General features: G+C 35.3%; 1 protein-coding gene across 1 annotated transcript; it reads right to left on the bottom strand.

Moving 5' to 3' along the window:
- Positions 1–33,889: 33,889 nt before the first annotated feature.
- Positions 33,890–45,515, bottom strand: LOC136841147 (serine-aspartate repeat-containing protein F-like). Its single transcript, XM_067108192.1, has 6 exons — positions 45,364–45,515; positions 43,290–43,708; positions 43,016–43,255; positions 42,724–42,984; positions 42,403–42,513; positions 33,890–33,954 (listed from the first exon to the last, which is right to left on the bottom strand). Exons 1-6 carry the CDS (start codon positions 45,513–45,515, stop codon positions 33,890–33,892), a joined length of 1,248 nt encoding a protein of 415 aa, XP_066964293.1.
- Positions 45,516–65,000: the final 19,485 nt, after the last annotated feature.

Consider the following 65,000-nt stretch of genomic DNA (forward strand, 5'->3'; position numbering starts at 1 on the left):
CAGCTCTCCTAGGGCTGGCCCTAAGGATCAGACTTATTTAACGTGGCTAAGAACCAATTGGTTACTTAGCAACGGGACCTACAGCTTATTGTGGAATCCGAACACGGTATGTACCCAACCTTGCGGCGTGTTTCGTACAAGCCTGTTGGGGATTTCCGTATAGAAATAAACAAAAGACTGTAAATATCAAAAAGATGATGACCCCAAGAAATATTGTGAATTTTTCCCTTGTGACTTTATTACCGGCCACCATAAATCAATATGACCTTTTTTCCTGTGACTTTTTTCCTGGCCAAAATTATGACTTTTTTCCTGTGACTTTTTTCCTGTGATTTTATTACCGGCCACCCACAATCATTGTCGTCTTGCCTAGACTATACCAGAACCACACAGGGGAAACGAAATGTTAGGAAACATAAAAGACACGTAAACGCTACAGTAAAACATGTCATAAACACGTCGGAAACTTATCGCATGTGTGTCACAAACAGGTTGAGAACAAGTCAACGACCGTGAGTGGAGAATCTACCTTAGCCAATGATGGATAATCGTATGAAGCTCCGGTTAGGAATAACAATAGGTCGTTGACATTGTGTTCAGCCTGTTTGTGATGCGTGTGTGAAGTAATTTGCCAACATGTGTTTATGACATGTTCCACTAAAGTGTGGACACATTCTAAGGGGGTAACAGGAAATATAAGCGTAAACGAAGGCCCCTTCGTTAATCCGAATGTCATAAAATGTTTCGATCTTAACATATGAATATGGAGTCGTTAAAATCACTAAGGACTGTTTCAGTTTCGGCTATAAAGTGAGCTGATTTGTCATTATGTACAGAATTAGAATCTCCTGTTTTCCCTTATGAAATACAAAACTATCACGTTTATGTGAAAAACAGGGAGTCATTCCATCAATTGCTGGAACATCAGTACTGAAGAGTACTCAAAGTGTTAACAATTTAGCAAATGTAATACACACACACACACACACACACACACATATATATATATATATATATATATATATATATATATATATATATATATATATATATATATGAGTTTTCGACTTTACAGCCTCAGTCAGTCAGAGGAGCTGAGAGGTGAATGAACTTAGAATAAGGGAAGGACCATAAAGGTATGTGGGGCGTCCTTGAGTGTTTGGCAAAAAAATTAAGGAAGAAAGAAAAAAATAAAAGGGGAATCTCTAGTCGGGATCTCCGGATGGGCGGAAATGTTGTTGCGCTATGGCTATAGAATTTAGGAAGTGGAAGTATAAGTTGGGGCTCATGGAACTGAAATGAAGGTAGCTGAAATAATCACGGGATGACGCTAAAAAGAGCCGAGCGAGAGATTGATATATCCTGCTATGATGAGAGCTCGTTGGTACGTGAAATATTGACTGTCGATTCTTTTTTCTTTTCTCTTTTTTTTTATCTTTCTCACGGAACGGATCATGAGACCAGAATGGGCCTCTGGAATACAATCACTATGACGATGACTACGCTCTCGTAGACGAAATATCTCGGTCATGATTCATAAATGAGGCATCGGATTTCTAACCATGGATGACTTGTTATCGATAACCTCTGTACTAAGACTCTGTGGTGGGAAAATACAAGTCCGCAGTCGCTATAGCAAAGTGTCGATGGATAGGTTGAAAAGGGTATGGGCTCTGCCACCGTTGGCTCACAAGGTCAAGACGGTTGGTGAATGGATAGCTGGGAGGGGTGGGGAGGAGGGGGGAGGGTCTGGTCAGGGGGGATGAGGCTGAAGGTTGGTTAGGTACCTGGAGATGGGTGGGGAGGAATGGCCCGGTGGGGGGGGGGAAGGGGACACGGGGAGAGAGACCAGGGGAGGAACCCTGAGATCAGACAGAGAGCGGCAGGGCTGGGTGGCTGAGCTGGCTGGCTGGAAGGGTTTCTTCAAGAGCCCTTTAGTGGGCGGCTTTAACCTTTCCTGTCGGAGGGGCTGAGGGTGAAGCCCCTATAATTTCACCCTTTGCGTGCTGAGCCTCGAACTCCGTTATTGTATGCATGGAGAGATGGCTGCGCTGTCGATACACGAATCACGATAGGGCCAATCGCGTTCACACGCCCGAAACCCTGTGACAGGCAGGTTCTTTCTCCCTTTGAGTCCGATGCGGTTCATAATGAGCAGCTCTACTATTCCAAGAGATGCGCATAAATGTTACACAAATTGAAAAACACAAAAAAAAAAATCACGTACACGTCTGCAAAACGCACAGATAAAAACACATAAAAAACAATCACGTACATGTCTGCAAAACGCACAGATAAAAACACACAAAAACAATCACGTACATGTCTGCGAAACGCAAGATAAAAAAAACACAAAAAATATTCACGTACACGTCTGCAAAACGCACAGAAAAAACACACAAAAAAACAATCATGTACACGTCTGCAAAACGCACAGATAAAAAAAAAAAAAACTTGCGAGGGCAAGGTAGCACATAACTATGTACAAGTCATGTGCTTGGTTACATACTCATAAATACTGAATAAGCAAAGTTAGAAAAACAAGTAACACTTTGTGTAATTCATCAGAATGCAGTCATTACAGAGGCATTAATGAAGATACACCGGAGAGCCTTAGAGAGACAGACACAAGATGGATTGAAGTTGTGAGCGTTCTGAAAGGTTGTAGGTTCAGCTGTTGTATTTATTGTTATTTTATTAGTTGTTGTTTTTGTTCTTGCTTTCGTGTCAAGATGGCGTCTTTTTTCAATAGGCACCCGCTTGCGGTTTAGCGGGTATCATGTTTAGAACAATACTTGGCTAATTAGCTAAATTAGTAAATGTTAGCCCAATATTTTCCTGCCGCTGGAAGAGAGTTTATACCTCGCGATTTGTAAGACTTCTGGAAAGTCCGCTAATTGACTTCAGGATTATTTAGATAGGAAAACTGAAATGTAAATAAAAGTACAATCACTTACCCAACTATAAATTGCATCCTATTTACAAACATACTTGTCGACGGTAAGCGACACTTAGGTTTGTATGTAAACATTTCTAAGTTCCACGAAGGGAATTTCGGACATAAGATAATAATCGGTTCTAAAGTAATCTCAAAAGCATTTTATGTTATTTCTAGGTATTACAGTATTGTAATCAAAACAATGTGCAACACTCCAGTCATTTACTATATTTCTCTGGCTATTTGAACGATCGTTATTTTATTCCTTTAGAAACAAATTCGCCACTTTAGAAGGAACATGCAAATATGACTAAATTTACCACTGAACAGGGAAAAATAAAGAATATCAGAAATGATAAAATACAAGTCATCAATTGCTGTCTACTGGAATGTAAAATTAAAACATGCTAAAGGAAAAAGGACTGTGGAAAGTTAGTATCATTCTGGATTACCAAGAAGCTTAAACGTTTGTCTAACTTGAAAACAGTGAGACTTCGCGTAACGACTCCGTTTGACAATGATAAATTTGATGGAAATGGATGCAATCATTCACGAGCAGCTGAGGAAGCCAAGGACGAAGATTTCTATTAAAAACGATTTCACGCTTGCGTAACGTATAAAAAAAAAACAAGTAAAAAATGCGCCGAAGTTTCTTCGGCTCAATCGAGTTTTCTGTACAGCCGCCACAGCGTATAATCAAGACCCCCGGAAATAGATCTATCTTTCGGTGGTCTCGGTATAATGCTGTACGAGCCGCGGCAAAGAAACTTTAACCGCAGCCCAGTGGTGGCCTATCCTATGTCGTTGCCAGAAGCACGATTATATTTAACCTTCAATAAAATAACTACTGAGACTAGAGGGCTGCAATTTGGTATGTTTAATGACTGGAGGATGGATGGTCAACATACTAATTTGCAGCCCTCTAGCCTCAGTAGCTTTTAAGATCTAAGGACGGACAGAAAAAGTGCAGACAGAAAAAAGTGCGGACAGAATGAAGTGCGGACGGACAGACAAAGCCGGCACAATAGTTTTCTTTCACAGAAAACTAAAAAAAAAAACGAATGTTACTTGACTCCAGTTTCCAAAGTGCCTCATTATGAGCTGTTTGTAATGATAAAACGAGCTTAAAATTTTAATAGCTGCAACCATCAGTTGGGATAAATGACACTTTGAATACTTAACACAAAGGTGTTCATTTATGTGCAAATTCCAAAATTTGAAACCAAATGCTTATTTATAACAAGCACCTACGGATGAAACCAAAATGAAGAATTCATTGCAACTTGTGCTAATGAAACAAACCAAAATGTTCAGTTATCTGCAACTTGCATTTTTGAAACAAATCTACTGTTAGTTATTTGCACCTTACACTTTCGAAAAACCAAAATATTCAGTTATTTGCAACTTGCACATATGAAACAAAACCGAAACGTCCAGTTACTTGTAATTTGCACTTATGAAACAATCCAAAATATCAGTTATTTGCAACTTGCACTTATGAAACAAGCCAAAATATCAGTTATTTGCAACTTGCTCTTATGGAACAATCCAAAATATCAGTTACTTGCAACTTGCACTTATGAAACAAGCCAAAATATCAGTTATTTGCAACTTGCTCTTATGAAACAAGCCAAAATATCAGTTATTTGCAACTTGCACTTATGAAACAAGCCAAAAGATCAGTTATTTGCAACTTGCTCTTATGAAACTACCAAATATATCAGTTACTTGCAACTTGCTCTTATGAAACAATCAAAATATCAATTATTTGCAACTTGCACTTATGAAACAAGCCAAAATATCAATTATTTGCAACTTACTCTTATGAAGCAAGACAAAATACCAGTTATTTGCAACTTGCACGTGAGACAATCTAAAATGTTCAGATAACGCAATTTGCGCCTATAAAACAAAGCAAAATGTTCAGTCATTTGCAACGTTGTAACTATGAAACAAAACCAAAATGTTCAGTTATTTGCAACTTGCATGTGTTACATAATTTAAAATGTTCAGATATCTCAATTTGCTCCTATAAAATAAACCAAAATATTCAGTCATTTCCAACTTGCAGTTATGAAACAAAACCAAAATGTTCAGTTATTTGCAATATGTTCATTTATTAGCAATTTTCAGTTATATAACAAAACAAAAAGGTTTAATTATCTGCAATTTCCACACATGCAACAAATCAAAATGTTCAGTTATTTGCAATTGCACTGGTGAGACAAAACAAAATGTTGAGTTATTTGCAACTTGTACTGACGAAACAGTCAAAATGTTCAGTTATTCTTAACTTGCACTTTTGCCAGAATCCAAAATTTTCATTTATTTGCAACTAGCACTCATGAAACAATCCAAAATATCAGTTACTTGCAACCTGCACATATGAAAAAATCCAAAATGTTTAGTTGTATGTAGCTTATGTTAAAAAAAAATATCCAGTCTTTTGCAACTAGCACTTAAAAAAACAGACTAATATGTTCAGTTATCTGCAACTTGCGCTTAGGAACCAGCCCAAAATGCTCATCAGTCTGCAACCTGTCTTTAAAGAAACTAGTAGTACAATCATCTGCAGCCTTGGAATTATGAAGCATGCCAGCATGCGAAAACTAATCGTCACGTGACTCTGCAACGGATATGGAGAACAATGCGCTAATCAGGTAACTCACTAATTAATATTCTTCCCACACGGCGACCAACTGATAACGACGCAAAGAACGACCACGACCCGGTTGGTTCTTTGGAGAATATTCTCTTCAGTGTACTTGAGTCGATCTGCATCTTACGAGTAGAACATTACGTTCGGAGAAATACTGTGGCATCATAAATACTGTGGAATGGAATACAATGGAATATCGAGTTTAGGCCAAAGGCCAAGCACTGGGACCTATGAGGTCATTCAGAGCTGGAAAGAAAATTGAGAGTAAAGGAGGTTTGAAAGGTGTAACAGGAGGAAAACCTTGCAGTTTTCACTATACATGGATTAGGAGAGGTGGATAACAAGATGGAAGAAGATGTATGAATGGAGTACAGTAAAAGGTATGAAAAGGGGTTGCGGCTGGGGCCAGAAGGGACGCTGCAAAGAACCTTAAATAATACCTACAGTGCACCCGTGAAGTGTGCACTGACGATAACCCCCTATGGAGCATAAATACTGTGGCATTATGGTTTGCTTCAAGTTTAAAGAAAGACCAATAAAAGACTTTGGTCTGGTTTGTAACTGAAAACTTCTAAAAAGTTTCATAAGTTCAGGGATAGTTTTATACGTTCCTTACTCTTCTAAATGCCGCAATTTTGCATTGCATATTCTATTTCGTCATTTTGCTTTTGCTTATTCTATTTCATTCTTATTCTATGATCTTCATAGTTCATCCGCAGAGACCGAATATATAAATTATTCTATTTATAACTTGTTTGCTACATTTCATCATAAGTTCTTGGCATAAATAATGTGCACTTATTTCGTGAATTACTGCATTTTATGGCTACATAAGATGGACTACAACATCAGTTATACAGCGAATGTTTGCATGATGTAAGGTGACATTTTCGGTGAGTGTATGTTTGCACGTTTAATCAATACATACTCAGTACTCATATCCAGACTAAATTTATATAAAAAAAACACCCATTTTCTTATGTAAAACACACCTACACGTCCATAAAAGGCAAACATGAATAGTTCAGTATTTCTGTTCTAATACATTATCATTCATACACACACACACACACACACACACACACACACAGGTGATGAAGGTAAATGTAAGAAATATAGAAGTGTGGAGAAATGAGTATGAATTATTTTCAAAGAATGGAAATGTTCTCTTCATATAACAAGCAAACTAGGAGTAGGAATAGGAGTGTTAGATAATGGCGGATGAAAGAAGCGAGTCACAACGTAGTAGGGGAAAAATGGGAAGGTAGAAGGATCAGTAAAAGATTTAGAAAAGAGGAGGAATGTCTAAGAAAGCAAAACTAGGAATGTCTCAGCATTATTAGCAAAACTAGGAATGTCTCGGCATTGTTGCAAAACTAGGAATGTCTCGGCATTGTTAGCAAAACTAGGAATGTCTCGGCATTGTCAGCAAAACTAGGAATGCCTCAGCATTATTAGCAAAACTAGGAATGTCTCAGCATTGTTAGCAAAACTAGGAATGTCTCGGCATTGTCAGCAAAACTAGAAATGTCTCAGCATTGTGTAAAAAACTAGAAATGTATCGGCATTATTGTAAAACTAAATGTCTCGGCATTGTTAGCAATACTAGAAATGTCTCAGCATTGTTAGCAAAACTAGGAATGTCTCGGCATTGTCAGCAAAAATAGGAATGACTCAGCATTGTTAGCAAAACTAGAAATGTCTCAGCATTGTTAGCAAAACTAGAAATGTCTCGGCATTGTTAGCAAAACTAGGAATGTGTCGGCATTGTCAGCAAAACTAGGAATGTGTCGGCATTGTTAGCAAAACTAGGAATGTCTCGGCATTGTCAGCAAAACTAGAAATGTCTCGGCATTGTTAGCAAAACTAGAAATGCATCGGCATTGTTAGCAAAACTAGAAATGTCTCGGCATTGTTAGCAATACTAGAAATGTCTCAGCATTGTTAGCAAAACTAGGAATGTCTCGGCATTGTCAGCAAAAATAGGAATGACTCAGCATTGTTAGCAAAACTAGAAATGTCTCAGCATTATTATACAAAACTAGAAATGTCTCAGCATTGTTAGCAAAACTAGGAATGTCTCGGCATTGTCAGCAAAACTAGGAATGTGTCGGCATTGTTAGCAAAACTAGGAATGTCTCGGCATTGTCAGCAAAACTAGAAATGTCTCAGCATTATTAGCAAAACTAAATGTCTCAGCATTATTTAAAACTAAAGAAATGTCTCGGCATTGGTGCAATACTAGAAATGTCTCAACATTGTTAGCAAAACTAGGAATGTCTCGGCATTGTCAGCAAAAATAGGAATGACTCAGCATTGTTAGCAAAACTAGAAATGTCTCAGCATTGTTAGCAAAACTAGAAATGTCAAGGCATTGTTAGCAAAACTAGGAATGTCTCGGCATTGTCAGCAAAACTAGGAATGTGTCGGCATTGTTAGCAAAACTAGGAATGTCTCAGCATTGTTAGCAAAACTAGGAATGTCTCGGCATTGTTAGTAAAACTAGTAATGTCTCAACATTGTTAGCAAAACTAGAAATTTCTCAGCATTGTTAGCAAAACTAGGAATGTGTCGGCATTGTTAGCAAAACTAGGAATGTCTCAGCATTGTCAAGTCAATTCAGATTTTTAACAATGGTAAGTTTGGGTCTTTGTTAGAATGAGAAAAATGTTATAAGCTTTTTGGGATGAATTGATTACCAAGTAAATAAGAAATAAGACTGAGTGAGCACGTGAGAAAAGCAAATATATGATGTATCTCACCAATGATATATTTAATTCATAATATGTATTACTTTAAGGGCAGTGGTATTGTTCGTATGCTCTGATGGTGGCGTCAGTTGCTGATTTAGTCGCATAAAAAGTCTTTTAGAAAAAGCTACATCGTAGAGAAACATTTGTATAAATAAATAAATTTCCTCGGAAAATACGATTTAAAAGTCCATCAACACACATGAGAGTAAACTGGCAATAGGAAAACTTTTCTTTACAACATTATTTTAGGGAAAATACTACAATTATACCGGAAGCATCAGTGTTCCTTTGAAAAATAATTCCCAATTGTCCGTTTGCATTATGGATAATTACAACTAACAACCTGTTCAGGTGCAATAAGGTTTTTAACTGATGGCTGAAAAAATGCGTATTTTCATGCTACAAACAAAACTGTGGACACTTTGATAATTATGATATTCTTACGGCGTAACATGAAGAGATATTTTGTCTTTTGATGAAAAACTCAATAATAAAAATGTTATCTTTCGATGTACCATTAAATAATAAAAATTTCATCTTTTGATGTAACAATAGATAATAAAAAATGATCTTTTGACGTTACACTAAATAATAAAAATTTTATCTTTTGACGTAACATTAAATAATTTTAAAAAATTATCTTTCGGCGTAACACTAGACTAATAAAAATTTTATCTTTCGACGTAACACTAAATATTAAAAAACCGATCTTTTGACGTAACACTAGATAATAAAAATTTATCTTTCGACGTAACACTAAATAATAAAAATTTTCTCTTTTGACGTAACACTAAATAATAAAAATTCATCTTTCGACGTAATGCTAAATGATAATAAAAAATTATCTTTTGACGTAACACTAAATAGTACAAATTTTATCTTTCGACGTAACATTAAATGGTTAAAATTTCATCTTTTGATGTAACACTAAATAATAGAAAAAATCTTTTGACGTAACACTAGATAATGAAAATTTTATCTTTGGGCGTAACACTAGACTAATAAAATTCTCATATTTTGACGTAACACTAATAAAATTTATCTCTCGACGGAACATTAAATAATAAAGAAATTAGATCTTTCAACATAACACTATATTAATCAAAACCTCATCTTTTGACGTAACACAAAACAATAAAAGTTTTACCTTTTAACGTAACACTAAATAATAAAAATTTTATCTTTTGAAGTAACACTGATAGTAGAAAATTTTCTATTTAAGGGAATAGAACCCTTCAGAAATATGCATGGAATTATGGAAAGAATGTTCAAAAGTATTTGCAATAAAACCTTATCAGAAATACTTATCAATATACAAAATAAATCATCAAACTTCCTCTACGAGAAGCTGAAATAATACAAAAATTCTAAACTTAGTTATTCATTCTAATTATATATCTTTAAATGTCGATGATAATTGAAAACGCAATTTCTTCTCTACATTAGATCCCATATAGCTTCCAACGTATAAGAAACGAGAAAGAAATGCGCCGAAGTTTCTTCGACTCAGTCGAGTTTTCTGTACATCGTATAATCAGGCCACTGAAAATCGATTTATCTTTGCCATTAATTAAATGTAATGCTATAAATGCGGCCATGACTTAACCACGGGCCGATGGTGGCGTGAGCCTATAGCGTTGCAGACGGATGATTATGGTAACTTAAGCTTAAAATAAATGGCCACTACTGAGCTAGACATAATTTGGTATGTTTGATGATTGGAGAGTGGATGCTTATACCGTTTGCAGCCTCTGCCTCAGATTACCAAAATCTGAGGCAGACAGAAAAAGTGCGGACAGACCAGATAATGGCACAATAGTTTCTTTTCAGAAAACTAATAGCCTAAAGTCTACAGACATAAATAATGTAACGTTTCTCTTGTTTGCCTTTCAGTCATAACATTAACTTTACAACCAAATAAACAAACAAAATGGGGGTGAGAGTACACAGTGACAGGTGTTGATCTCTCTTTGTTCTCTCCATATTTAATTCATTCAAGTAATCGCATCACCTGTTTTTCCAACGTATTGTTTAGGAAAGCAAAGATTACTGCTTATGAAGTGGAACAAGTTTGTTCTATCTTGTCAACAAATTATCCCTTTTTCTATTTACATTTATTTTTCTTTTTACTAACTAACAATTCTGTATTGTTGGTTACGACCTTCCTCTTCACCTGGTTGTTTATGAAACCTGGTTTTGTAAGCCAATGGTGTATTTTAGCTTGAAGGCAAGAAATAATCTGAACTTAATGATAACAACAAAATTTATAACGATAATAACTGAAAACCAGTAACGAATGATTACAAATCATATATCAGTTTCAAAACGATATACAAGCAATAATTCCACGCGGATTAATATAAAGTTTTGACTATCATTGTGCACTTAAATGTATATGCTCGATGTAAAATATATTGTAATTTCCAAGTGGAATTTTACAAAACAAGTTGTACAAAATACACATTCTTCAATATGGCCACCGTGTCATATGGCAATGACGTAATTCCATTTCCGTGGAATGAGATGGTAACTACAGAAATAATTCTCCAAAAACAAAATGATTGGTGTCATCTTAACAATGTACGTACAGATACATACATACATACATACATACATCATACACATATATATGTATGTGTGTGTACACTTACTGCTAAACAGACACTCATATCTGTATCTATGCTGGATGTATGTTTTATGGGCAGAGGTCATGTGATAATTTCCGAATGAGCTACTATTTTCTACACGATCACGTTTGGCTTTATACAATGAACATACCAAATTTGAATGAAATCAGATCATTAGCTTTTTTTTTTTTGGTTTTTTGAACTCAGCTAGATTTCCCGTCGTTCCTCATTGGTCAGCTTTATCCAGCTAAGCTTTCATTTCTATATCTTGTAACTTCGACAAAGAAAAATGACTGATACTGTTTCTTTTTTTCTATATGGCAGATATGAAACACTAGGTTTCAATGGTGAATGTAAGTAGACGAGAAAAAAAATACTTTGATGTAAGCATCTCTGAAGTTCTTTTTCTTTAATTTCTTATTCATTAATGAAGGACAATAGACTATTAAGAATCTCCCAATAAAAGCTTTTATCTAGAATACATTGCTCCCAATCTCACGAAAATTCTTTGTGAAATTACTTACATATTTTGTCCTTTAAAATGGATTCGATATCTCTCTGGTTAAGTAATATGAAAAGTTTTATTTCATTTATAATCAAACGGGCATTAGGCAAAACCGCAACGAAGATGTTTAACATTTGGAAGACGAAGCAGATAATAGTGACGCCTCCTGTAATGCCTATGGCAATATGGAGATCTTATGGAGAGATGCCCACTGCGGGTGACAGTGACGGGCGATGGGTGAGATGGGGGTAGGGGGACTGGCTATCATTAGAACGGGGAGGGGAGGGAGGGAGGAGGAGGAAGTTGTGGATTCCCGGCCATGCTACGCTGTCCTAGGCTAGGTAAATTTAGGACATGAAAGTTGTGTGTGTGTGTGTATATATATATATATATATATATATATATATATATATATATATATATATATATATATATATATATATATTTATATTTATATGTATATAATATATGTATATATACATACACACACACACACACATATATATATATATATATATATATATATATATATATATATATATATATATATATATATATACTAATGTTTTATGGTGAATGTTATGATTAAATTACGGAATATCACTTTAAGTTGGAATGTATTAGTTTGAGAATGATTCTGCAGTAACAAACATCAAAGTCAAGGTTACATTCAGCTGGTGTTAGTCCGAGAATTTTTTGTAGCCTTGCTAAAATGCAATTCACCCAACTTTACTTATAGCACTTACGTTTCACACTTAAAACTCTCAGTTTTGATTAATGGTTTCACTATAGAGCCTCTTAATGTTAGTTAGTGACACTACCTCTATGTCCCTTGCAATATCTGAAGTTTCTCTCTGCAATAACTATATTTTTAAGTTTCTCTCTGCTATAACTACTTAAAAGTGAGTGTTACTCAAAAATTAAGTCATTCGAACCACTTTTTCATTTTCCTCTCTCTTTGCATCAGAACTCTTGGTCTCGCCACCTTCTTTCGTGTTCCAAGAGTCCTTTCATCATCCTTATCTTTGAACAGTACCTTTTAGTTCAGAACACCCAAATTGGATTATGGGGTTTCACTGACTGTAATGGTTCCCTTACGAATGGAGAGAGAGAGAGAGAGAGAGAGAGAGAGAGAGAGAGAGAGAGAGAGAGAGAGAGAGAGCAATGGATTCCAGTTCAAGATGTAAAGAGGCAGAGACAGAGAGAGATAAAAACCAGAGGGAAGCAATGGATTCCAGTACAGGATGTAAAGAGAGAGAGAGAGAGAGAGAGAGAGAGAGAGAGAGAGAGAGAGAGAGAGAGAGAGAGAGAGAGAGATAAATAACCGGACAAAATCAATAGATTCCAATTCAGATTGTAGAGAGAGAGAGAGATAATAACCGAAGGAAAGCAATGGATTCAAGTTCATGATGTAAAGAGAGAGAGAGAGAGAGAGAGAGAGAGAGAGAGAGAGAGAGAGAGAGAGAGAGAGAGAGAGAAATAGTAAAACGGAATCAAAGAGAGAACGGTAAAGAACAAAAAGAAAGGAGAGAGAGAGAGAGAGAGAGAGAGAGAGACAAGAGAGAGAGAGAGAGAGAGAGAAGCAATGGATTCCAATTCAGGAAGTAAAGTAAATAAAAAAAAAAAAAAGACGATTTCCACTTTGACGCAAGTGATTAAATTCCAGGTGTTCCCTAGCTACCTGGCCGCGGGTGGAAAGGGGAGCCTTCAACATCGTAATTTTCGTAATAACGGACAAAATGTTGAACGAACGAACGGTTTAGCGCACATTAAAAATCGACACACCGAGCGAGCGCGCCCGTCGGTACGCGCTAACCGGCCAACACCTTGCAATTATTATTGATCTGGATTTCTGTATCTCTCAAGTGCAACGTCACGGCGACGCGAACGGCTTGCTTGCTTGCTTGCTTGCTTGCTTGCTTGCTTGCTTGACTGCTTGCTTGACTGCTTGCTTGCCTTTGCAAGCGGTGTTTGTCGCCGGGAGCACCTCTTTTGGAGGGAAGGTCCGTGACATGAGTCGTTCTTCTATTAAAGAATGCATAAGTAATGATATCCTATGGATTTCTTTATACACACACATACATACATACATACACACATATATATATATGTATGTATGTATGTATACACACACACACATATATATATATATCGTATATATATATATATATATATATATATATATATATATATATATATATATATATATATATATATATGTGTGTGTGTGTGTGTGTGTGTGTGTGTGTGTGTGTGTGTGTGTGTGTGTGTGTGTGTGTGTGTGTATATATTTGCGTGTATGCATATGATAATTTGTCACAGAGTTTTGCGCATGACATTTTTACCATGTTATTCTCTTCCGATGTAAGTTATTCCTAAGGTATAATGAATTCAGTATTAATGGATTATTTGTGGCTTAATATTTGAATACATATACATATAATATACATATATTGCAGTGCATGAAGCGTGGATGATGGATGTGCATGAAAGGAAAATAGTGACTGTTGAAAATAATTGTTTGCTTATATAAGTTATGTAAGAATTGCTGAAAAGGTGAGAAGACATGGATAAGAGGGATCAGCGTTCTGTTCTTTGGTGGTTTTGTCATGTGGAGAGAATGAAGGATGGGAGTTTCAGGAGAGAGATAGAGGTGAGTGATGTAGTGTATATGTTACAGGCAGATAGCGAAACCAGGCATTTCATGAACTGCCTGAAATTTCAGGCAGATAGCAAAATGCACTTAGGGACATTTAATCCCCCCAGGGGCCAGTACCAAGCACGGCGCAATACATTTGACCCCCCAAAGGGGCTAGTACTAAACACGGTGAAACGGTGTAGGTGAGTCACGGTTTTGCCGTGTTTAGTACCAGCCCCTGGGGCGATCAAACGTCCCTAAGCACATTTCGCTATCTGCCTGAAATTTCAGAAAGTTTGCGAAATGCCTGGTTTCGCTGTCTGCCTGTAACATATACACTACATCACTCATCTCTACCTCTCTCCTGAACCTCCCATCCTCCTTCTCTCCACATGACAAAACCATCGCAGAACAATGAAATACTGAAAAACCTGATGTCGTGGGAGTTGTTCTGTACAGGGAGTTAATGTCTGTTCTATTTGTTAATTAATGGACCTGAAGTAACTGTTCCTGCGGAAAGCAGAAGTTGAAGTGCAGTTATACCCTAAAGGTAAAACGTCTGGAATGATTGAAGGCTAAGTTAATGGACTCATTTACCTTTAATGTCCAGAAAAGGAAGAAAGGAAGGTGAAAATAAAGGAGTGGGATTGGGTTCCTCATGGAAATGGTCGTGATTGGTTGAAACTCAAAATAAATGAATAGATAAAATTAATGAGTATTTACAACAAATAAAAGCAGTCTGCAAATATGCGACAAAAATGGATCACATATCAAATTTTAAGACTGGAAATACATTTAGATAAAATGATGATCAATTTTGTCTCTTTGCCCAGACAAATGATAGATGAAAGAACGAGATCAACTAGTAACGCTTAATTAAAAAAAAAAAAGAACAAGCTCTTTGCCCGGACAAAAAGATGAAAGAACAAGATCCACCATTTACGCTTAATTAAAAAAAAGGACAAGATCTTTGCCAAGACAAAATGAAGAAAGAACAAGAAAAAAAGTTACGCTTAATTAAAAAAAAAAAAGTCAACCTCTTTGCCCAGACAAAAAGATGAAAGAACAAGATCCACCATTTACGCTTTATTCAAAAAAAGGACAACCTCTTTGCCCAGACAAAAAGATGAAGGAACTGTCAAAAGATAAGCTTTCAAAAACAGGACAGTTTCTTTGTCCAGGCCAAAAGGTGAAAGAACTACAATCGAAAGTTACGCTTAGCTCTCTACACAGGACAATCTCTTTGCCCAACCAAAAATGCCAAGGGACAGCCAAAACAGGACAATCTCTTTGCCCAAACAAAAATGCGAAGGAACAGCCAAAACAGGACAATCTCTTTGCCCAAACAAAAATGCGAAGGAACAGCCAAAACAGGACAATCTCTTTGCCCAAACAAAAATGTGAAGGAACAGCCAAAACAGGACAATCTCTTTGCCCAAACAAAAATGTGGAGGAACAGCCAAAACAGGACAATCTCTTTGCCCAACCAAAAATGCCAAGGGACAGCCAAAACAGGACAATCTCTTTGCCCAAACAAAAATGCGAAGGAACAGCCAAAACAGGACAATCTCTTTGCCCAAACAAAAATGCCAGGGGACAGCCAAAACAGGACAATCTCTTTGCCCAAACAAAAATGCGAAGGAACAGCCAAAACAGGACAATCTCTTTGCCCAAAACAAAAATGCCAAGGAACAGCCAAAACAGGACAATCTCTTTGCCCAAACAAAAATGCCAAGGGACAGCCAAAACAGGACAATCTCTTTGCCCAAACAAAAATGCGAAGGAACAGCCAAAACAGGACAATCTCTTTGCCCAAACAAAAATGCCAAGGGACAGCCTAAACAGGACAATCTCTTTGCCCAGACAAAAACAAGATTCAAAAACAGGACAATCTCTTTGTCCAAACAAATAAGATGAAAGAACAGTCCAAAAGATACGCTTAATTACAAAAAAAAAAGACAAAATTCGCACACTGATAAGCAGCAGAACACCATGAGAGAGAGAGAGAGAGAGAGAGAGAGAGAGAGAGAGAGAGAGAGAGAGAGAGAGAGAGAGAGAGAGAGAGAGAGACTCGTATCGACGCAGCGCGCAAACTAGTTCCCGAAGAGACAGTTACACTTCGCCAGCCAATTTCGTTTACATAAGCACCGCGCAAATTCACCGCGACAATATACATACAGACGACTCTTAAATGCAAATAAACACATTCGAACATACACTTACGGACGCCTCAAACAAATGGCAGAACAGGTAATTACCCTTCAATGAAGAGATAGTAGAATGTTCACCAGATAAGAAGACACAGTAAGAGCTATCTCAAGATGGGAAGCAGTGGTCGATTCTCTCTCTCTCTCTCTCTCTCTCTCTCTCTCTCTCTCTCTCTCAGTGGCCTCTCTCTCTCTCTCTCTCTCTCTCTCTCTCTCTCTCTCTCTCAATAATCGTGAAAAGTTCGCTAATATGAGTCCCGCTTAATTAGGACAATGGAAAATTATGCCTCGAACTGTGTAACTATTAAATGGAAAATGGCTTTATGTAAATACTACTTTGCTCTCTCTCTCTCTCTCTCTCTCTCTCTCTCTCTCTCTCTCTCTTTTACTGGTCTAAGCGGTTTGACAGTCAAAATCACCCGATCAATAAAGTACGGGATTATGTTTAGAATGATAAAATTCTTAATGGATGATAATTTCATGATGTCTCCTGCGTATATAATATATATATATATATATATATATATATATATATATATATATATATATATATATATATATATATATATATATATATACATACTGAAGCACTTAAAACAAGTATACAAGTATACAACTTACATATACGTGTAAACAACTATCAAATAACTAAGCTACATACAAATAGTTCTGTCTCAGTGGAAGGTAATTTAAACGCATAACGTTGTACATACACACTCACACAAAAATTCCCTGTCTCTCTCTCTCTCTTTCTCTCTCTCTCTCTCTGAGGAGGAAGCATGTCATCATGCACGCATGGGGGCGCTCAGTACATATTCGTTGCAGGGACACACACACACACACACACACACACACACACACACACACACACACTCTCTCTCTCTCTCTCTCTCTCTCTCTCTCTCTCTCTCTCTCTCTCTCTCTCTCTCTCTCTCTGCTAAACAAACACACGCATCGCAAATTACTATTCGTGCAAGTGTTCGCAAACACGAATGCATATCAAAAATGGCATCCCATTTTGCAAGGGAACATGTAAGATCGGTATCTCGGAGCCACTGTTACAGTTTTGCAAAACAGCAACCGGAGGAGAGAGAGAGAGAGAGAGAGAGAGAGAGAGAGAATAGGAAAACGGAATCATTCTGAGAACGACAAAGAGAAAAGAAAAGAGAGAGAGAGAGAGAATAGTAAAACGGAATCATTCTCAGAGAACGGCAAAGAGAAGAGAAAGGAGAGAGAGAGAGAGAGAGAGAGAGAGAGAGAGAGAGAGAGAGAGAGAGAGAGAGGATAGTAAAATGGAGTCATTCTGAAAGAACGGCAAAAGATATGATAGAGAGAGAGAGAGAGAGAGAGAGAGAGAGAGAGAGAGAGAGAGAGAGAGAGAGAGAGAGAGAGCCTAAAATTTATGATAGGGAAACCTGGGTCTCATTAAATTTCAAGGTCGAAATAAAAAAAAAATTATCCACTGACCAAAAAAAAAAAGATCACAGTATCACAGCACAGGCCCCTGTCCTTGAAATTTGCAAAATCTCCACCACCCCCCACCCCCCAATGTATTGTTTATCTCTCTCATCACCTCGAGTGACAGGCCGCAAACTTTCTGAATTTGCGTTTCTATTGGCCTGCAAACCGTTTCAAAGCACGGGTTTACCGACCAATGCGACAAGCGAGTTCCTTGGCATAGTGACATGAGCTTTTGGTTGTTGTGTGTTTTGTGGCTTCATTTAGAAGTAATTGTTCCATGTCTACAAATGTATATACATGAATAAATATAAATCCATCAAGATAGCAGTCTCTACCAAAACAGGACACAAATTTCATCCTAAAGCAAAAAAAAAAAAAAAAAAATGTGGCAGTGTGACATTAATTTTCTTTTTTTTTTCTGGTTTCATTTAGAGGTATTTGTTTCATGCCTACAAATATATATGCATGAATAAATATAAATCCATCAAGATAGCAAGATAGCAGTCTATACAAAAACAGGACGCAAATTTCGACGAAAAGCAAAAAAAAAAAAAAAAAAAAGTGGCAGTGTGACATGAATTTTAATTTTGTTCGGGCTTAATTTAGAGGTACTTGTTACATGTCTGCAAATATACATGCATGAATATAAATCCGTCAAGACAACAAGATAGCAGTCTCTACAAAAACAGGACAGAGATTTCGACTGAATGCAGAGAAAAGAAATAATAGCTTGACAAAATACTTACAAAACTCTCACTAGTATTCCATCAGCTACAAAATCATTAACAATTAACGAATTAATTAACAAAGTCATCAACAGTTTACAAAATCGTTAACAATTAACAAAACATCAACAATTTATCTCTGTCAAACGTATTAGCATACTTACAGAGATATCGGGGATCCTTCCCAATTCTAATTTATCCATTTTATGTCAAACAACTCTACTAAAGGATTCAGTGCCGATGAAAAACGGTTTTTCGGCAACAATTTATCAAATCCTCGGATAAAGGTGAAATTTGGCTAGCGTACGTTTTATAACCCTACCTAATTTGTGCAAGTATTATTATCTAGTACCTAAATTCGATAGTTTTGATATTAATAGATTAAAATAAAGTCGCCGATGCCGGTACCGAGAAAATCACAGACAAGGATTCTGAAACAATTCGTGACGTAAACATAATATGACGTCATGTAGTCTCTCTGGAGAAATACTTTAATTTCAGGATACTTATTTCTCAACTGCCAGTCTTGTTACTCGATACAGGACAATTTCACGATGACTTGCCCAGATTTTGTAATGTTGGTGCTCTTTCTTTAAGCTTTCTTAATTTCTGTTAGGTTGGGGATTGCAGGCTGATCTTCCTGGCCACGTAGAAAAAAAAAAATAGTTTCTCTGAATTTTATTTTGCTTTATTGCGGGACACATAATGCGTACGTAAGAGGGAAAAAAATAGACTACGGTCACTGCCAAAATTATAATCTATTACTGAGATATCTTGGGTGTGTACATACAGCGTTATGTTTGTTTCATTCTAAGAAACAAACAAATTGCGTTTTTGACTAGGCATTGCAGACCAAGGCAGATTTTATGGTTAAGAAGCTTTAACGTTACGCCTCACGTCATGAAAATAATAAAAAAAAGGATGAAACGCGAAGGCGTATGACAGTTTATTGATAATGTCCATTTGCATGTGCATATACAAAACGAGAAAAATAAAGAAGTGTGTAATAACATATTAACATGTTTATGTTTGATTCACAGACGCTGACGATATGCTGACAACCGGAAAGAAGGAACTTATGGAATCATTCCCCAAAAAGGAGAGAAATCGTGTGTGTGTGTGTGTGTGTGTGTGTGTGTGTGTGTGTGTGTGTGTGTGTGTGTGTGTGTGGCGAAAGATGGTATCCTTCCCTTGTAGCTTCAAGCCTTCCCCAAAGGCATTATTTAGTGGTCACCAATCCAAGTACTGATCAAACCTAAAGTTGCTGATCGAATGAGATATATATATATATATGAATATATGTATATGTGTATATATATATATATATATATATGTATATATGTATATATGTGTATGTATATGTATATATATAAATACATATATATATTATATATATAAATTATATATATATATATATAATATATTATGTATATATATATATAATTTATATATAAATTATATTACATTATGTATATATAATATAATATATATACACACCTACGAAATCTTAACGGAATACAATAAAAGTGCATTTCGTCTCGCTACATCGACCACATAAAACAACTGAAAATTAGCCCGACAAAAACAATGAATCAGTCATGCTCCAGCGCTCATTATTCAACTTTTTATTCAACTCCAAATAAAAAAAAAAAAAAGAAAAACTCGTCCTAGGACTTGCACCGGAACTCGACGAGTCATGGAAAGAGCTGGAAGGAAACGACGACTCGTTTCGAAGGAAATCGAGAAACGAGTTTGTTCCAGTCGTTAAGGTGCAAACAGACGCCATGTTGACAACAGCTTAAAAATTCTCATTATAGCAACATCAACAAAAGCAACAACAATAACAACAACAACAAAAAACAGCACCTTTTAAGATGCAGAGGTGGAGTTCACGAAATGTTTTCGTAAATGTTATAGTTTACTGGTTATAGGCTGCTGCTGCAGGAGCATGAGCTCGTGCTGGCATATGGCCCACTGAACCTACCGCGATAATATTCCATCTTTATCTTTATATATATATATATATATATATATATATATATATATATATATATATATATATATATATATATATATGTATATGTATATGTATACATAAACATACATGTCTATTGAAACTGGCGTCACAATACGTATACATACATACATACATACATACATACATACACACACACACACACACACACACACACACACATATATATATATATATATATATATATATATATATATATATATATATATATATATATATATATATATATATATATATATATATATATATATATATATATATATATATATATATATATATATATATATATATATATATATATATATATATATAGAGAGAGAGAGAGAGAGAGAGAGAGAGAGAGAGAGAGAGAGAGAGAGTCTGACTCTCCCACCTTCCTCGGAAGAACGTTCTCCCCGCCGTCGAAATTTAATGAATGGGCGAGAAGCGGGGAAATTTATATCTACCCCTTTGTTTGTTGGGGAAGGCAAACAAACAGTGTGGAGTGCTGCGCCTTCAGATGCTCTTATTTTTTAGGTATCTGATCTAGCAGGAAAAAAAAAAAAGAGGGGGGAGGGGAAGATGATAAGGGAGGACAAAGAACAGACAAAGATGACGGTTAAGAGACACTAACACAACAACTTGCATCGAGAGAGAGAGAGAAAGAGATCTTTAAAAGCCTGTTTTAAAGGGTAAAGAAAAAAAAAGAAGTCAGTACCAGTTCTCGTTAAGTTTAAAGGGAAGAAAAAAAAATTTCTGGAGATACTGTTAGAATTAGGAAGTAAATCCAGTATTACACAAGTTAAAAAGAGACAAAAAAAAAAAACTCACTATTAAAACACTTTTGTAAACTTTTTAAAGAGTTATCGTTCAAGCTCAAGGAAAAAAAATCGAGATAATGTTAGAATTTATAAGTGAATTTAGCCGCACAAGAACAAAATGATAAAAGCAAAACTCCCCCAATAAAACACAAAAATTTTTGAGTTATCGTTGAAGCTAAAGGAAAGAAAAAAATTTCGGGAGAACCTGTTATAATTAGGAAGTGATTTAAAGTATTACTGAACTTATAAGACGGAAAACAAAACTTCACTAATAAAACTCTTTAATTTAAAGAGATCTCGTTAATTTTAAAGTAAAGAAAAAAAAATTAGAGACACCGTTAGAAATAGAAAGTAAATCGAGTATTACGGAAGATGAAAGAAATGAAAATAAAACTTCATTAATAAAAACACTTTTTTTTATGAGTTCTCGTTAAATTCAAAGGAAAGGAAAAAATACCAAGTAAATTTGGCAATATAAAAGCATAAAATAGAAAACAAAAATTCGCTAATATAACACTTTCTTGTTTTCTTTCTTTTTGTTGAAGAGAGCAATTCAGATCTTTACCCTGAGTGGTCAGTATAATGCTCATCATAAATGTAAATAATTAAATGTAAATAATATTCAAAATATGACTCTCATCCAAATTCTTGATTGAATGCAATGAACTTAAATTAAGGAGAGAACCCGTTATTTTCAACCATATTCGGCAAATGGCAAATAGTGAATGAGAGAATCAAATTAACTCTTCTACTGGGAGTCTTTCCATAATGAGCCCATAAAATTCCTTTAAAGGAAGGAAGGAGAGAGAGAGAGAGAGAGAGAGAGAGAGAGAGAGAGAGAGAGAGAGAGAGAGAGAGAGAGAGAGCAAATTGGTACCTTTCAACAGAGGGTTTCAAACAACTGGTCAAACGTGGGCAACACGAGAGGCTCTATAATACAGTGTTATGAGGACACCCTAACCCTTTCCCCCCTCCTCCCCTTTACTTTACAACCCCCCACCCCACCACCCCCCATCCCCATCCCACATAACCCTACCTACGTCGTGGGGAAATTCTTTAAACCTTTATACTACAGTTAAGTAAGATTGTAAGGAATTTTACTTCTAAATACAACTGTTGTAGTAAGGTTGTAAGAAACTATACTACCAAATACAACTATTGTAGTAAGGTTGTAAGGAATTATACTAGTAAATAAAAAAATGTAGTAAGATTGTAAGGAATTATATTACTAAATAAAATTATTGTAGCAAGGTTGTAAGGTGTTATACTAATAAGTAAAACTAATGTAGTAAGGTTGTCAGGAATTATACTACTAAATAAAACTAATGCAGTAAGGTTATAAGGAGTTATACTAATAAGTAAAACTAATGTAGTAAGGTTGTAAGGAATATACTCTTAAATAAAACTAATGCAGTAAGGTTGCAAGGAATTATACAACTAAATAAAACCAATGTAGTAAGGTTGTAAGTTAAATAAAACTATTGTAGTAAGGTTATACTAATAAGTAAAACTAATGTAGTAAGGTTGTAAGGAATTATACTACTAAATAAAACTAATGCAGTAAAGTTGTTGCTAATAAGGTAGTAAGGTTGTAGTTATACTTCTAAATAAAACTAATGCAGTAAGGTTGCAAGGAATTATACTACTAAATAAAACCAATGTAGTAAGGTTGAAAGGAATTATACTACCAAATAAAACTATTGTAGTAAGGTTGTAAGGAGTTATACTAATAAATAAAACTAATGAAGTAAGGTTGTAAGGAATTATACCACTAAATAAAACTACTGTATTAAGATTGTAAGGAGTTATACTAATAAGAAAAACTAACGTAGTAAGGTTGTAAGGAATCATACTACTGAATAAAACTAATGCAGCAAAGTTGTAAGGAATTATACCACTAAATAAAACTAACGTAGTAAGGTTGTAAGGAATTATACTACTAAATACAACTATTGTAGTAAGGTTGTAAGGAATTATACCACTAAAAAAACTTTCGTAGTAGTGCAAGTAGTTTTCCTACGACGTTATAATTTATATTAGGGAACTATCGGCAACATTGCTTCCAAATTAGGATTTATAACGTCATTACAGGATGGGAAAAAATTGTCATAACTTTCTGGTCATAAAACCACCTGACGTCGTAAATCGAATGAGTTATTTGATTTTCTCGATGGCGTCGCAAATAAATAATCCATGCAAAGATCCAAGAATTCGGAATCTATGAGACATTAAGGCTAGGGAATTCGTCCGAGAAAGTTCAGAAGTGCGTAGGTTTACATATCATGAAGGCAATTCATTATGTAGCTGAATGATATACATAATTTCGTAGTCTTTTAAATATCACTCCAGGAGAGGTTCGAGGACGTATAATAATTCATGACCAAGAAAACCTCGAGGACATACTATAATGCTTCCAGGCAGAGGAATGTCCGAGTGATTATAATCCCTCCAGGGAAAACGAGGCTCAGACACATATAATGCTTCAGGCAGAGCAAGATTGGAGTACACATAATCCTTTCGGGCAATGCAAGGTTCCAGTACATACAGTCACTACAAGCGCAGCAACGTTTGAATACACAGAAGCTTTCCAGGCAGATCAAAGTTCGAGTACATAGAAGTTTTCCAGGCAGAGCAAGGTTCAAGTTCTTATAATTCTTCAAAACAATGCAAGGTCTAAGTACATATAAGTTTTCCATGGATATCACGGTTCGAGTACATATAAGTTTTCCATGGATGTCACGGTTCGAGTACATAGAATCCTTCCCGGAGAGCAAGGTTCGGGTACATAATTATAATCCTTTCAAGCAGAGCAAGGATCGTGTACGTATAATCCTTCCAGACAGAGCAAGGTTCGAATACAAATAATCTTTCCAGGCAAATCAAGGTTCGAGGACATTTAATCATTACAAGCAGAGTATGGGTCCAGTTCATATAAATTTTCCAGGCAGAGCAAAGTTCGAGTACATATAATCCTTCCAGGCAGGGCAAGGGTCAAGTACACATAATCCCTCCAAGCAAAGCAAGGTTCGAGAACATTTAATCCTTCCAGGTAGAGCAAGGCTCCAGAGCATATAAACCTTCCAGGCAGTGCAAAGTTCGAGTACATATAATCATTGCAGGCAGGGCAAAGGTCGAATCATATATATTCCTTCCAGACAGAGCAAAACTTCATGGAACATAATCCCTCCAGGCAGAGCAAAGTTCGAGTACACAAATTCCTTCCAGGCAGAGCACAATTCGAGTACATAAAATCCTTCCAGGCAGAGCATGCATGTTCCTTCCAGGCACAGAGCAAAGTTCGAGTACATAAAATCTTTCCAGGCAGGGCAAAGATCGAGTACGCATATTCCTTCCAGGCCGAGCAAAGTTTGAGTATATAAAATCCTTTCAGGTAGGGCAAAATTCGAGTATATAAAATCCTTTCAGACAGGGCAAAGGTCGAGTACACATATTCCTTCCAGGCAGTTCAGCACAAAATTCCACGCAGTAGATAAAAATTCTTTCCAGGCAGAGCAAAGTTCGAATACATGAAATCCTTGCAGGCAGAGCAAAGGTCGAGTCCACACATCCCTTCCAGGCAGGGCAAGATTCAAGACGAAGATCATTCCATCATTCCAAGCAAGGCTCAAGAACGTAACATCTTCCCACGCCGCGCGAGATCGGACGCCCTTTCCAGACCAAGCTATGTCCAAGGACATGCAATCATTTCAAGCCTAAGCAAGATTTAAGGGCATAAGCAGCAAGCACTCCGTAGTCGAGTAATGAAGCCTGCTGGCTCAGGGTCCCCACATCCCTCTGTAGTTATAACAAACAGGGCTGGTGGCTCCGGGGCACCTCCCGAGTATAGTTGTTTTGCAACTTTTATTCATACGAGAGATGCTATCGCCGGCCGCGCAACCTGGTATTAGGAATGATTTTCGTCATAAATTCTTCTCCTGGTGAATATTTTAATGAATATGGAGCTTCTGTAGATGTCTGGTTTGATTTAGAGTTCCTGTTTAGTTTTTTTTTTAAGGACTCTCGTTTTTATGTTTTTTTTATTATTGGTCTTATATTTGTTTCCCTTTTTCTTGACTTTGTTGCTATGATTTCTTCACCATTTTTGTTACTTATCATCAGTGATCTAAAACTTTTCTCCATTTTATATATATAAACTTTTTATCTATATATATATATATATATATATTTCTATATATATATATATATATATATATATATATATATATATATATATATATATATATATATATATATATATATATATATATACAATCAATCTATTAACTCCAACAACATACCAGTCAACTAAAAAATATGACTGAGCTCTTGTTTAAGAATTTATTATTGTTATTATTTCAGTAGATGAAACCTATTCACATGGGACAAGCACACCACAGGGGTCATTGACTTGAAATTCAAGCTTCCAAAGAATGCTGGTTTCATCCTCCCACCGCAGACCCTACACTGCAGCAGTAGCTGATCATGATACAAAGCCAGCGATTTTTCATCGCCCTGGGGGGAGACGCGAACCCGCGACATCTGAGTGGCACGCCACGACATTAACCACTAAACCAGCGGACCAAATAAAATGGACTGGGTAAAGAAAAACTTTCAACGAGGTGAACTGAAAAATAAGGAAGAATCAGAATTAGACAGCAAATATAATAGGCTCATAATCGATTACAATGAATCACTTTGTAAATCGCTATATTACGAAGGAAAGCACTAAATCCCTCACTATCCGATATGCAAATAAAGGTACTATAAATACAGATGAATGAATCCACGTTCAAGTGAATGCTGCTGTCTTTTTCTCGTCGAATTACAAATTTCGCCATTGCACCATCCACTAATTTTCGACCCAAGCTCACGAGAGAGCCTCGAGTAATTGCAAGCCTTCAACTTTCATCTTGTCATGATGACTACTATTTCCCGGTGGCATACCAGTTGAGATGAGGCTTTGTAAAGAAAATTATTTTGAAGCTTCCTGGCTGTTGTTCTCGATTAAGGTGGCCTTGTACTGACACGGGCTCTTGCTCCTAGAGAAGTTCCCGCAAGGAAGCCCACTTTCTCAAGAAGTCCCCCCGGTGGAAGCCATCTCTCGCCAGGAATGGCGGCATTCTCTACTTGTCAAAAGCTATTTTCAGATGCATTGTTAGCAGACTTTGTCAGTTATATGTCTTGGCTGTGACTCAGTTTAACCAGGAACCTTCGCTCACCCTTAAATATAGACCACATGGCAAACAGACAGCAACATCTTGCAAGGAATGTGGCAAGAAGTTCATTTTAATGGCAGATCCGGCAAGCAAATTGGAAATAGAACACTGGGAAACTTAATTACTGTTAGGCACGACGATATTTTCAACAGCAAAGAAGCAAACCCAATTAAATGAATTTTGCAGGCCTCCAAGTATTTTTGAATACTTAATACAGGAAAAAACTTTCAATATTTTAAAGAAATTACGCTACAGCTTTGATACAAAGCTGCCTGACGAAACGACCGTTTGAGAAAGCTTATCGCCCCCTTGACAATCAAAAAAAAAAAAAAAAAAAAAAAAAAACCGTAAGCTACTCCTTTGCTGGGTAATGGAGAATGTTCACACCGAGATTACTCAACTCCCATAGTTAAATGTCCTTGGAAATACAGAAGTGATAGGTGGGAACTGAATTTTGTGAAGGGCTTTAACAGTAATTTCTTGCTTCTGGCCTTGAAGGACAATGCATCCATCCTTCTGGAGTTCACTGGGAACCCCTTTCTCCTTTCCCTTACGAAAGGTGTAGTCCTCAGGGCTAAAAAAAAAATCTGTGAACAACTTTCCAAGTTAAAGATAAAAAACAAGTAAAAATGCAACGAAGTTTCTTCGGCGCAATCGAGTTTTCTGTACAGCTTATAATGCAGCCCATGAAGTTTTCAGCCACCGCTCGGTGGTGGCCTGTCCTTTAGCGTTGCCAGACGCACGATTATGGCTAAATTTAACCTTAAATAAAGTAAAAACTACTGAGGCTAGAGGGCTGCAATTTGGTATGTTTGATGATTGGAGGGTTGATGATCAACATACCAATTTGCAGCCCTCTAGCCTCTGTAGTTTTAAGGATCTGAGGGTGGACAGAAAAGTGCGGACAGAAACAGTGCGGACGGACAGACAAAGTCATCTCAATAGTTTTCTTTTACTGAAAACTAAAAATCCTAATTTTAAAAACAGGGTGTCTTTATAAGCTACCTTGAATAGATGATAGATACTAATACTTCGCATTCATTGAATTGGTAATTACCAGATTATTACTTCATTTCCCTTAAATTATGTACTTAATCACATAAAGACCCAGACACTATCGTACATTAGCATAATTACTGCAAGCAATAATCAGTTATTCCCGTAGCAGATTATTTCCTGAAATAACACCATGACTTTCCAAAATTGCTTTTCAGGAGAGTTTTAAATCTAATGGCCAGTTATGCTTATCATACCGACTGTGTTTTATTTTCTTATCCTTAGAACCTTAAAACAAGTGCGACCAAATGAGCATATCTGCCCCTAGATTTACTAACAGTCAAACCCTTGACGATTCTATAATGATAAAACGCAAGTAATTGTTGTTCGTAATATCCGGATGTATGACTAAACTCAAAATCTTCTGACAATAGAAAGTCCGACTTCTTCTTTCATTCTTCAAACAAATCCATCTATTGTACTTTATCTATCTATCTATATTTCTGTCTATCTATATTTATAGCTGCCTATCTATCTATCTATCAATCAAATGGATGACTAAACTCAAAATCTTCCAACAATAGAAAATCCAATTTTTTCTTTCATTCTACAAACTAAATACAACTATTTCACTTATTCTATCTATCTATCTATCTATCTATCTATCTATCTATCTATCTATCTATCTATCTATCTATTACTCCAAATGTAAGACTAAACTCAAAATCCTCTCGAAAAAAAATTCAACTTTTTCATTCATCTGCCAAATAAATCCAGTCATTTCATTTATTCTATCTATATATCTATCTACCTATCTCCCTCTCTATCTATCTATCTATCTGTAACTGATGACAAAGTAGTCTATTCTGAAACATTGCCGCATGGTCGAGGGTTTTAATAGCTGGGAACTTTAGCGTTACAAAACACGCTGGTGAAGGTTGGTCTCACGATTATCAAAAACATCGAAGCCAGATTCAACTTTCTTTTTCACTCGCTTGTCTTTTATTACATTCACTGATAATTTTAAGAAAATAATTATATACACATTCCCTGCATATAGCACTGTAAATTCAAGCCTTTCAACATATAGGGTTAAGGACAAACAGTAACAATAAAAATAAAAAAGCAAGAATAACTAACGCCATAGTTTTACATAATCATTATATATATTATATATATATATAATATATATATATATATATATATATATATATATATATATATATATATATATATATATATATATATATATATATATATATATATACAGTAGTGTATGTGTCAAACGAGTGTCAGTGTGTACATGCGCTCGCGCGCGTGTGTACACACAGCCAAGACTAGCGGTTCAGCCTGAGAGACTGTTTGCCACACAACGAGACGGACACAGTTATCTCATCCGCTTCTGATATCACCGGAAACAGGATGTAATGCAATAAATTTACACCATTTACCGAAATCGCTGTAAATGATACACCGCGGCTTCAGGTTGAAAGAAAAAGCTAGGCGTTGTTTATATATATATATATATATATATATATATATATATATATATATATATATATATATATATATATATATATATATATATGTATATATATATATATATATATATATATATATATATATATATATATATATATATATATATATATATATATATATATATATATATATATATATATATATATATATATATATATGTATATATATATTATATATATTTTATGTTTGCAATATAAAGGAATTAAAGTCAAGATGTTGCTAGGCGTTGTTTTATATTTTATGAAACTCATGTTTTCAATATAAGGGAATTAAAGTCAAGATGTCGTTAGGCTTTGTGTAATATATATTTACGAAACTTTCATGTTTTATGTTTGCAATGAAAGGGAATTAGTGTCAAGATACTGCTACGCGTTGTTTTATATTTGCGAAACTTTCATGTTTTCAAAAGAAGGGAATTAAAGTCAAGGCACTGCAAGGCGTTGTTTTATACATATTTACGTAACTTTCATGCTTCCAGTAAAAGGGAATTAAAATCAAAGTATTGTTTATGTATAAGAAATGATAAAAAATCTTCCGTTGTCAATTTGTTGGCACTAGAAGACGTTGATGAAATAAAGAATTTTTTTAGAATAATTGCTCTCTCTCTCTCTCTCTCTCTCTCTCTCTCTCTCTCTCTCTCTCTCTCTCTCTCTCTCTCTCTCTATAATGTATCTTAAACAGAAACCTCGGTGGTACTAAGACACTTTGATAATACAAAGAATCTTTCCAGGTCTGTGATTACTGAAATTCTCTCTCTCTCTCTCCCTCTCCCTCTCTCTCTCTCTCTCTCTCTCTCTCTCTCTCTCTCTCTCTCTCTCTCTCTCTCTCTCTTTTCCTCTTCTTCGTTCCTGTCTGTCTGTCTGTCTCTCTCTCCTTCGTTTCTTTCTCTCACTCTCTTTCCTATTCTTCTTTTTTCTTTCTCTCTCTCTCTCTCTCTCTCTCTCTCTCTCTCTCTCTCTCACTCTGTTTTGTAATCGTGAGATATTTATTATATCTTTGTGCGTTTCCCTTCAATAAGAAAAAAAACGATGTCGGTAAGGATAATAAAAGCTGATTTCTCAATCTAATTTCGTGTTGGCTACTTTTCAGATGTCAAAAAAAAAAAAAAAAACAGGTACGGGGAATAAAAGTAACTTCTGCTATCCTCTGAATTCCTTCTTCCTTTGTGATGTAAATAAACAAATGAATAACTAAATACATAAGTCAATAAAGAAGGCAATAAATAAATAAACAAATAGATTATATTACTGAGGAAAACAAACTCTTGCAACTTCCTTCTTTACGGAGATTTCATAGTAATTCCACGAGTAATAGAAAGCAATACATCAATAAAAAAAAAGTTCTACATAACCCGTGCAAATGATATAAACTCTTTGCCCGATTAGCGATAAAAAAACTCTTATTCATTTCGACAATTCCATCACTCAATATGACTTTTAGGCTTTTACTGTTTCATTGTTCACTTAATATGAATTTTAGACTTTCATTGTTTCCTTGTTCACTCAAAACGACTTCTAGACTTTTACTATTTCTTGTTGAAACGTCGAGTTCCTGGAGTTCAGTTAAGACAATCACGATCTCTCGAAAGTAAGCTGATTAGAATGATTTGACACGAGAGCATTTTCTTTTTATAAGAGGTCCTTACCAACAGTTTTGAAAGCGATTTCGTTCCAGGCTTGGTTGCTCATTATAATATTAGTTGTTATAGATAATAACAATGACTGGCTGTACGTAAAATCCAATTCAGCTCTTTTTTTTTCTTTAATTCTTCAAATGAAAATCCTTATCTAATGCACCTTTTTAGTTTTCTTTAAAAGAAAACTATTGTGCCGGCTTTGTCTCTCCCTTCGTACTTTATTCTGTCCGCACTTTTTTCTGTCCGCCCTCAGATCTTAAAAACTACCGAGGCTAGAGGGCTGCAAATTGGTATGTTGATCATCCACCCTCCAATCATCAAACGTTCCAAATTTCAGCCCTCTAGCCTCAGTAGTTTTTTTTTTATTTAATGTTAAAGTTAGTCGTGATCGTGCTTCTGGCAACGATATGGGATAGGCCACCACCGGACCGTGGTTAAAGTTTCATGGGCCCCGGCTCATAGAGCATTACACCGACACCAACGAAAGATAGATCTGTTTTCGGTGGCCTTGATTATACGCTGTAGCGACTGTATAGAAAATTCGATTGCGCCGAAGAAACTTCGGATCATTTTTACTTGTTTTCTTTAATATTTCAATTGAAAATCCTTATGTAATTATTTTTTTCTTTAAATCTCCTGCTGAAAATACTAACAGACTATAAAACCAAGAAGCCTTCGTTATAGGAAAAGGTGTTAAGTATATGAATAAGAGACAATAGAAAATAAAACAGATATACCTAAAATTTGGGAGACATCAGGAGAGAAAATGAATGAATTTGCTCCCCGACTGAACATTTGTAAACTATATGTTGTATAACTCTGATCAAGTTAAAATGAATATGTCACACGATACTTTATTACTTGAACTGTTCATAAAATTTCTATCAATATTATGTACTTCATCTGTTTTTTTTTTTTTTTTAGCTTTCTCAGACACAGTATTACTGTAATTCTCCCAAAAGTTTTTATTTCAGTCTCAAGAAGCTGAAAAGTTTTTCGTTCAAACTTTATGTCTTATCCCATAATTTATAAAACAGAATTTTAAGTCATTAATGGCTTTTCGTACAAATTTCATTTCTGGTACTGAAAAGAAATTTTATACAATAGATATTAAATTGAAAATAAAATAAAGGAGTGGTTCCCACCTCTCAGGCAACCATGAACCCCTACCTCTCCCCCTCTTCTCCCTCCCCCCTCTCCCTCCTACCATTTATTCAGCAGATATCGGTAATCTTCGTATCGGCTCGGTAACCGTGTCTTTCCCCTTACTGCCAAACCCTGGAATTATCGCCTGTCTTCTGTGTCCGATGACTCCTGCAACCTCCTTCATTTCAAGAAGCGGTTCTGCGGTTTCCTTCGCAATTAGATTCCGAGAAATTTCCCCTGTCAATTATTTTCTCGCTCTCTTCCGAGAGTTATACCTGGTGATGCTTTGGGGTGTCATCCTTAATGGCATTCCTACGTCATATAAGATCCGTGGATGAACATTGTTTCTGACCATAAAAAAAAAACTTTGGATGGACATTGTTTCTGACCATGAGAAAAGATGGTGTATAACATTGTTTCTGACCATGAGAAAAGATCTTTGGATGGACATTGTTTCTCACCATGAGAAAAGACCTGTGGATAAACATTGTTTCTGACCATGAGGCAAGATCTGTGGATGGACATTGTTTCTGACCATGAGAAAAGATTAGTGGATGAACATTGTTTCTGACCATGAGAAAAGATGGTGTATAGCTGTTTCTGACCATGAGAAAAGGTCTTTGGATGGACATTTTTTCTGACCATGAGAAAAGATCTGCGGATGAACATTGTTTCTGACCATGAGAAATATCTGTGGATGGACATTGTTTCTGACTATGAGAAAAGAAAGTGGATAACATAGTTTCTGACCATGAGAAAAGATCTTTGGATGGACATTTTTTCTGACCATGAGTTTCATTGTTTCTGACCATGAGAAATATCTGTGGATGGACATTGTTTCTGACTATGAGAAAAGAAAGTGGATAACATAGTTTCTGACCATGAGAAAAGATCTTTGGATGGACATTTTTTCTGACCATGAGAAAAGATCTGCGGATGGACATTGTTTCTGACCATGAGAAATATCTGTGGATGGACATTGTTCTGACCATGAGAAAAGAATGTGGATAACATTGTTTCTGACCATGAGAAAAGATCTGCTGATGAACATTGCTTCTGACCATGAGAAAAGATCTCTGGATGGACATTATTCCTTCCCACCGTAAGAAAAGATCTGTGGATAATATTGTTTATGACCCAGAGGAAACATCTGCGTTTGAGCATTGTTTATGACCATGGACAAGGTATGAATATTGTTTCCGACCATGAAAAGAGATCTGTGGATGAACAATAATGCTAACCATGAAAAAAGTTCTGCATATGATTATTGTTTCTGGCCTCGAGAAAAGATCTGTGAGACATTTTTTCTGACCATGAGAAAAGATCTGAGGGTGAATATTGTTTCTGACCAAGAAAAAAGATCTGTAGATAGATGTTTCTGACCATGAGAAATGATCCGTATGTAAACATTATCTCTAACCATGAGAAATGATCTGAGTATAAACATTGATTCTGACCATAGGAAAAGATCTGTGTAGAACATTGTTTCTGACTATGGAGTAAGATCTGTATATGAACAATAGTTTGCCCATGAGAAAAGATATATGAATGAACAAATGAAGAAAGATCTGTTGAATAACATTTCTTCTGGCTACAAGAAAAGATCTGTGGGTGAACTTTGTCACGTTCCTTGAGAAAAGACCTGTGGATGAACATTGTTTATGACCATGAGAAAAGATCTGTTTGAACATTTTTTTTCTCTGGCATAAAAAAAGATCTGTTTAGCATTTTTTCTGGCCATGAGAAAAGATCTGTGAATGAACTTTATCACGTTCCATGAGAAAAGATCTGTGGATGAACATTGTTTATGACCATGAGAAAAGATCTATTTGAACATTTTTTTATCTGGCCATGAAAAAAGATCTGTGCATGGACACTGTCCCCGGCAGCGAGAAGAGATGTCTGTGGACATAGTTTCTGGTCGTGAGAAATGTCTGTGCCTGAAAATGTTTCTGATCATAAGGAAAATATAATGAGAACTGAAGACTCGGTTTCGATCAGCTGCCTAAAGGCTGTCGTGAGCTGACTGGTAAACTTCTTGGCTCTGCAATTCACAGTTAAGTGGTGAAACTGAGGGAAAATTGACACATTAAAACAGAATTAGCAGAATTGTCTTCATTGGATGATTAGACTGCGTTCATGTTTTTTGCACAGTCATGCCTTAAAATAGCAATTAATTAATTGCAGTAAGATCAGCTTCACTGGGAGGCAATAAACGCGAAAACAGGTGTTAGTTTGAATTTAACAAAATTGGAACTGTTAAAAGTTCATTCGGGCATGCCTGCTAACAGGATGTCTCCAGAACGGTTGAACAGAATATGACGAAACTTGTCAGATGTTTTATTTTCAAGAAATGACAGAATCTAAATTTCTGAGCGTATTTTCCAAAGAGATTAATCATCTCGAAAAGGGTTCTGACGAATATTATCTATCAGGTTTCATCAAATTCCTTTTGTCCGTCCTTGAGGTATCTTGCTAAGACACGCCATAATGTTGATTTTCAGTAGTTTAAATGCTATCTAACTAGCGGGAGAGGGTAAGGGTGGTAGTGGTGGGGGAAGAGAGCAATCACGGGCATTTAAGTCATATCTACTTACAAAAGACATTTTTATTGGAGCCATACATTCAGATAAGCCATACGGCATTTGACTTCGCTCCAAATTCCAAAAACAGTGAAGTTGGGTCATGACATCTGAATTAGAAATAATTTCGTCTTTACGAAAATTTTAAGCTCGCCTGAATATAAAAACAGTTTTATTTTAATCAACCGCAGTTTGATAACTAAAGTTAACGATAGACAAGTCATATTTGGTATATCATCCGGTGTTAATATTTTCATCCTAAATATCGATACCGCAGCTTAACCAAGCAAGCAGAAAGCTTACCATCAGGTGCATATGTGTCTTCGCATATATGCTCCAGGATAGTGATAAGTATATATGTGGGACCAAAGCAGTTCCTAATCCAGCTTTCAAATACGTAAGCGACATCTGTGTTAGAAAGGGACTCCTGCCACAAGCCAGAAAAAGACCTAAGATTAAATCTATATCGACATCGGCAATCTGAAGAAATAATCGACATAAAGGTTTTTCTTTTACATGCAACTGTGAATTCATTTGTATACCTATACCTTTTCCACAATTCCAGATCTTAATTTAGGATTTTTTTTATATTTTGGATCTATCTGCAGAGGAAGTATTTATTATATCCAATCAATCATTTGGTCATACTGAATATATATTGAAGTAACAATGCGGTTTCGATTCAAACCTTATGGAAGAAATAGTGATTCTAAATTTTCACTTATAAGGCGAATATAAACACCGACCATAAAAATGAAATTCGAATAAAAAGAGAAAGTTGCTACAGATATCTTGCCAAAGAAAAGAGTCAGTCACTTACTGAAAGAGAGAGAGAGAGAGAGAGAGAGAGAGAGAGAGAGAGAGAGAGAGAGAGAGAGAGAGAGAGAGAGAGAGAGAGAGAGAGAATGTATTTACAAAACTTGTTAATAGTAGACAACTAATGCTCGTATTTAAACCAAACATAACGAGAGAGAGAGAGAGAGAGAGAGAGAGAGAGAGAGAGAGAGAGAGAGAGAGAGAGAGAGAGAGAATGTAATTACAAAACTTGCTTAATAGTAGACAACTAATGCTTGTATATAAAGCAAACATAACGAGAGAGAGAGAGAGAGAGAGAGAGAGAGAGAGAGAGAGAGAGAGAGAGAGATACATCCACTAAGTGAGAGAGAGAAAGGGCCATGAGAGCTAAGCGTTTAAGATCTTCCCAGCTATTTTTGGGATTACACGGGAAGTAGGAAGACGAGAGAGAGAGAGAGAGAGAGAGAGAGAGAGAGAGAGAGAGAGAGAGAGAGAGAGAGAGAGAGAGAGACTGTCGAAGATGAACTTGTTATATTAGCAGAGTCATTGCGTGACGCTTCCCTTTTTTAAAGGTTCCACAATTTCACTGGTTCCACAAACGCTATTTCAGAAGAACTCTCCAACATTCGAGATGTTTTCTAACTTACTCAAGAGAGAAAGCTGGTTCAGATGTCTCGTTAGGAGACAAAAGCTAAATTTGAAATGATAATAATAATAATAATAATAATAATAATAATAATAATAATAATAATATCATGGGTCTTGAAATGAAGAAACAAATCCACAGTTATGTACGGGTACAAATTATTTCAAAAGTCTTAACAGAGAGTTTTTGGAAATCTGTTCGATTCCCCTTTTCAATATTTGTACCCTTACATAACTATGAAATTGTTCCTCCATTAATAATAATAATAATAATAATAATAATAATAATAATAATAATAATAATAATAATAATAATAATAATTGGAAGTGGATAAAAACTGAAAACGATAACCCCAGATATAGCCTAATGTTAATGAATATATGATACCTCATCTTAATGACATTTAAATCAGATCTTTTTTTGGGGGCTATATTATTGCATCACCTTCTAAGGACATTTTATTTCATGTTCAACCATCTCTTTGTAATATTTCCTAATTTATTTCATCTAATAGATAATTAAGATAATTATCATTATTATAAAGTAATTTAATCTCCACATGTTTGGTCACATACAGAAATTGAAATTTTTAAAATAATACAACGAATCTTATAACATGAAAAACCTCGACATCAAAATGTGTTATTTTTATTCAGGTATGGCTGAAGTGGTCAAAGCGACTCGGTTCCAGTTCGTCTGATGTCAAAACATTTCTTTAGGCCAAAGCTTGATTGTGAATGACAGATTAGGCAAAGAGATTGTTTTCAATTATCCCTTTATGTAGATAAATATTATAACACAAGAGATACATCGCAAGACTAATCAAGGGTAAGATTTGTTTAATGAACCAAATAACTTATTCATACAGTACCAAGTCATTTACAAATTCTGAATTTTAATGTAGATTGCGAATTCATGTCTAATAATTGGAACGATGACGAGTTAATTTGAAAACATTGAAAAACAAGTTAGATCATTGGAAAATAAGTTGAAGCATTGTAAAATATAACTTTCGTTACAAAAGACTGCTGGAACGATGACGAATCAAGTTAAAATACTGGGAAATTAGTGAAAATAATTGGAAAATATGACTTTCGTTACCAAAGACCGCTGGAACGATGGCAAATCAAGTTAAAATCATTGGAAAATAGGTTAAAACATTGGAAAATATAACTTTCGTTACAAAAGACTGTTGGAACGATGACGAATCAAGTTGAAATCACTGGAAAATTTGTTAAAATCATTGGAAAATATAACTTTTGTTAACAAACGATGACAAATTAAGTGAAAAAGTGCATCTGAGTTTTACTTGCAAGATTCGGAAAGTTATTATAGTATACACTCAGTTTTCTAAATTAGGTCAACGACCAAAGGAATCTGGGAACACGCAGGGCGGCATGACATTCCAGAGCCTAGACACGAAGGCATTCCACCGATCGAAAAATTTCCTCGTGATATTCAAAAGCCTTTCATTTCAGAAACATCTTGCCAAACACCTCGAAAAAAAAGAAACATTCCCTAGAGCTAACGGCCACTCAATTAAGCCCAACTCCGAAGCAGATAGCCATCTTAATCGCCAAAATTATCAAGAAACTCGTAAGCGAGAAAAAAACAAAAACGGAAAAGGAAAGAAGGAGCATGTGCGTGAGAGAGAGAGAGAGAGAGAGAGAGAGTGTGTGTCAGAGAGACAAAGTGTGTGAGAGCGCGCGCGTGTGTGTGTGTGTGTGTGTGTGTGTGTGTGTGTGTGTGAGAGAGAGAGAGAGAGAGAGAGAGAGAGAGAGAGTGTGAGTGTGTGTGTGTGTGTGCGTGTGTGTGAGTGTGTGTCAGAGAGAGAGAGAGAGAGGAGAGAGAGAGTGTGTGTGTGTGTGTGTGTGTGAGAGACAGACAGACAGACAGACAGACAGACAGACAGACAGACACAGAGTGAGTGTGAGTGTGTGTGTGTGTGTGTGGGAGAAGACAGACAGACAGACAGGCCATGTGTGAGAAGTGTGTGTGTGTGTGTGTGTGTGTGTGTTTTGCGCGCAATGCACAGTCACATCTGGTGGTGAGGTGCTTCTGGCACATTTAATTCGGAAGAAAAATAGAGGTGTGACTGAGGCGGCAACAAAAACAGAATTATGGAGAGAGATTACACAGTGAGCCGGGCGGTAAATATATATCATCAAGGCGAGGAAACGAAGATTACCCGAAACCCTCCGTGGGGGTATTTTGCCATCACCTGCTTTGACCTCGGGTGACCTCTGACGCGACCCTAGATGTCAAATGACTTCTCACTTCTCCGGCAAAGATGGAGTGGAATATGATTTCCGTCGCGAGAATGACGGTGTATTTTCCCGGAATTACCTGGTGCTGTCTTAGCCAACAGTCGTTTGTTTCTCTTGTGTCGTGTACGAAAGAAAATAAGTAGAAAAAAAAATAAAGTAAAAAAAAAAATAAACAGGTAGAAAATGAGCTGAAGTTTCTACGACGAAATCGAGTTTTCTGTACAGTGTATAATGCTGTATGAGCTGAGGCCCGTGAAGCTTTCAGCCAAGGCCCGGTGGCGGCCGGGCCTTAGCGTTGCCAGACGGATGATTACGGCCAACTTTAACCTTAAATAAAATAAAAACTGCTGAGGCTAGAGGGCTGCAATTTGGAATGTTTGATGATTGGACGGTGGATGATCAACATTCCTATTTGCAGCCCTCTAGTCTTGGAAGTTTTTAAGATATGAGGGCGGACAAAAAAAGTGCGAAAGAAGACAGACAAAGCCATCTCAGTAGTTTTCTTTTACAGACAACTAAAGACGTTACGTAACTACAGCATGACAGTATTTTTGTATTTTAAGTGTGTGAATAGTTTCCCAATCTTACTTTTAAAGGTTTCAGAGGGGATAAATGTTAATACTCCACTTCCTAGCAAATTTTATGTTTATGCATGTGCTATAACCAAAAATTGTGGTGTATGTGTGTGTGTGTGTTCACGAAGACTGTGAAGTCTTTAATGTTGGGACACTTCCTGGCAGAGTTTTTTCACGTTGGGACACTTCCTGGAAGAGTTTTTTAATGTTGGGACACTTCCTGGAAGAGTTTTTTTTAATGTTCGGACACTTCCTGGAAGAGTTTTTTAAATGTTGGGACACTTCCTGGAAGAGTTTTTTTAATGTTGGGACACTTCCTGGCAGAGTTTCTTTAATGTTGGGAACCTCCTGGCAGAGTTTACGTTTATACATGTGCTATAACCAAAAACTGTTTTGTGTGTGTGTGTGTGTGTGTGTGTACGATAATAGTGAAGTCTTTAATGTTGGAACACTTCCTCGCAGAGTTGACGTTCATACATGTTCTATAACCAAAAGTTGGTGTGTATGTGCGTATGTGTTTGTGTATGTGAAAACTGTGAAGTCTTTCACATGACACCGCTGAATGCCTCCTTTACATAAATACACTTCTAAACAAAAAACTAAGCTATATATATTCTCGTTATGTTTACCCCTCATTTCAATAAAAACAGTTCCAAATTGTATAAATTTCTGCGTATCAAGTAAACAAAAGCAGACGGTGGCATTCTTTCGCAAGACTTGTAAATGAAATAATCACTCCGGGTTTAACCGGAATTCCCCTTATTTAACACGAAGGAATGTGCTTGATAACTTGCACTCATTATGACTGACGTTTTGTGGCCTCGTCTTATGCTTTCATTATTTCATTTCTAGAGAAAATAGGAAGGTATAACCTAAAGGATTTATTTATTTCCTTTTTTTTTTGCTTTTTGTTTCATATTGGCTAATTATCTGGTTGGTTTAGAAATGAAATTTCGAATGAATCATTTTTCTGAATACCATTAGTACCCATATATAAGTCTAGCACGGTGTAAGCAATTTAAATTATGAAAATCAATGAGCATTTTTTAAAAGATTGTAGAAGAAAAATTTTAAAATTAAAAATAATATAGCAACACCAACACGAAAAAAAAGACAAATATTCTTGAAATGATTATCACCAACTGAGAAGCTGAAAGGAACCCATTAACAAAAAAAAAAAAAAAAAAAAAAACTAGAATACTTTTTCAAAAGTAAAAAGTAAACAATCGAACGAAGATTAAAGTCCCCAAAAACGAAAATAAAGACGAAATTGATACGAAGAGTGGAGAAGTGTTTAGAAGTCCGCGGCCATGATGAGATTAACAGATAAGACCTCAGCATGACTTCTAAATGGGTGTTTTCGCTCTACAAATTACTGAGGTACCGATCACGCTTTCAGGTTAAACCGCGCATGATCGATTTATTTATTTTCCTCTCTCTCTCTCTCTCTCTCTCTCTCTCTCTCCTCTCTCTCTCTCTCTCTCACTTGAATTAGCCTTGTAGTGTTAGTAGTAGTGGTAGTTGTAGTGGTAATTGTCGTTGTTGTATTAGAAATTGTCTTCGGTCGTCAGATAGACTGATACTCCGTACAACAAGTAAAGCATGCGCCGAAGTTTCTTCGGCGCAATCGAGTATTCTGTACAGCCGCTACAGCCTATAATCAAGGCCACCGAAAACAGATCTAGCTTTCGGTGATCTCGGTATAATGCTGTATGACCCGCGGCCCACGAAACTTCAACCACGGCCAGGTGGTGGCCTATCCTATATAATTGCCAGAATCACGATTATGACTTTAACCTGAAATAAAATAAAAATTACTGAGGCTAGACTGCCCACTTTGGTATGCTTGACGATTGGAGGGTGTATGATCAACATACCAAATTGTAGCCCTCTAACCTCAGTAGTCTTTAAATTCTGAGGGTGGACAAAAAAATTGCGGACGGACAGACAAAGCCGGCAAAATATTTTCCTTTTACAGAAGACTAAAAATAGCATTTCACTATTATTAACTGTGCGATTTATTTATTTTCCTCTCTCTCTTAAGAATTAGCCTTGTAGTAGTAGTCGTAGTAGTAGTAGTAGTAGTAGTAGTAGTAGCAGTAATAGTAATTTGTCTTCGGCTGTCAGGTAGACTGATGCCTCGTACTAAAATAGCTTTTCAGTATTATTAGTACTAAAGGTAATTAGTGGTATATAAATTTTTTGCAGTAGCAATAGTATAACATTGTACGTTATTGTGTGTCAGAGCAAAATTATTATTATTATTATTATTATTATTATTATTATTATTATTATTATTATTATTATTCAGAAGCTAAACACTTATCCACATGCAACAAGCCTGAAGGGCGCAATAGACTTGAAATCCAGCCTTCCAAAGAATAAGGAATTAGCCTCCACGGAGACTACCGATCCGCTAAATGTGGCCAGAATGATTTTACCACATAAATTTACACTCCAGGAATTCAAACTCCTCCCTGGGACAGGGGTCATGTCAAAATGGGTTGCCAACATCGCCAGCAATTTCCATAAGTGCAGAAGCTTCGAGGGATAACCTTTATTCCACACAGTATGCAAGAACCTCCTCCCCTAAAAAAAAAAAAAGATAAACATCACAAAAACTCAACCCAACCACCAGCTAACCGACTGCAATAATGGTGACCTTACCCACATTCTACCCGGTGTGAAACTGATGGACCTGACGGTTATACATATGCAAGACAAAGGTTTTTTTTTTTATTTAATTTTTAGATTTTTGGGTTATTTGTTTATTCATATGTAAATGCGAAATACAATTCATATTTCGGATATCTTTATGGATTTCTAATTGGCAGGGAAGAATAATTTAGATATCAGATATCACAGAAGAGAGAGAGAGAGAGACAGACAGAGACAGTCAGACAGACAGACACAGAAGAGAGAGAGAGAGAGAGAGAGAAGAGACACAGGAGAGAGAGAGAGAAGAGACAGACAGACAGAGGACAGACAGACACAGAGGGAGAGAGAGAGAGAGAGAGAGACAGAGAGAGAGAGAGAGACAGAAGAGAGAGAGAGAGAGAGACAGACAGACAGACAGAGGAGAGAGAGAGGAGAGAGAGAGAGAGAGAGAGAGAGAGAGAGAGAGAGAGAGAGACAGAAGAGAGAGGAGAGAGAGAGACAGACAGACAGACAGACAGACAGACACAGGGGAGAGAGAGAGAGAGAGAGAGAGGGGAGGAGGAGGAGGAGGAGGAGGAGAGAGGAGAGAGAGGAGGAGGAGGAGGGAGGAGGAGAAAAAGAAACTGCAAGAAAAGAGCACCACACATGCAAAATGCAAAACGCAGCATGAAATAAGGAAAAGGACCGAGACCACATACAAAAAACAAATGGGGGAGGACAATAAAGCAGAGGCACAGATAAGAAAGCAATAAGCGATAAAGAAAGGGAGTGGGCCAATAAAGAGGAGGCAGGGCAGAGTGATGATAGACTGGGGTACTTGGAAATTACTGCCTTTCGGGGATGGCTCCTTTGATGCCCGGTCAGACCGGGCCCTTCAACTACTTCACTCTTCCTCTTGCCCAGGAGGGAGGGAGGAGGAGGGTAGGGAGGGAGGAGGTAGGGAGGGAGGGAGGTAGGGAGAGAGGGACCTGCCTACCTGCCTCTCTAACATTTACCGCGGCCACCGCCACCACTCGAACATTCTTTAGCGCTATTATCGCCGTAATCGTCGTCATCATCATCTTCATCTTCATCATCATCTTCACTATCATCATCACTATCATTATCTTCATAGTCATCATCATGATCACTATCATCATCATCATCATCATCATCATCATCTCATGATCATCATCATCATCATCTTCATTGTCATGATCACTATCATCATCATCATCTCATGATCATTATCATCATCATCTTCACTGTCATGATCACTATCATCATCATGATCATCTCATCATCATTATCATCATCATCTTCATTATCATGATCACTATCAACATCATCATCATCATCATGATCACTATCATCATCCTTCTCATCATCATGATCACTATCATCGGTGTCACTATCATTATCTCCATCGTCGTCGTCATGATGGCATTCATCATTATCACTGTCGTTATTTTCTTTGTCATCATCATGGTCGCAATCATCATCGTCGTCACCATCATAAACAAAATATTGATATTCATTGTCGTCATCATGACCATGATCACCATCATCATCGTCACCATCATGATCACTGTCATTATCTGCATCGTCATCATTCATGATCATGATCACTATCATTATCACTATCATTATATCCATCGTCATCATCATGATGGCAAGCATCACTATCACTACTATTATCTGCTTCGTCAGCATCATAATTGCAATCACCGTCATCACCATCATTATCACTATTATCATCTGCATCGTCATCACAATGATCACTGCCATCGTCGTCACCATCATTATCACTATCATCGTCTACATCGTCATCATCATCATCGTCGTCACCACTGTCATCACTATCATTATCTGCAACATCATCATCATGATCAATCGCTGTCACCATCATTATCATAATTATTATCTACATCGTCCTCATCATCCTCGCAGTCATCGTCGTCACCATCATTACCACTATTATCATCACAATCACCATAACCATTAGTATTACTATCATGATCTGCATCGTCAACATCATGGTCACTATCATCATCGTCACTATCATTATCACTATTATTAGATTCATCATCATCATCATGATCGCAATCATCATCATCATTATCACTGATATTATCTGCACCGCCATCATGGTCACAGTCATCGCCGTCACCATCAGCATCACTAACACTATCTTCATCGTCCTCACCATGATGGCAGTCACAATTATCAATGTCCACCTCGTCACCATCATGATAGAAACCATAATCATCATCGTCACTACCATAACCTTCGTCATTACTGCCGTCCTCATCATTATCATGCCTAGTTTCTTCGTTAACAATATAAAAACCAACGTCATAATGATGCCCATCATCATTATCATTACAAAACGTTCATAATCATTCATAATCATCACTATCTTCATCATCGCCATCACGAGGCTAATCAACAGCAATACAATTTCTCTTATCACTCTCACCATCGTCACTGCCTTATCATGATTCTTTCCCTTAGAGAAAAAATTCCCGAGAGAAAAAAAATTGAAAATTTCAGTTGTAAAATCATCAATAATCTACTAATCTCGCCTCAATTTCCTGTCACAGATGAAAACAACCATTGTTGAAAATCAACTCGCTTTCTCCATTAACTGACGCCACAAATTCCTGGTTATAATCTAATTAGAGCACGGGCTAGATAAAGGCCAGGAATAGACCTGTAATTTGCCATCATACAAATAATCTTTAAGTTTTCGATTTCAACAACCACACGTTAGGCAGATTTAAATCTAGATTGTACAACTGGTCTTGCCTTTCTAGAAAATAACCTGTACATGATTTTTAACTCTTAAATCTTTTTTTTATATTAATCCTGGCGTAAGTTACCTGGGCATTAATTATGAATACTCAAGTAAAATTTACAATGGAATAATCATTAGGATGCTGTCATAACTGACTTACAATTAAGCGTCAAATAAATGTTGAATTTAAAATGTCATTATTAGATTACACTAGAATCAAACCACAAAACCTGAAGATGAAATCAAGTCAGCACTTTCAAAGCTCAAGATTTATGACGGAAAAGTCAGTTCATTCATTATAAGCATCTTTCATTATAGCTGCTTTGTGAAGCTGAGGAAGAAAAAAAAAAGAACAAGACGAGAAAAATTATTCCGTTAATTTTTTGCCAATCAAGACAATCCATTAGTCAAGAAAACACCATCTAGACTGCAGTGATTCTCAAACTGGGTGCCGTGGCACCCTGCGGTGCAGACAGTGCCTAGGGGTTCCGCAAGATTGTCATGAATTTTGTCTTCACTAGATCGTCTCAATGAACATTTGTAAAAAAAAAAAAGTTTGCAAATTTCTTCATACAATTATTATCAGTGTATCTACTCTACGTTGATCTAATTCTTCTGATATGCTTTCTCTTTGCTTGTACAGTATATTTCTGCATGTACGGTGTGCTGATTTTGGTTTGAGTATGGATAATAATTTTATTCATTAAATAGCAAGTTAATTCATGCGACATGGTGGGATGGTGAAGAAGGGTGCCACGGTAATGATTACTTAGTTAGGGTGCCATCACTAAAAAAAAAAGATCGAGAACCACTGATCTAGAGACTAGAAAGTCAAGGTTCTATGTTAAAAAATCTGACAGTTCATAAATATTATTCTATAAGGATCCAGTTTCTTACTGGGAACCTTCACCAGCAAACTCATTTTAGTTAGATGCCATTTCAGGGTATGAGAATCTCACTTATGGACACTCGCATTAATAGAAAGGTGTGGAGGGGGAGCATTATTCATTCATTATTTATTTAGCCACTTGGGACAGACAAAGATTATGGCATTAGACTTCTTCTTTCGACCTTATTAGTCCCACTGTATAGCAGGGTCGGCCGCTCGAGTCAGCTTTCTCCATCTATTTCTATTCCTTACATCTTCTCCCAGTTCCACTTCACCCATATCCCTCCTCACCTGATCACCTGACGCCCAACACTCCTCCTCTCCGTCACTGGCATGTTCTTAGCTCTCTTGATTGGTTCCACCTCCTCTCTTCTTATTACATGGCCATAGTATCTCAGACGAACTTCTCTAGCCTTCTTCTTTACATTACATATACCACACATTCTTCTTTATCTTGACTCCCCCTCCTTTCCAGTAGTGATATTCCAGCAATCCATATCACCATCCTCATCTCTGTTCTTTCCAGCAGTCCCTCCTCCTTCCTCGTAGGTGCCCAAGTTTCTGCCCCATATAATAGTATGGGCCTGATAACTGTCTTATAAATCTTCATTTTGACATTAGATTAATATCTTAAAACAATCAAGTATCATTTATAGAAATATAAATACAGTCTTTTTTTTTTTTTTGAGCTGACAGTAAATGTCTGCAGCCGATATCAATGAAGATCATATCTCGAATCTGATTGCCTGTTGTACTTGAGCTGTGATCTTTGACGGATATTAAGCACCACGAGTTTCAGCCAATTACGATTAGCTGCAATGATTTCGGTTGCAGATATTTGCCGACAGCTCCAAGAAGACTTTAATTCGAATCCAAATATGCGCAACACTCGTCACGTAAAGTCCTTATACATTATTTAAGGACTTTATGTGACGAATGTGCGCATATTTTACGACGAATGCATCATAAATGTTTCACAATAGCCTTGACACTGTTAGATTCCTAAGACAGTCAATAATTCGTTTACCCCAGATGATTTTCTCATTGTAAAAATGAGAAATATTAGTAACAGATATAAAAAAATATCTGTTGGTGAAATAGATAACAAGGCAATTGACACCAAAAGCATTTCATGAGTGCTAGCGGATGAATGGAGATTATTATGCATTTCTTTGCAAACATGCAATTGACCTTCAGAATACGAGGTGCGCCTCTTCAGAGGAATCAAAAATATATTTTTTTTGCAGACAAATTTGGGTACTACAAAAGCCAACAAGGATAAGAATTAATCAGTACTATCTAATAAATAATATGCAACGAGGTTCAAATACTGCAAAGAAAAGAACGTCATTGTAAAAATAAAAACAAAAAATAAACATAAGGGCTTTTGAAAACGGCTGAGAACGTTTACTTTGAAGAGGGCCAGGAACGTCTACTTTGAAAAGGACCAAGAACGTTTACTTTGTAAAGTGCTAAGAACGTTTACTTTGAAAAGGGCCAGAAACGTTTACTTTGAAAAGGGCCAGGAACGTTTACTCTGAAAAGCGCTAAGAACGTTTACTTTGAAAATGGCTACAAAAGTTTGCTTTGGAAAGAGCTAAGAACGTTCACTTTGAAAAGGGCTAAACAAGTTTATTTTGAAAGGGTTAAGAACGTTTATTTGAAAAGGGCTAATACCGCCTACTTTGAAAAGTGCTGAGAACGTTCACTAACAGAATTTTTTCTTTCTTCTGTCATTAAATTCATATCTAAGCGCACGCGTCCAGTCTCATTTTAAATTGATAATAATATACCTGGTAAGAAAACCATTAAAAGTTGCACGATCTTCCGAAATCACAATGAAGAATGCCGGGGGAAATATTCATGGCATTTCCTCGACACCCTTGGAATGAATCCACGAATGACAGTCATGATTACCGGCGGCAGATCCAGCGCCAACACCGCCCCCCGCCTCTCTCTCTCTCTCTCTCTCTCCCCGCCTTATCAGCTCTGGAAAACCTCTTTTTATTCATTCAGGAAAGCGGTATAATATCTCTCTCTCCTCTCTCTCTCTCTCTCTCTCTCTCTCTCTCTCTCTCTCTCTCTCTCTCTCATCAGCTCTGGAAAACCAGTTTTTCGCTCTCTCTCAAAGTAAAAAAATAGGAAAAGGAAAATTTTGGTGAAGAAAAAGTAACTTCAATAAGAAGAGTGCATGCTGGCAACCTAAGACTTTATTAAAAAATATATATGCCATGGAAATAAAAAAAAAAGAAACAAATATTCTAAAATTACTTAAATTATACTTGAAATAACTATCATTCATTTTAACGAGAAGCCTGCAGTGTTCACTTACCCTATACATAACAATTTAAAGACTACAATTCTCCTCCTCCTCCTCCTCTTCCTCTTCCTCCTCCTCCTCCTCCCTTTTTAGTATGACTTGATTTTTTACAGTTATATCACAATATTGAATTTTTTTTTATTTACTTCGACAGATTTTGATGACTATGTGATTCAGCGAATCAGGAATGGTGTTCAGACATTGAAGCATATTTATATGGAAACTAAGTTCGTTTATTTATTTCGTCAGCTTAGGATTTATGCGCCAAACTACGTAGAAGAAGCCTTTCTATTCTGAAGAAGACTGGAGACAGTCTGAGAGTAGAAAATTAATTTTTCAATTCCCGGTAACATTGCTCAGTACATTCCATCTTTGCCATTCACAATCGATTTAAACGGGTATGCGGAGCGTCAACTTATATATAAATTGGGTAACGGAAAAGCGGATAAACTAAAACAAAGGCCAGGGGAAATTGAAATATAAATGATGTTGAATTAAAGTAGTTCAAATTATAGCTCTTGAAGCGATTGAATGAATCAGAAAATTTTAACCAAATTGGGAGTGAGTCTGCCGTAGAGTTCAGATACAATATCGTGTGATGAATGATTATTATATACAAAAGGAACATAAGCAGTCCTTTAGTAAAAAGATAAACCAATAAGCCAAAGCGTGTACAGATATAGGATAACAGATTAATTGATACAAAATATTTGGTATATATAAGATTTAATATTTAAGAGTGAAAGCATTTTTCACGAAGACAATTTTGTAACTCATGAAATATACAATTTTCGTGCAATGTCACGAAAATTAAGCCATTGCAAGTTTTTATCGGCCGTAGGTTTTTTATCCGTGAAAAAAATTTAAATTAAACACCATGTACCTTGAAAAAAAACTTCAAGTAACTGTATAGTCTTTCCAGTCTCTCTCGCTCTCTCTCTCTCTCTCTCTCTCTCTCTCTCTCTCTCTCTCCTCTCGGAACCTAAAGTTTCATCTGTAATTATTCTTACTCCACCCATTTCTCTATTCATTTATTGGGTGTCATTAGTAATTTCTCTCTCTATCTCTCCAGGCATCTTCAATTTCATCATCAATTTTCTCTCTCTCTCTCTCTCTCTCTCTCTCTCTCTCTCTCTCCACTTTCATTGGCAATTATTCTTTCTCCACCTCTCCCGTTATCTTTCTTTTTAGGGTTTCAATACAATTTTCTCACTATTTTTTGCCATTTTCGATTCCATCGACAATCTCTCTCTCTCTCTCTCTCTCTCTCTCTCTCTCTCTCTCTCTCTCTCTCTCTCTCTCTGAGTTTTAATACAATTTTCTTACTATTTCTTAACATTTTCGATTTCATCCACAATTTCTCTCTCTCTCTCTCTCTCTCTCTCTCTCTCTCTCTCTCTCTCTCTCTCTCTCTCTTGTCATTAATCTCTTATGTGTCCTTGGCAACTTCATGATGTCATCCGCAATCTCTCTCTCTCTCTCTCTCTCTCTCTCTCTCTCTCTCTCTCAAAAATCATCAGTGGTCGTTTTCCTCCCTCGCCATCACCCCACACCCATTACCACAGCAATTGACACGCCCTCTAAAATGCTTCGCGTTCGCGCCCACAATCCCATATTTTTCAGGTAAATCATCCAATGACACAGAATTATTGCTCTGTTTCCTGTCACTTTCTCCTCCTCTCCTGTTCGTTCTTTTTTATTTATTTTTTTTTAGTTCTGGTTTGTCTGTGTTACACTACGAAACGACTATAACGAAATTCTTTTTAATAATTTTATTGATGGCTCTGAAGAAGGAATATTGTTTAGGAAAATTGTCACCTTGTACCAATGTCTTTTTATTGATATTCTTGTCACATATACCACATCATATCATATCATATCATATCATATCATATCATATCATATCATATCATATCATATCATATCATATCACACGTCATATCATATAACAATATAAAATAACAAAAAAATAGCTTTAAAGACTGTCTCATGAAAAGTTGATAACTTAAATTATTAAAAACAATCAATACCGAATGGAAACGTAAGAAAATAACTTATTAATAATGAAACCAATAAGTTTGAAGCTCTATTTACCAGTTTATAGTTTAAAGCAAAATTTCTGAAAGAACAAAGTCGTATGGGGAATTCAGCACAGAATATATAAAAAAAAAATTTTTTTCAAAGAAAATAAGAAAACAATAAGTCATACTTCTCATCTGTGCCACCTTGTTGCGCCTGTAAGTATTGGATTAATACTTTTTTCTTATATATTTATATGTAAAGCTTTTGAGTCAAAACTGTGGCCCCTCCCTGGCCTCTAGGGCCCTGAGGATGGTTGCATAATAATTTGACAAATTGCAGCCTTGTTGTTCTTTAAAAGAAGATTGTCAATGATTTTTCCGACAAATTTCTGTGTCAGACTTTGAACCCCTACTGTGGCCCAATTCCTAGTCCTGGGGAACATTGTTTGGACAAACTTTAATCTATATTACATAAGGAAGCTTTCACGCAAGTTTAAGCATTCCTGGTTCTGTGGTATAAGAGAGAAAGATTTTTAAGTGACCTGTCTTTATTTTCTACATTTCTTGATTGTATCCGGCCCCCCATGCAACCCCCTTCCCACCCCCACCCCTTACGCTCCCCTTTGAACAATCTTTATTCCCCATTCCCTATTATCCAAGTATTTGTATATCAAATTTGGTTGAAATTGGTCCGTTATGGAAATAAAAAAAAAAGACAATTTTACGTTATTCTTACTTCCGTAACGTTTTGAATAGCCATAAAGACTACGTTGCAATCAAAATATAATCGATTTCTAAAAAGAAGCGTTGGCAGAATGTCCAAAATGAAAACAGCAGAGGAGATTTAGTTGAATGGAATATTAGCTGTTCCACGTAATGACATTGCTGTAAGTAACGAGACCTCGAACAGATTTGTAACATAAGTACAGATCTAAACGTAAACAAAACGAATCAAAGCTAAATATAGGTCTCGGTGTAAACAAAGCTAAGCAAAACTAAATATAGGTCTCAACGTACACAATAATAAGCAAGAATAAATATAGGTCTCAAGGTAAGCAAAAATAAGCAAGAATAAATATAGGTCTCAACGTACACAATAATAAGCAAGAATAAATATAGGTCTCAAGGTAAGCAAAAATAAGCAAGAATAAATGTAGGTCAAAATAAATAAGCAAGAATAAATATAGGTCTCAAGGTAAGCAAAAATAAGCAAGAGTAAACATAGATTTCAACGTACATAAAAATAAGCGGGAATAAATATAGGCTTCAACGTAAACAAAACTGTCAAAAACTACATATAGGTCTCAGCGTAAACAAAACCAACCGAAGCTAAATATAGGTCACAGTTTAAACAAAACTAGCCAAAGCTAAATATAGGTCTCAACGTAAGCAAAGCTACGCAAATATACAGCATACTTCGAACATCAGTGCATTATGTATTTGATGAAGATTCTATAAAATCTTTACTTTGTACACACAACAATCAAGACTTTCTTGATGTGAGGAACGTAAAAATAATTGTTTTGACTGACAATAACTGGACCGAAGAGCAAACATAAAATAATAGGAATCAGTAAATGCTTAGAATACAAGAATTAATTTTTTAAAGAACAACAATAGTAAAAGAAGGGCTAAAACTTATGTTTCTATAATTATGTTCTAATATTCATGATACCAGTTTTAATGATTTACTGATAGCTTTGTAAATTTGGCAGCAGTTCATGAGAACCATCATTGCTTATTTCTTCGTAAAATGTGTAAACCGAACCTTTATTTTTACTGTGAAATCTCAAGGTCTTCCTCGGATAAATAATACACAAAGTGTGAGACACCCCCTTTCTTTATTGGATATAGGATATCTATATTAGCGTTTCGTGAGATGCCAAAATTCATTAAAGGAAGGAAGCGGGTCTGAAAGGGGTTCTAGGAATCGGCAGGCTCTAAGTGTACAATATTTATCCATACAGTACATGGGTAGAGGGAGGGCGTTGTTCTGGGGGATATGTCACATGGCCATGAGTGCATAAAGTTTGGTGAGTATATATATATATATATATATATATATATATATATATATATATATATATATATATATATATATATATATATATATATATATATATATATATATATATAACATATATATATATATATATATATATATATATATATATATACACATACATATATACATGTACTGTATGTATTCACGTACGTACGCATATATGTATGTATGTGCGAGTGTATAAAGCGAGAGCATGTGTCATTTTAGCCAGACATAATTCCAGATTTTACTGCAAAAGGTCTGTAGTGCAAACATAAATTTTGCTCTGTCATCTTATTGCTCTGTAAATTTTGCCTATAAAAGCACAAAACATTTGATTTTCAGAACCTCCAGAACAGACACCACCTGACACACACACGTGAGTATATGTAGAGTATATATATATATATATATATATATATATATATATATATATATATATATATTATATATATATGTATATATATATATATATATATATATATATATATATATATATATATATATATATATATATATATATATATGCGTGTATGTATATAAAATATATATACATCTCACCTGTTTCCAACAGGTTCATTTCTGATTCTCCACAGAAGAAACGATTAACGACCGGAAAATGACATGTTTTCAATAGAAAAATTCATCACAACGAACCTATTGCCAAAAAATTTGTTTGGAACCGACCTGATAACTAATTTCCTTCTCTGTACCCATCCGCTTATTCTCTCTTTGCTTGTCCAACCAGTCTAAACACCATCCCCAACAACCGCGGAAGATTAAAAAACAATAATATTATTGCACGGCCTTATTGAGTCCTGATAACGCTTATTCAGAATCTATATGCTAATGTATCCGATACTTAAAACGATTACATTTGATTTAATTTTCATTATGAAGCCTGGCCGTAAGTAAATTGCTCATTACGCGAGAAAATATTTCAGGAGGACCATTGGGTTTATGGAGCAAAGCCATTTCGAAATTGTTCGCCGGCGGAACTCGGATTATTATCTTTGCATAAATTTTTTCTATTTTTTTTTTTACGGAAACCGGATGCGATATGGTTAATTTAATAAATTATGTATTAACTCGATGTTAAATATGTTTATGTATTTTCCAGCCGCACCTGTTCGTAAAAATATTTTCTAGAAATCTTCTAATATTCCAAAAAATATATATATAAAAAACTAAAAAAAATAAACAAGGTATCGGGGAAAACAAAACACTAACAAAAACAAGTTCAAAATATTATCCAATCGTCTAAAACCTTAACTCAGTATCATTCATTCCTAATATAGGAAAAAAAATTATACGAAAAATATGGAGAAAAATATCATAAATTAATAACATATTTCACACTCACCAGGTGTCTTGATCTCGAACTCGTTGTTGAAACTTACCTGTAAGAGAAATAAAATATTATAAAAAAAAAAAAAACACTCGGGCACATTCAGTTCGGTGTTTAACTTTCTAGTAATACACAATGGGCAATTATTTGTTCTGCACTTTATATAAATGTATAAACATATTTTAACTAGCTTAGTCATATAATCAATGAACTAACCTCAAGACTAACTTTTTATTAAATTCTACGTTTATTGTGAGAGAACACTTCCTTATCGAACTGAATTGAAATGAGTATAGAATTTAGACCAAAGTCCAAGTATTGGGACCTATAAGGTCATTCAGCGCTGAAACTGAAATTGACAGTAAAAGGTTTGAAAGGTGTAACAGGAGGAAAACCTCAACGCAGTTGCACTATGAATCAATTGTTAGGAGAGGGTGGAAAGTAAGATGGAAGAAAGAGAATTTAAAAGGAGGTACAGTAAAAGGAAAGAAAGGGGTTGCAGCTAGGGGCCGAAGGCACGCTGCAAAGAACCTTAAGTAATACCTACAGTGCACCGCACGAGGTGTACTGACGGGCTAACCCCCTACGGGGAACAACACCTTATCGCTGATGATGTCGCCGCGTTAGTCTGAAACTTACCTGTTGAAAGACAGCTTTAAATCTGAGGGACATTAATTAAACACATCGACGTTCAAAATTCCGAGGACATTCTTTCCCTTAACGTAGTCAATCGAGAAGCACCCTGATTTTGAATAATTTCACGTCGACTTTACCTTTACATGTAAGAGACCAAATCATACACCAGAGTATCTTACCAAAGGTAAGTAGAAATCCCTTGAAATACACGGCAATGTCTTTTTTAGTTTTCTGCAAAAGAAAACTATTGTGCCGGCTTTGTCTGTCCGACTGCACTTTTTTCTGTCTGTACTTTTTCTGTCCGCACTCTTTCTGTCCGCCCTCAGATCTTAAAAACTACTGAGGCTGGAGGGCTGCAAATTGATACGTTGATCATCCACTCTCCAATCATCAAACATACAAAATTGCAGCCCTCTAACCTCAGTAGCTTTTATTTTATTTAAAGTTAAAATTAACCATAATCGTGCTTCTGGCAACGATATAGGATGGGCCACCACCGGGCAGTGGTTAAAATTTCATGGGCCGCGACTCATCCAGCATTATACCGAGACCACCGAAAGATAGACCTATTTTCGGTGGCCTTGATTATACCTTGAAGCGGCTGTACAGAAAACTCGATTCTTCGGCGCATTTTTTTTTGTTTTTTCCTGTACTCAAAGTTAGGAACTAAACCATAATTCATATTTCGCATTCGTTTCGAGTGAAAAATAAATGGCAGACAAGGTAAACCCATTAATTTAATAGAGAACTTTGTGCAGAAACACTTCAGCTTATTCTTTTGTTTACCTTTGTTGTATTTACAGGTCATGAGGGTGCAAACGTCACATTTCTCTCTTTTAGTTCCACAATAAAAAGAAACTTGAATGGCTTTACCAGTTTATTTAAGAGATGTGCGTTTTAAAAGTATCTAAAAACCTCTGGGAAAAAATGGGAACTAAAGAAAGTTCCGGAGTTTAGGCGTGAAAGGGGGCAATCTCGAAAGGGTTGATAAGAAATTAGGTATCCTTTCAGGACGCCATTAACTGTCATTTTTTTTTTTTTGTAATTCCCTCGTTCCATAGATATGGAATCCAGGAATTTCTTAGGTTTGTTTCAGCTTCTTGATGACTGAAATTAAATAAAGTGAAAATATTGGTTGTTTTTTTATATTTCTTAAAAAAAACATTTGATTTTATATTATTTCCTGAGTTTAAGCATTATATTTGCTAATTTTAATCCTTTCGGATACCAAGAATGTGAAAGTGTATCATCGCTTTCCTAACCACTGAAGAAAAAAATCCCCTGGCTTGTGTGGAAAGCTTCAGAGGGGAGGTCCTCTGAAAACCCTGGGTCCATGGGCTCCCCAGCTAAACAAAGGAAGAGACCCAGGGGAGCACCCTGCCGGACCAGGGACTCGAAGCCCTACGGAATCCTAGAGGATAGCCTTAAGCATCAAATTTGATTTACTTTAACACAGAATAAAAGGCACATGACCTAGCATGACCTAGCATGACCCAGCTCCTATAACCTCTGCGATTCCTCGAAGGCAATGGATCCATCCAACAATCAGCCCCGAGGACATTCTGGATCTCGGCTCCGGGGACTTGGACGAAGTTGACTGCAATTTCAGCCTCAGTTCTTATTAGGTGATGGAACTGCTGGCGTTATGGATCCAGTTTCTTCAAGAGGCCTCAGGAAATACGAGTTGAGTTGTGTGTCTTTTTCCATTACTAAGCCAAATCTAATCATTATTACAAGCTCGCCTTCAGGGGGCCAAGTGCTCCCCCGCCCTTCTCGTACTTTCCATGGACATCAGCAAACCGTTTCAAAAGTAAAAAAACAAAATTCATTCTTAGGGCGAAATACTTAATATGAAATTATAAAACCGTCTTTCCTACTCGAGTTGTAACAGTAAACCAATCGCATAAAACTACATACATCATATTACGACTGAACAAGAAAAACACAAGAGAAAGTAGAAATTGTGAAATCAGGATAACATATCTGAAGATAGAATCAATGTGGATCAACTGTCTTTGTTAAAATTCATATCAACATTTCCTATTAGTTTCACATGAGTGAAACTCCGGCAGAGAAAGATTTCATACTGTATAGATGAAGAAAGTTACCATTTGTTTTGTATCATTTGTTTTGTATATTAAAAAAAAGATATTTAACAATAACACATAAGTTAACTAGATTCATGTGCTCAAATTTTGGAATTCATACACTTCAATAGGCCTACAATACATACATTGCCTCTACAAAAGACAAATTTGGTTGGAATTATATATTCCTTGTGTTCTTCAAGCAACGGATATATATATATATATATATATATATATATATATATATATATATATATATATATATATATATATATATACATATACATACATACATACATATATATATATATATATATATATATATATATATATATATATATATATATATATATATATATATATATATATATATATATATATATGTATATATATATATATATATATATATATATATATATATATATATATATATATATATATATATATATATATGTATATATATATAATATAGGCCTTTCATGGCCTATATATCCCTAGTTAAATGTTAGGCCTCCTACGCCAGCACGAACGAGAAGTAAATTTAGCCTCTTTGATGCAATGTTTTGCCAGTTTTGTCTTGCGCATGCAGCTTATGTATGTAAATATAACTATTGATGCACTTTTTAGAAGAGCGTAAAAATACCCTCTTCCTAGAATAATACGAAATGCTGAAACAAGGATCTCTGAAGCTATAAATGTCTTACAATGATGAAAGCAGATTTGCTAATTGTACAATGTTCAGGATCTGAGTCTAGCTGATCTTTTCAAAAGTTCTAATATATATATATATATATATATATATATATATATATATATATATATATATATATATATATATATAACAATATATATATATCTTTCTCTTTCTATATATATTATATATATATATATATATATATATATATATATATATTATATATATATTTATATACATATACATATAATGTATATGCCTACATCTTTCTATTTTAAAAAGGGGTGGCACCAGAAGGGCACAGCTTTTAGGTTTCACAGCCACAAGATGGTAGCCATTCTGTCTTCAAATTACTTCCAGTTTTCTCTCTCTCTCTCTCTCTCTCTCTGAAGATATAAATATTCAGCCCTCCTTTCCCCCACTCCCTTCTCTCTCTCTCTCTCTCTATTAGCATACATCCAGTCCTTCCTCTCCAGTCCAGCACATTCATTTTTTCTCCGGGAATAAAGCGACAGAGATAAGGCGGTACTTGTACGTCCAGGAAACTGTGGACGCTGTCTCTTGCACCCGTCATCCATCAATCTAAATATATCTGCGTGTCTATTTTTATGCCATTTCGCCTCCAAGGCACCGAATATTACTCGTGATTCCGTCACCAAAATAGGAAAAAAGAAATACGATTACCAGCGGTAAAAAAAAGAAAAAATGAGAAGTTGCGGTTGGACTTTGTGGCCTGGTATTGCGAGATGGTGTTGTGTATGTTCGTTTGAAGCTTTCGTGTTCTCTCTGTTTTTATTCTATCTTCTTTTCGTTTTTTTTATTTATCAGTTTTTTTTAGGAGGCTTTAAATAAAATTCCTAGCTTTTCTTCCTTATTACAAAGGACGAATAAAAATTTTAAAAATTAGAAAATTTTAAAAAACGTTCTTTTCTATTTTTTGGAATCAAGTTAATTTTTTTCTTTTTCTAGCATATTTCAATTGGCCTTTAATTTTTCTTTTTGATCATTAAGACAAGTGAAAATGAATTCAAACGGCTTGCTGAACTTTCCTTAATTCATCTCAGGAGGAAATCCGGAATTTAACCATTTATTGCTTGCCTTCTTTTGCACAAACTGTTCAAAAAACCGCAGACGCAGAAATCTTAATTGGCTGAAACTTTCACTTTCTTCCAAGAATCCGCCTTCGTCACTGTCGAGTGAAACCACGGAGAAATAACTAATTCTTCATAATTAAAAAAAAATTTTTGTTGTCGTAGAATGATACAGAATTTTGAGATAAATAATTCTTTATGATCAGAATCGTACTTCTCCACAGTCACAGAATGATGCAGAATTTCGACAGCTCGCTCAAAAAATAGGTTATACTAAATTCGCTGTGTCTCGAAAAATACGACGAATTACACTGTATCTTTTCTGTGATCGCAAGAACGTCCTTCTTTTTGTATTTATAATATTCGTTTTCTATGCTTGCGAGTATGTATGGTACATATTTATTTATTTCATACTTTCTGCCATTTTCGTTCAGCTTTGCATGTTTTCAGTAAATAAATATTTTGGTAAAGTGACGGTAAGTAACATCTTGCATTGAGCAGCTAATGAACAATATATATATATATATATATATATATATATATATATATATATATATTATATATATACATATATATTATACATATATATACTTATATATACATATACATATATACAATATACATATATAATATATATATATATATATATGGATACATATATACATATATATATATGTATATATGTATCTATATCTATATATATAAATATATAGATATATGTGTGTATATATATAAACAGTATATATAAATTAAAAAGAATAAAGAACGGAAAACCTAAAATGGAGATAATTGAAGAGAGAGAGAGAGAGAGAGAGAGAGAGAGAGTAAATCACACATATACCACATACAATTATCGTTTGAATGAAAAATATTTTATTAATCTAAGACAACCAAAGCTCAGGAAGATGAATACCTTCAAGTATATTCCCATAGGAACAGCAGGCGTTGGCATGCTGAAAATTGGGAAAATATTTACCATAAAATAAACAACTGAATATGCCACGGGTTTCACCTGTGAATTTGACAGAGCGTAGCTGCGATCCTAACTGCGATCCTAATATAACAAAGATGAAATGAATTCCATGTAATTATTAGAGCATTTTGGAAAAAAAGTGATAGGAAGTAATTAAGAAAATATCACTGGTTGATTTTGCAGTAATAAATCAAAAGAAAATTTTCTTAGCTATTACAAGAATTGTCATAAAATTGTGGAAGTATTTAGAGTTTTTTCGGATATTGGCTCTAGAACTTAAAGTACCTTTCGTTCACTGATCAGTTTTGTAGCAGTAAACAGAAAAAATAAAAAAAAATTGTCTTAGTAGCTACAAGAATTGCCATACAATTGTAGAGGTATTTCGAGTTATTTTTTTTCGGATATCGGACCTAGAACTTAAAAGTTCCTTTCGCTCGCTGGTTAATTTTTGAGTAACAAATAAAAAAAAAAATTCTTTTTAGATGTTACAAGAGTTACCATACAGTTGTCAAAGTATTTGGAGGTTTTCACGGATACTGGACCCTGAGCTTGAAATATCGCCGGCTCCCACGTACATAATTACGTATGTACAACTTTCGTCATTGCATTTTCTTCATTGTACTCTACATTCAAGCCTTGATCAGATGCTGTGTCCTTTCCTTCCTTGATACCCAAAAATGAAAAAAAAAAAATTAGCGGGTCGTTTTCAGCAACTTAATCTTGGGGAAAATCTGAAGTATCAGCAACTGGCAAAAAAATAAAAGAAAATAAAAGCACTTAGTGAAAAGATTAAAACCAAAGCAAAATGGCATAAATAATACTTGAGAGAGAGAGAGAGAGAGAGAGAGAGAGAGAGAGAGAGAGAGAGAGAGAGAGAGAGAGAGAGAGAGAGAGAGAGAGACTTTTTGAGGAGAGCCTGCACTGTAAGCAAAACCAAAATGAGAAAGAAGAATTTGAGAAAATTTAAATCAAAATCAAAAGCAAAACAAGTATAATATTACTTGAGAGAGAGAGAGAGAGAGAGAGAGAGAGAGAGAGAGAGAGAGAGAGAGAGAGAGAGAGAGAGAGAGAGAGAGAGAGAGAGCCTGAACTGTGAGCAACACACAAAACGAGAAAATTAAAGCAAGTGAAAATTTAAAACAAATGAAAAATAGCATAAATATTTCCAAGAGAGAGAGAGAGAGAGAGAGAGAGAGAGAGAGAGAGAGAGAGAGAGAGACTTTTTGAGGAGAGCCTGCACTGTAAACAAAACCAAAACGAGAAAATAAAAGAATTTGAGTAAAAAATTTAAATCAAAATCAAAAGCAAACAAGTATAAATATTACTTGAGAGAGAGAGAGAGAGAGAGAGAGAGAGCCTGAACTGTGAGCAACACACAAAACGAGAAAATTAAAGTAAGAGAATTTAAAACAAATGAAAATAGCATAAATATTTCAAGAGAGAGAGAGAGAGAGAGAGAGAGAGAGAGAGAGAGAGAGAGAGAGAGAGAGAGACTATATCAAACCGCCCTCGTAATCTCTATATCAGCAACAACATCAAGAGAGGACCAGGGCTTCTCAGAAGAGAGGTAAGGCGTGCCTAACACATCCCTTCCAAGGTCAAAGGCGCTCCGGGCGAAGAGGGCCTGGCGAAACAAAGCCAAGGGGGCCCTTGGAACAGAGAGAGAGAGAGAGAGAGAGAGAGAGAGAGAGAGAGAGAGAGAGAGAGAGAGAGAGTGATTTGAAAAAAATAAGAGGGAGAGAGAAAGATAGAAAAATAGAGTAAGGAAAGAGAGAGAGAGAGAGAATTTAAAGAAAATAAGAGGGAGAAAGATAGAAAAATAAAGGAGAGAGAGAGAGAGAGAGAGAGAGAGAGAGAGAGAGAGAGAGAGAGAGAGAGAGAGAGAGAGAGAGAGAGAAAAAAATAAGAGGGAGAGAGAGAGTGAGAAAGGAGAAGAGAGAGAGAGAGAGAGAGAGAGAGAGAGAGAGAGAGAGAGAGAGAGAGAGAGAGAATTAAAAAATAAGGGAGAGAGAGGAGAGAAAAAAAGGATAGAGAGAGTGAGAGAAATGAAAAAATAAGAGGAAGAAACATAGAAAAATAAAGGAAAGAGAGAGAGAGAGAGAGAGAGAGAGAGAGAGAGAGAGAGAGAGAGAGGTGACGTGTTCACTCCCCAACACACGAAGTCACGCTACGGGAAGGGGTCAGGGAAGGTCAGAATGCCAGCACAATTTATGGCAGACAACCTTATTCCCTTCAGCCCTCTTCTTCGGTAACCATAAATTGGAGGAGCCGTAATCAGATGAAGATTCAAGAATTACGCTCATTCTCCGATGTGCAAGTATTTGTTACCCTTGGCTGAGCTTACGGTTATGGTATAGAAGTAGTGTCTTTGTATAAAACTTCAGTAAATGGGAAGTATAATCATGAACTCTTGGTGTGGAGGTGGGTACCTGTTGCAGGAGTATTTGTCCACAAAGCATTTAAAAATATTTAGAAACTATTTGTCCACAAACCATTTAAAAATATTTTAAAATGATTTGTCCACAAACCATCTAAAAATATTCTAAAATTAATTGACCACAAACCATCTAAAAATATTTTAAAATTATTTGTCCACAATCCATCTAAAAATATTTTAAAATTATTTGTCCACAAACTATTTAAAAATATTTTAAAATGATTTGCCCACAAACCATTTAAAAATATTTTAAAATTATTTGTCAACAAACCCTTTTAAAAAATTTTAAAATCATTTATTCACAAACCATTTAGAAATACTTTAAAATTATTTGTCCACAAACCATTTAAAAGTATTTTAAAATTATTTGTCCACGAACCATTTAAAAATATTTTAAAATTATGTGTCCACAAACCATTTAAAAATATTAAATTATTTGTCCACAAACCATTTGAAAATATTCAAAAATTATTTGTCTACAAACCATTTAAAAATATTTAAAATTATTTGTCCACAAACCATTTAAAAATATTTAAAAATTATTTGTCCACAAACCATTTAAAAATATTTAAAAATTATTTGTCCACAAACCATTTAAAAATATTTAAAAATTATTTGTCCACAAACCATCTAAAAATATTTTAAAATTATTTGTCCACAAACCATCTAAAAATATTTTAAAATTATTTGTCCACAAACCATTTAAAAATATTTAAAAATTATTTGTCAACAAACCATTCAAAAATATTTTAAAATTATTTCTCCACAAACCATCTAAAATATTTGAAAATTGTGTGTCCACAAACCATTTAAAAATATTTCAAAATTATTTGTCCATAAACCATTTGAAAATATTCTGAAATTATGTGTCCACAAACCATTTAAAAATATTTTAAAAATATTTGCCCACAAACCATTTGAAAATATTTTAAAATTATTTGTCCACAAACCATTTAAAAATATTTTAAATTATTTGTCCACAAACTATTTAAAAATATTTCAAAAATGTTTGCCCACAAACCATTTGAAAATATTTAAAAATTATTTGTCCCCAAACCATTTAAAAATATTTTAAAATTATTTGTCCCCAAACCATTTAAAAATATTAAAAATTATTTGTCCACAAACCATTTAAAAATATTTTAAATTATTTGTCCACAAACCATTTAAAAATATTTTAAATTATTTGTCCACAAACCATTTAAAAATATTTTAAAATTATTTGTCCACAAACCATTTAAAGATGTTAGACTTTACCATAAGAAGAATAGACTGAATGGGCCATAAGATTGAAAGATATTTCTTTGCCTACAAAATGAGTTTTTAAAGATGGTAATTTTTTTTTCTTAATGCACTCTTTCAACTGTATGAAAATGAAGATTGTTATGCACTATACGCAATGAATATCGAAATAATTGTCGTTAAATAATAATAATAATAATAATAATAATAATAATAATAATAATAATAATAATAATAATAATAATAATAAAAAAAAACTAACTTCATAAGACTTCATTCAGTCTTGTCCTATCTTACTGGAGGTACCAACCTGATAAAATCCTTTGCTCTTGAATAGGAGCAAGAAGCGTCAAAAATAAAAATGAAAACAAAAACATCCCGTCGAAATTTCAACGCTTATCAACAACCGTTGATTATTGGTCTTTAAACCACTGTCGGTATTACGAAGTAGCCGGCCAGTCAGGAGGAACCACGATTTCCTCTTTTTTCTCCAAATTTATTTCTTCATTGCTGGCGGAGCTGATACACGCTCGCCGTTCAAGCGTAGCACCGTTACGCTAATTTTTAAAAACGGCACAATTTCGTCACTGCCAGAGGTCACTGTTCACTGTAAGGGCCTCTCAAACTTTCTGGCAATTATTCGGTGGCCACCGGACCATAACAGTGTAATGTAAAGATGGACAGACGATATCGCTTTCCGAAGAAATTAGGGGTCATCGTCAGCATCGCTCCCTAATTACTGAGAGATTATTTACTTACGTTATTATAAAATAATTGTGGTTACCGATCAGAATTTGTCACGGGTATCAGCCTTGGGGATTAGGCCAAGGAGAGTTCATCTGTGTTAAATAATAAGACATTATTACTTCTAAAATGGATCAGTTTTCTATGCTTAAAAAATTCAGCGATATCAGCAAAAACCGAAAAGTGCTCACTGTAAAATGGACACTGCAATCATGGAGTATCTTTAGCACAGAAATTTCCAAAGAAATAATTTCGTTCAATAAATATCAGAAGGGATGGAAAGGATTTTTTGTCCTTGATTCCATTAGTTATTGAAACACCTGAATGATATAAAGAATAATAAGAAAAGAAGACTGTTGCTCTACCTTCCAAGAAATGAAACATGATTAATCCCTTCAACTGTATGAAAATATGATATAAAATAAAAAAAACATGTAACAAGGGAAAGCAAGTGAAAACTAGATACTTAAAAAGACTTAAAAAGTGTTTCAAGTAATGAAAAAGAAATCATCCGATAAAATCAAATAAGATAGAAAATCGTCCTTATAAGACATCGATCTAAAAAAAAGTGGACACAGTAATTTAATGCCATATCATTGATACCAATAAGGAAAAGAACCGTCGTAATTATTTACATATGTATACCACAGCCAACTAATGGTTATTAACAAAATGACGCAGATCTCACAATGGAAAAACTTATCCATCTATAATAATAAAACACGAGAGGATCTTATCTTGTTTGTACTTCCCTGGGTGACAGTAAGGAGAAATGACACAGCCACCTACCCCTGCAAACCAGTTTGTCCGCCCCGGGTGGGGGCGAGGTAGGTAGGGGAACGGGAGGGTAGGGGAGATCACCTCCTGCAAACCTGTTTGTCCTACCCCGGGTGGGGCGGGGTATGGTAGGGGATCGGGAGGGTAGGAAAGACAGCAGCCCGGGTTCCAGTGTGTGTAGTGCGCGCCAACAAGCTCGTTTTCAACAATTAACAAGCTACTGAGCTCATGAAACAGAGCAAGCGGTGCTTGCTAACATGTCTCTGATCTCATAAATAAAAGAGTACTGCTTACTGCTGCAGTTTAATAGTGTTAAGAGGACTCAGATGTACTGTGCAGTCGTGATTCCACAATGCACTGGAAGGGACTGAGAACATCACGTCGACAATTGATTCGGTTCATAATACCCAAGTCGATTCTGCAATGGCATGGTCGACAAAATATTGTTTTTGTTAAATAACAAAAAAGCTTAATAAATAATTAAGGAAGAGAAGAATATATGCACATACACGCACGCACGTACGCACACTATACAAATATGCATACAAATTTACTTACATACATAATATATATATATATATATATATATATATATATATATATATATATATATATATATATATATATATATATATATATTGTATATATATATACATATATACTATATATATATATATATATATATATATATATATATATATATATATATATATATATATATATATATATATATATATATTATTATATATATTATATATATATATATATATATATATATATATATATTATATATATATATATATATATATATATTATATATATATATATATATATATATATATATATATTATATATATAAATACATACAATGTATATATGTATATATATATACAGTGTGTTTCTCTGTTCTAAGAGCCTAATGACTCTCTTTGATTCTTCGATTTCCTCAGACCATGAATGTTTCTATAAATACCAACACACACACACACACACACACACACACACACACACGCACGTACTATCCACACCAAACTCCTCCGTGTAAAAGATTTCCAACGGCGACACTTTTCAGCAAAAGTTCATAAAGTAGACTGGTTTGGATTGTGAAATCGGGCCCAAGTCCTTGACAGTACATAGAAGGCTATTCTGTTTGGGGCACTGCGTCATCTTGGGTAGTTGGGTTCTATCTCTTAAATTGAAGATCTTAAGTAATAAAAAGAGTCAATAGCTTAGAACTTGACCCTTATGTTTGTCTGCTTTTCTCTATTTCTCTTGTTCAGTTTTAGAGTGTGTGTGTGTGCATTTATATACACACATAGATACAGACATAGATGCTCAATATGGAATCACACTGACATGCCCACTCATATATATATATATATATATATATATATATATATATATATATATATATATATATATATATATATATATATATATATATGTATAAGATATATATATATATATATATATATATATATATATATATATATATATATATATATATATATATA

Source organism: Macrobrachium rosenbergii, chromosome 8 (assembly GCF_040412425.1).
Source record: "Macrobrachium rosenbergii isolate ZJJX-2024 chromosome 8, ASM4041242v1, whole genome shotgun sequence".
NCBI lineage: Eukaryota > Metazoa > Arthropoda > Malacostraca > Decapoda > Palaemonidae > Macrobrachium > Macrobrachium rosenbergii.

Coding starts and splice junctions, on each gene's coding strand:
- LOC136841147 (XM_067108192.1), bottom strand. CDS start 45,515: ATGTGTGGTATATGTAATGTAAAGAAGAAGGCTAGAGAAGTTCGTCTG. Junction 43,256..43,289: donor TAATAATTATGATAATGATG/GTGACAGCGATT, acceptor ATGATGTTGCAG/ATAATGATAGTGATGACAGT. Junction 42,514..42,723: donor TGATGATGATGATGTTGATA/GTGATCATGATA, acceptor ATGACTATGAAG/ATAATGATAGTGATGATGAT.